Raw genomic sequence first — 72,089 nt, forward strand, 5'->3', positions numbered from 1 at the left:
GAAATGAATGAATATTTACGAAAAGAATGAGAACAGTCTATATTTCAGTCCATATGTAATGAACATATTGGTGCATTGCTGGTGGAGCTATGAAGTGACACAACCATTTTGGAAAGCAATTTGGGATTATGCAGATAAAGTGAAAAAAATATCCAGTGATTCCACTACTAGGTTTATACTTCCAAGGAGGCCACTGATAAGAAGAAAAAAAAAACATTTATTTTAAAACATTCTTCTTCTAAAATATTTATGTCATCAAGTTTTGTGATAGCAAAAAAGTTGGAAACAAAAAAGATGACCATCAATTGGGCAATGACTATATAATCAAATATTATTTTGCTATAGGAAATGACAAACATGGTGAATGTCAAGAAGTATAGAAAGAACACTGATATCAAGTGAAGTAAAAATAGTCAAGAAAATAATATTTAACAAGCCATTCTGCAATTGATAAGTGGTCAAAAGATAGGAAAAGACGATTTTCAGTGAAAGAAATTAAAAACATTTCTCATCATATGAAAAATGCTCTAAATTGTTAGAGTCTAGCTTCTGTAGTCAATTAAAGGTGTGAATTTACCAGGGCCAGGGGAGAAGTTAGAATTATGAACTCTTCAAAGTTTATTGATGAGAAAGATAAATATATATATATATATACATATATATATATCAAATACTCATAGAATTGATTCAAAGTACACTCTTTGAAGTTCCTATAATTTTCTCTAACAAACAAGATATACTGAGATGTAAATGATTAAGCCCTAGATCTTGGTTACTTAGAGATGCAAATAACTGAGATACACATCACGGTAAAGTTTATCATACCATTGTCTCAAGTATCTTTCTCCCAAATGTCTTTAGTCTATTATGGGCTGTTTTTCCTGTCCTAAATTCAAAGATTTGCCTTTAATCCAAAAAGTAGTGTTTGCATTTTGCTTCAGTCACTAGATTATTAATTTATTATAATGACAAACAGTCTCTGCTATTTCAATAAGAAAAGGGAGTTTTGATGAACCAAGTTAGTATAAGATTCAAGACCTGGAATGGATTCTTATCTCCTGGCCCTCTACATTAAATCATTATTGATCAAAGAAATGCAAATTAAAATAACTCTGAGGTACCATTAAAAACCTCTCTGATGGGTAAATTGATAGGAAAAGATAATGATAAATATTGAAGGGGATGTGGGAAAATTGGGACACTAATACATTGTTGGTGGAGTTGTGAACTGATCATTTTGGAAAGTAACCAAAGGACTATTAAACTGTATTTACCCTTTGATCCATCAGTGGATGGATCTTTTCTGGGTCTCTACTGGGTCCATATCCCCAAAGAGATCAGAAAAAGGGAAAAGGACTCACAGATGAAAAAATGTTTGTGGCAGCTCTTTTTGTAGTGGCAAGGAACTGGAAATTGTGTTGATCCCATGTTGGAGAATAGCTGAATAAGTTAAGGTATATGAATGTAATGGAATATTATTATTCTATAACAAATGATCAGCAGTATGATTTCAGAAAAGCTTGGAGAAACTTAACATGAACTGATACCAAGTGAAGTAAATAAAACCAAGAGAACTCTGTACACAGCAACAAGATTATGTGATGATCAACTCTGATGGACATGGCTCTTTTCAACAATGAGGTTATGTAAGCCAATTCCAATAGACTTGTGAGGAAGAGAGCCATCTGCTTTCAGAGAAAGGACTATGGGGAATGAATATGGATTACAACACAATGTTTTCATCTTTTTGTTGTTGTGTGCTTGCTTTTTCTTTCTCATCTTTGATCTGATCTTTTGATCTTATAAATATGGAAATATGTTTAGAAGAATTGCATATGTTTGACTTATACTGGATTACCTGCTGTCTCAGGGAGGAGGTAAGGGGAAGGGAGGGAGAAAGATTTGGGACACAAGGTTTTGCAAGAGTGAATGCTGAAAACTATCTTTGCATATATTTTGAAAATAAAAAGTTATTATTTAAAAAAGAAAATAGTATTTGCAATGATTATACAATAGTATAAACATAAAATTGTAACCACATGAAAAATCAAAGTTAATGTTGTAAAATTACAAAGAAAAAGAATGGCTCAAAAAAAGATACTACCTTATCCCATTCCTTTGCAAAAGTGAGAAGTCTCCCACTGTAATACACTACATACATTTTTTAGCCTTCTTTGATGTATTGATCACAAGTGATAACTTTTTTCTCTTTATAGTCTTCATCTTTAAAAATATTATTTTTTGAAAGAAAGAGAATACGATCAAACATAATGTTTGAAAAGCTCTTAATAGAGCTCCTGGAACATAATAGGTGCTGCTATATAAATGCTTAATCCCTCCCCCCTTGATGTTACAGAGAGGGGAGATAAAGCGCAGAACAAATTGTTAGGATGAACCCACAATAAATGGGTAGCTTATGGATGATATATGTCAGCAAAGTAGAGTGAGGAGCAGTCAGGTAAGAAGAGAATAAAGGGAGAGGAGTTCTAGGAAAACCAAAAGGGAGAGAGAGCCCAGAAGGAAAAGGTGGTCAATAGTGTCAAATAATGAAGATGATGATGTGACAAAATAATAATTTAAAACTAATGTTTATGTAACATTCAAAAATTATTATTTTTATATATTTATATTGAGAACAATGGCTCTCAATATAAGTAATATCTAACTAAAATTAAGAATTGCATAGAGATAAAATTAAGGGCTGGAGCAAAATCTATTATGCTTTGGCTGAATTCAATTATGATTTTTTAAAAAACTAAGCAAATTCAACTAAGATAAAAGAATAAGCTGTGCTTTTCCAACAAGATCAAGAATAAAACAAGGATTAGATATTATCTAAGTATTATTTGACATAGTGCTAGAAATGCTAATTATAACAATGAGATTTTTATTAAAAAGAAAGTGAGGGAATAAGTATAGGCAAAGAAGAAACAGGGTAGCTAGGTTGCACAGCAGATACAGTGCCCAGCCTAGAGTCAGAAAACCTGGGTTAAAATTTGATCTCAGATACTTGCTGTATAACCTTAGGCGTGTCCCTTGACTATATTTGCCTTAGGTTTCTTATTTGTAAAATGAGCTGAAGAAGGAACTGGTAAACTTCTCTAGTATCTTTGATAAGAAAACCCTAAAATGGAGTCATAAAAGAGTTAGACATGATTGAAATGACTGAACTGTTGTACCAACCAAGAAGAAACAAATTTATAATTTGTAATATATTTATTATATAAATAATATAATACATAATAAAGTAACATATAAGATGTAAATTTATAATAAACAAAGTTATTACTTTTTCCAATGATATGATGATTTACTTAAAGAATATTAATGAACTAAAAATCAACTGAGCTAACCAAAATATCAAATAAATCCACATAATTAATTGTTAATATTTGTGTATATTACAACAAAGCACAGCAGGAAGACATCAAAAGAGAAATTCCATAACTTCATAATGTATAAAATACCTGGCAGTCTACCTGCCAAGACTCACAGAAGAACCTATGAATCCAATTACAGAAGATTCATTACAAAAACACAGAGCTAAGTGATTGGAGGAATATTAATTGTTCATGTGTAAAATAAGGCAATATTATAAAAATCACAGTGTCACTTAATCTACTTATTTAATGACAGCAATTAAATTACCAAAAAGTAAATCAAACGTTTATTTTATAGAGCTAAGAAAAAAGACAAGACTCATATGGTGAAACAAAAGATCAAGAATATTAAAGGAAATAAAAAATTGAGAAGGTATAGAATATTAGAGCTCAAACTATATTATAATGAAGCAATAATCATCAAAATTGTTATTTAAGAAATAAAGAGGTTGCTTATCAAGCAGTTTTGAAGGAGGTTCTGGTAGGGAAGGAAACATCAAATTTGTAATTTTTGTATTACTAGCTCTTTGTCATGTCTCTCTACCTACAAATTGTCATGTTCTTACTACTTTGGGGGAAGAACTTGGGTGGATTCAAGAGTCCCAACTCTTTTGCTGAGGAGGATATATCTGCATTATCTTAAAGTAACCTAAAAAAGCAATCCCCACTTTGAAGTCATTACTGATCTTCAGTGATCAGCCTGTCAATATGTTACTACCTTGATGTACTTATAATAAAATACTTTTAATTCTCAAAAAAGGAAGGAAGGAAGAAAATAACCTTAGGAACTGATATATATATATATATATATATATATATACACAACACAAAAACAAATATAGTGTTTGATAATTTAGTGTTTGATAAATCCCCAAACCTCTGCTATTAGAGTACAGATTTACCATACTGCAATAACTACAAAACAGTCTGATTGAAATTAGGTACAGAATAACATCTCACATCATATACCAAGATAACTTCTAAATGGATACATGATTTTGATATAAAGGGTGACATCATAAACAAATTAGAGCAACAAAGAAGAAATCATTTTTCAGATCTATGGATAGGAGAATTCATGACTAGAAGATCACAAGAGATAAAATGGACAATTTCATGATATAAAATTTAAAAATTTTTCTCAAACAAAACCAATGCAGTTAACATTTGAAAAGAAACAGATAACAGCAAGTTTCTCTTATAAGGGTTTGATTTCCAAGGTATATTAGGAACTAATTCAAATTTGGAAGAATAAGAGCCATTCCCTATTATATATATGCTCAAAGGATATAAACAGCCAATTTTCTGAGGTAGAAATCCAAGCTATCATAACCACATGAAAATTTTTTTTCTAAATTACTACTATTTAGAGAAATGCAAATTAAAGCAATTCTGACCTCATATCTCTAGATTTGCAAAATTAACATAAAAGGAAAATGAGTATGCTGAAGAGACTTTGGGAAAAGAAATTTATTAATGCACTGCTTATGCAACTGTGAACTGGTCTAATCATTCTGGAAAGCAATCTGGAACTATGCCCTAAAAGTTACTAATTGTAATCCACTTATATCACAAAAAAGGAGAATGACACATGTATATAAAAATATTTGGAGTAGACATTTTTGAAAGGTGTAGCAAATAAGTGGAAACTAAAGGAGTGCCTTTCGACTGGGGAATGGCTGAACAAATTACCATATATGACTGTGATGGAATGTTATTGTTTCATAAGAAACCATGAAGAAGACAGTTTCAGAGAAATCTGGGAAGTCTTATATGAGCTGATGCAGAGTGAAGTTTAAAGGACCAGAAAAACTATTTAGACAAAAACAATAAGGTTGCAAAGAGAAATGACTTAAGAAGACATAGGAATTCTGAACAAAATGCAACCTTCCTGATAGAGAAGTAATGGTTACAGGTTATTGTTATGGGTTGAGATCTGTTTAGACATTGTCCAATGAGGGGCTTATTTTGCTTGAGTAAATATTTGTCACAAGGATTTTTTCTTTCCTTTTCCTCCTCCTCCTTCTCCTCCTCCTCCTCCTCCTCCTCCTCCTCCTCCTCCTCCTCCTCCTCCTCCTCCTCCTCCTCCTCCTCCTTCTTCTCCTTCTTCTTTTCTTTAAATGGTAGAGGGGAGATAGGTAGAATGGAAAGAAAATAGCTGTTTGTTAATTTAAAAAATAAAATAAAATTTAAAAATATTTAATGGGAAGAATGTTTTTTAGCTGTTATTGAATCAATCAATTAATCAAAGATTTAAACTGGATGTGAACAATTCCTGGACCCTGCTACTAAATTGCTTAATCAATCAAAGGTATAACAACATAGGTAAGAATGAAGGAAATCAGATAATGCCACAGAGGAAATTCCTGTGGTCATTTTAGAGATAAACATGCTCTTTGGGGCTTGTATTAAAAGAGCAAGCCAGCATTCTAGAAGCTGAAACAGTTCCAGCTAAGTTTTTGAGAGGGAGTAGACTTTTTGAGGGTATGTGTGTGTTTTGAGGTGAGGGATAAGGAAAAGGTTGCTTTATGCTCAAGTGCCTAAATGAATTGAAATGTATTTGCCCTCTTTTTGTTTTGACACTGAGCAAATGGAAGCTGAAAATGTCAGAGATAGAATCTTTATGTAACACAAAAGGAGGATTACAGGTTTCTGACATAAGAGGAGAGGGATTACAGTACAGTTGACGTAGGAAAGGGAGGCTTATGTGCATCTGACAGAGCAATAATTGTACAGAATTATTTGTGGGGTTAGAATAAATGAATGAACTGAGTGGGTGGTTCTCCGAGAAAATGTGTTACAACAGTTCTCTTTTATGGAAACTTGGCACAGGTTAGGGAAACAGGGCATTATTTACCCTAAGAAAAGATACCTGAATTCTTAGGTGGTTAATTCATTAAGCTTTTTTACTTAGTGACTCAACAATGTGTGGATACAGGGTTTTTCCCACAGATAAAATATTCAGGTATCTCTTGACAAGCATGTTGGAATGAAAAAATTTAACATTTGAAAAGACTAAATAACCCCCTCTGTCAAAACAGTTATCCTTTATCTCTGAACAAACAATTGATAAAGAGGACAGAGAAATTATTTTATTTTCATTTTTCAATGAAGAAATAAGTCCAAGAAAGGGCAATGTAATGGCTAGTCTCAGTTCTTTATTTAATTATAATATGTAAAGTAAGTCATTGCTCTCATACTAGTCAAAGAAGCACTAAACTCATACTCTGAACGGATTTGAATTCTAGCTCTGATACTATTGATGGGATCATAAGTATGTCTCTTACCCCTTCATCATATTTTCTTAGTTATAAAATGGGTTCAAATTTGCTTTCATTATTTCACCTTACGTAATTGTGAAGAAAGTGCTTTGTAAAACTTAAAGTATTAATATCATCAGAGCCATTGTATATATAGGTTTCTCCAGTAAACCTTTTCTGCCTTTTCATGTCATGGAGATAACACTGAAATAACTTCTAAGATGATTTACCATTGGTGTGTAAAATTTGGCTTAGAAAGTCTTTGAGCATGGCCCTTTAGAGAAATCATTAGTCATTTAAGGACCTGTCTCCCTAGTTAGAGAGGTTAGTTATAGGGTCATGAATTTTTTGGCCACAGGAACTTCTGAAAAGTAATAAAATATAAATAAAATATAATAATATTTATGTAATTTTTAAGTTCACAAAGCACTTTATATACATTATGTCATTTGATTTTCACAAATGAGATATATAGTATAGTAGACAGAATGATGGAATTTGAATTAGGAAGATAAGAGTTTAAACTCTGAAACTGGCATATACATACTGTCTCTACCAAGGCTTGGCTAGATACTAAAACTGAGACCTCACTCTATTCCTGGGGGTTTGAGCTGTACCAATGCTTCTTTCATTGTAACTTGGTCCTTTCTAGGTATACTTATACTTCAGGACCTCTCTCGACCACTATCCTAGGTGCAGGTCTCCTTAATCTATTCTGGATTAGTGACCCACAATTGGGTAACAGGTGTCAAAACTGCCAATTGGCACTTGTCCCCATCACAGTACCCCAGTACCATATTATAGATCAATTTTTTTTTACTCTGGAGTATAGTCAGATGCCAGAACACTCCATAGCAGCATGCGGCCTAACCCTATCCTCAGGATCATTAGATCTCTCTGTTTCCTTATGCCAATTTGAGCTGGCCAGATGAGTTTGGATTTGCACATCAGGATTTAGTTTGGTGCATTTTCTGGGAATTTATAGATAGGAGTTCTTCTGTACTGCTTTCTCCTACTCCACCATTTCCCCAATATATTTCTGATCTGTTGTTATATAAACCACACATGTTAAATACAAAAATCAAACAAATTAAAATGCAAATGGAAAATATTTAATAAAATAAATAAAACACAATAAAACAGAAGTAGTATTAATATATGGTTTTCTGAGTCAATATTCAGCAAGCAGGGATTTCATATCTATTTGATTTTGATTCTACTTATGTCAACAATAAGATGAAGGAGCATGATATAATGGAATGGGAACTATACCAAGATGAAGGACGTGGATTTGGTTCTCATCTCTTCAATTTATACTCTTTCCTCTACCTCCAAACACACTTAATTCTGGATAAATTACCTTAGTCACGCTGTAGATTCTTTGAGCCTTAGTTAGGTCATATGTTTTTGCTGAGAGAATCAGGGTTAAATAATTTGTCCAGGATCACATAGCTAGGAAGTGTTAAGTGTCTGAGGTCAGATTTGAACTCAGGTCCTCCTGATTTCAGGGCTGGTACTCTATCCACTGCACCACCTGCATGTCCCTAGTTATTTCATATGAAAAAATTATGTAATACTGTTGTGCTATTAGAAATGATGAGCAGGATGCTTTTGGAAAAATTTAGGAAGGCTTAAATGAATTAATACAAAGTGACATGAGCAGAACCAAGAAAATATTATATATAATAATATTATACATAGCAATATTATACAATTATCAATGATGAATGGTAGCTATTGTCAGCAAAAAATGATCTAAAACCACAATGAAAAATGCTATTCACCACTAGAGAAAGAACTGATGGCATATAAATGCATATTGAAGCATACTTTTTTTAGTATATTATCATTGTTAAGTTTTTGTCTGTGTTTTCTTTTGCAATATGCCCAATATGAAAATATTTTACATGACTACACAATCTATTTCAAATTGCTTGTTTTCTCAAGGAGTGGGGAAAAGAGGAAAGAGGGTGAGAGATAACTTGGAATCAAAATAAAAAAAGAATGTTAAAATTTTGTATACATGTGAGAAAAATTAAATGAAAAACAAGATTATACTGCCTAACACGGAATTTCAGATATAAGTGCTTTGTAAACTGAAACTAACTACATATGTGATATAATACTATAAAACATTAGAGATTCCTAGAAAACCAGTTAATTAAGCTTGTTAAATTGCCAGCCATAGTTTTATACATAATACCTTATTGATAAACTCTTTCCATGGTTCCTCAATAATTCTGTGTATTCCTGCAGAATGAGATATATAAGAGTAGCAGAGACGGTTTTTCAGTTACTTACAAGTTACAGACTATTTTTAGATGGTTTGAGGCTGCTCAAAGTCTGGATATCAAGTAGGTAAAACAAAGTGGGGTGTGTGTGTGTGTGTGTGTGTGTGTGTGTGTGTGTGAATGCGTGTGTGTGTGTGTGTGTGTGTGTGAATGCCAAAATATTTGGTCATTTATTTTTTCAAAATACAAGTCATATAAATAGGTGATCAATGGAACAGACCTATTGGCATCTTAATAAACCTCTACTTTATTGATTACTGATTCAATTTAAGTTTTAATCACCTATTATATGAAAGGCACTATACCAGATACTGGGGATATAAAGAAAAAATAATTTATGCTGTCTAAGAGATTACATTTATTATGTGAATCTGAAGATTCACATAATAAAATAGATAAGAAAATACAAAGAATTTACAAAGTAATTTTGAGGTGGTAAAAGTGATAGAGAACTCTGACAGTTGGGGCAGACATGAGAAAAGTCTTACTGTAGAAGGTACCACCTGAGTTGAACCTTAAAGACAAAATGGACTATGAGGTGGTCTAGACATTCTGGAAAGCAATGTGGAATTATGTTCAAAAAATTACCAATTGTATATCCTTTGTTCCAGCTAAACCACTCCTAGACCCATAACCCAAAGAAATAAAAAGTAAGAAAAAAAATCTATATATACAAAAAATATTTACACCAGTTCTTTTCAAGAATTGGAAATTATGGAGATGTTCCCCTATTGGTTTTTTGGGGGACCCTATTGGTTTTTTTAAAGTTTTATTTTTTCCCAATTATGTGTGAAAAGATTTTTAAACTTTCATTTTTAAAATTGGCTTCCAAATTTTCTCCCTTTTCCCACACCTATTGAGAAATCAAGCAATTTAATACAGATTATACACGTGTAGTCATGCAAAACATATTTTCATATTAGTCATGTTGTAAAAGAAATCATATACCAAAATAAAAATCCAAGAAAAATAAAGTTAAAAATGTATGCTTTGATCTGTATTCAATGTCACCGCATCCATGAATATATTGTGAAGTAAGGGTTTTTTGTGTTTGTTTTTTTATTTCAATGATATTTTAACTTTTCCAAATACATGTAAAGATAGTTAACATTCATTTTTATAAGATTGTATTCCAAATTTTTTTCCCTTTTGCCCTTACCACCTCTCTCCCCAAGACAGCAAGCAATCTGATACAGATTAAATATCTGTAATTTCTTTTAAACACATTTCTATATTTGTCATATTGTGCAAGAAAAGTCAGACCAAAAGGGAAAAATAATGAGAAAGAAAAAAAAACAAAGAAAGATGAAAATACTATGCTTTGATCCATATTCAGTCTCTATGGTTCTCTATCTGGGATGCAGATCCCAAATCTGTTGTTATGTTCAGAAGAGCCACGTCCATCACAGTTGATCATCACATAATCTTGTCACTGTATACAATGTTCTCTTGGTTCTGCTTAGGGAAATAAGGTTTAAGAGGACTGGAAAGGTAGTAAATTCGGGTGAGGGAAGTTAATTATTAAGGGCTCTGAATGCTAAACAAAGAATTTTGTATTTGATTTTGGAGGTGATAAGGAGCCACTGTAGTTTATTGAATGGAATGGGGAAGGGTAACACAGTTAGATCTGTGCTTCAGGGAAATCACTTTAGTGACTCATTGGAGGGAAGTGATGTGGGATGTTAGAAATAGTGAAGAATCCAAAGTGACTTTTAGATTACAAGCCTGAAGGACTGAGAGATTAATGTTTCCTTCTACAGTAAAAAAGTTGAATGGGGTAGATTTGGAGAAAACTTAATGAGTTCCATTTAAGATGTTGAGATGTTTACACTATGTCTGAAAGGCAGTTGGAGGTGTAATATTGGAAGTGAGTGGGATAGTTAGTTCTTATAAAGAAGAAAGAATAGCATAAGAGAGGTAGCACAAAATTAAGATAGTATTAAGAAGTGAAATAACTTTATTTAAATTTTGTTGGTTCTAATGGATATAAGTTGACCTAAACATGTTCTAAGCATTTACTGTATTCAGGTTTCTTTATAATTTATAAAGCAGAGAGAAGCAATGGAGGATAAAGTTAGTTCAAAGAAATCTTGGGAAAAGCCTCAAAGTCTCAAAGATTCTGAAAGATAAAAATGAAAAAAATAATTAAAAATTAGAAAAACTTCACAATAAGAATTAAAAAAAATGTTTTCAAAAACAAGGAAAAGAGACCTACTCTATTGGAACCCTAATATTGTTCTCTCATGTGCTTACATGGGAGAGAGAAGTTGTGTAAGAGAAAACAAAGATGAGAAAAGAAGTCAAATTAGATCAAATGTGCACAGAGAAAAACTCAACTGAAAGCAACATAGTTGTGAAGGTATTGAGGTATTGATCCACTAGGTTTCTGGAAAGGAGCAAAGACATTGGGAGGAAAAGTTCCCAGAACTTATTAATATCTTTCAAAAAGTTGAATAAGAAAATATCAGCACCTACTGACCTATATGCTTATCTTCCCATCTATATATAATTTTTAAAAATGAAAATCACTTCCACACACATATTAAGGGCATCTTCATTGAGGATATTAGTAAGTAAAAAATGTCTTTTTTGTTGCACCATAGATTATGCTTTTATCACCACAAAATGACTGAAAAATAATATAGCATCTGTTTTTATTTTTTGTTGATTAAAACAAACAAAAAAAGGCATTTGATTTACTAAAGTAGAGTGCCCCTTTAATGAGGGCAAAGAGGTAAGCCTGACTTCTCCCTACAACTGATGTGTGGAACTCTGGGCTAGTTATAAAGGACTTTATTATTTTGCCTAAATATTAAAAGATGGTATGTTGGAATGATGCAACAATTTTTGTCTCCCATGTCCATCTCAGTCAGATAAGGCTACATCAGTAAAGACTAGTTATTGTTTCAGAAAGAGCTCTTCATTTAATAGACTTTCAAATAAGGATTCTTAAATTTTTTGTGCTATGGACTCTTTTTTGCAGTCTGGTAAAGCCTATGGAACTCTCCTCTAAATAGCATTTTTTAATGTATAAAGCTACTTAGATCAAAATAGTTATCAAATATGTTTTTTAAAACTGTATTCACACACCACAGCATAAAAACCTCTTACTCAAAAGGAATGACGTTAGCCTGTGGGCTTTCTCTTCCTTCCTGTCTTTAGAATATGTGCATGTAACTCACTCTCACTCTCTCTCTCTCTCTCTCTCTCTCTCTCTCTCTCTCTCTCTCTCCCCCTCTCCCTCTCTCTCCCCCTCTCCCTCTCCCTCTCCCTCTTTCCCTGTGAGAGGTAAAAGGAAGAACATTCTCACATCCCTGTAAAAATAGCAACTACTTGTATGTGGTGACTTAAAAGGGGTCTTAGACAAATTTGAGCCTGAGTCTTGAGCTCCAGTTGCCTCTTTTGATTTGTATATCTTCATGAATGGGACTGAAGAGTGATTTTTTTCTAGTTTCAGAGGCAACCTTTTTGTGTACAAGTAATCTGGAGCTCCTAGCTTCCATAGTTGATTCTAGTTTCACTAAAGGAAGCTCCCCTTATAATTGCTAAATCACTTCTTGGAAAAGATGATCTACAAAAGAAGAAATCCAAAGTCCAAACCATGACCCATTTTGTTAGAAGAAATGGACCTTAAGAATACAAAAACAAGTTGATGATAAAATGTTAATGAAGTAAATCTGAAAAATGCTTCATGTATTTAGATATGTATTAAATATTTAAATAAAGTATCAAACTTTCAGAAGAATATAATATTAGGGCATAAGCTATTTCTTCATGTTTAATTTTCTCCATCTCTTATAGGAAGAACCAGAGAAAGAGAGAGCATCAGAGATATGAAGGGAGAGAAAGCCCAGAGAATGGGATCACTCCTTTTAAGCTCTTCCTAGCTCAATGGCCAAATTTTCTTTCATATAACCTCCTTCCCCTGTTGTCATCATAGGGGCCAAAGGATGGGCTATATTATTCCAAAATAATAGTCTTTCAGCATTGAGCCAAACTATACCTGTCTCACCAGAGATGAATCAGAATTCTATAGATGATGAAGGCTTACCTAATTGATTCCTTCCCCCAGGTTCCATTACACTAACTTAAAGGCTTCCCATAAAACATCTCTCCTACATACATAAAAATCATACCAAGAAAGAGATAAAATGAAATATATATATATTTAACCAGTGTTCCCATTGTAAAAGAGGAGATCTTGTGTTGAGTATATTTTCTAAAAAGGCAGAATTTTCAAGCAATACACGATTCCACAAAAAAATTCATTCTAGAGAATTGACATAGGAGCAAGTAACTGACTACCTGAGCAGTCTAGATAAATTTTTACAACTTAAAAGATAACAATGAAACTCTTTTTAAGATTTAGTTGGTCAAGGGAATGAAAACTCAAACCATTGCTATAGCTTCCTGCATACTCAACATCAAAGTGGAGGGGATAAGCTCACTCCTCAGGCTTGACAAATGTTTTTGACTGGCAAACCACAAAAGCAGAGGAAGGGAAATTGTGCTCAACTGAATCAATGCTGCATCATTACTGAATATCCTACAAAATAGTTTTTAAATTCAATTTTTTATATTTTTAGTTGCAAATTCTTTTTCTTCCCACATTGAAAAAACAAACAACCCATTACAAATATGTACAGTTATACAAAATAAATTTCTATATTAGCTATGTCAAAAAAAAGAGAAGAAAATGTGCTTTATATATGCATTATCAATCCAACAGACTCCTCTGGAGATAGATAGCATGCTTTAGTATGAAACCTGGCAGATAGTATGCTTCATCATGAATTCTTTGGAATTGTGGTTGGTCATTGCAGCTTTTTTTTTTTTTTTTTTTTTTTTGCTGAAGCAATTGGGGTTAAGTGACTTGCCCAAGGTCACACAGCTAGGAAGTGTTAAGTGTCTGAGGCCAGATTTGAACTCAGGTTCTCCTAACTTCAGGGCTGGTGCTCTAACCACTGTCATCCAGATGCCCTGGTTGGTCATTATGTTGATCAGTTATTGTGTTTTTAGTTAATTATCTTTACAATATTGCTATTACTATATAAATTATTCTACTGGTTCTTCTCACTTCACTTTGGATGAATTAATACAAGTCTCCCCAGATTTTTCTGAAATCATCCCCAATTCATAATTTTACTAATTAATTTCTTCTTTGTTGAATGTTATTCTATCAGTGTCTTGTTTGACTCTAATCCTAAACTTAAACCACTGAACCAGCCTGAGTTAATGGATGGCCCAGAGCAATAACCACCAATGACCCAAAATTACAAGATGTTAAGAGATCATTAGATTATAGATTTGGAAATTGAAGAAAACTTCAAGGAAATCTAGCATAATACTTCATTTTTAATTTTAGAAAATAGGCCTAGAGAGTTTAAATGGTGTGATCAAAGTTATACAGAGAATAAGCGACAGACCCAGGATTTTAATCAAGTCTTCTGATGCTATAGCCAGTATACTTTTCACTGATTCATGTTGTTCCTCATAGAGAATCTCTTTAGTTAATCAAATAGTCAATAAACATTTATTAAATGCCTACTATGTGTTAGATGCTACATTAAGTTCTCTGGGGCAATAAAAAGCATATAATAAGCTTGTTCATTTGATCATAATTCTACAAATGAAAAGAATACTTGATTTGGAATCAAGTACCTGTTTTCTAATCCTAAATCAGGCAACAAAAACTGGTATTGTCTCTTTCAGAGGCAGGAAGTTTTAAGAGTAACTGTTTAATTTATGATTCTGGTGAAATGAGAAGACAACTTTAATGAAGATAATTTAAAAGAAACTGTAAAAATAAAGAGAATAAAGGAAAACATTTATTGATTTTAACATATTTTATTAACAGAATTTTTGAGAAGATAGTTTATTTGGTATCCTGATTAGACTGAATTAGTTGGAGTTGTATTTCCAGAAGATGAAAATTTCTGCAGTTAGTAATTTCTTGGGCTTCATAGTGTGATCTTTTTCACAGCTAAAATATTGTAAATAATTAAGAACTTTGTATAATTATTATTTGTTAATAAATTACAGACTCTGTAACTTTAACATTTATTTAATCTTAGGAGGTTGGAAAATTTAATATACACATACATACAGAGAAAGAGTTGTGCAAATGATTATAAGGAAAGAGTCTTTTCATTAAATAATTATTATTTAATGAACTAAGACTCATTGAGCAAACTGAGACTCTCAGGGGCCCAAAGCCACACGTATATTAGTTCAGAAGACAATGTCAAGAAAAACTGCAAGAAAGAAATGTTAAAATCAATGGGCAGGGACTTCTAGTTAAGAGAGATAATAAAAACTGTATAGGAGCCAGCTCTCTTACAATTCTCATTGTCTTTGACCTCTACTGCCTTTGACACTATTAATCATTCTTTCCCCTTTATAAAAGAATATATTCAATCTTTTTTTTTGTCTCATTCAGTTTCTCAATTGCTTCTCAAAGAGAATATAATTGACCATTATCCTTATAAATGTGTAAGTCCAGAACCTTAATGGTCTCAGGGTCCCCACTGTATCCTTCTGGCCTACACTCTGGTCTGTTGTTACTGAAGTAGTTGATACCTCCAGTTCTCTTTAGAATCTGTGTAAGAGGGACCTAAGTGGACAGGTAGCTTGCAATGCATCTGTTGCTATGGTCCTGTGGTGGCATCATGTTGAATCACAGTATAAGGGACCTAATACTGATCCTTAAACGTGGGAATGTTCTGCTGCCAGTCCTATTTTGAGCCTCTTTCTTGGTTATTGGGGGTTTTAAAGCCAAAAGTTCTTGGACCTTTTTGGAGATGTCCCTCTGGATCCCTGTCCATTGTGATTCCAGGAACAGAAATTTGACCTGTTAGAATGACCTTTGTGTCATATTCGGTTTAACTTACCACCCATCTTGTTCTAATTAGGTTCTCAAAGCAATGTGGGCAGTGCCTATTTTGACTCCATTGTTTTCTCTATAATAATATTCTTAACATAGTGGACGATTGTAATGGCAGTCAAGTTAGAGCTTGGCCATTGTTCATTGTATCCATTGGTTTAAAAAATGGCTAGGTTATTAAGATATATTTGGGAAAGGCCTGGAAAGATTTACATGAACTGATGTTGAACAAAATAAGCAGAACCAGGAATATACTGTACACAATAACAGCAGTAATGTGCAATGATCAACCATGAAAGACTTGGTGCTTCTCAGTAGCTCAGTGATCCAAAGGAATCCCAATAGACTTTGGACAGAAAATGCCATCTCCAACCAGAAAAAGAACTAAAGAAACTGAATGAAAATCAAAACATTCTATGTTAAAAAAATTATTTGGGGCAGGGAAGTAAAGGTATACTACATTTCCTGCCAAGCAAAAGCAAAAAAAGCAAATTGGATTTGGCTCTCCTTTTTGTTGTTCAGTCAGTAAAGTCTGATTCTTCATCATTCCATGAACCATAGCATATTACATCCTTCTATCCTCCACTGTTTCTTGATCTATCCAAGTTCTTGTGCATTGTTTTCATAATATTACCTATTCATCTCATCCTCTGTCATCCCCTTTTCCCTTTATCTTTAATCTTTCCCAACATCAGGGTCTTTTCTGAGTCCCATCTTCTTATTATGTGACCAAAGTATTCAAGTTTCAGCTCCAATATTTGACCTTTCAATGAATTACCTGAATTAATTTCTTTAAGTATTGATTGATTTGATTTTCTTGCTGTCCAAGGGACTCTCAAAAGTCTTTTCCAGCACCGCAATTCAAAAACATTGATTTTGTACCTTTGAGCTTTCCTTATAATTTCTAATAACAATACATTATTACCAAAACCCCTACAACTTTGAGTATAATTTGTGGCTAAATTATGGCAATAACATTCACTGGATATGGCTACCAAAGTTTCAGTCAAAGTTACTATGTCTGATATAGCAGGTGTAACCATGTCCACAATTTGGTTTAATTCCTGATTACTTAAGGTGTCAAATACCATGGGCTTTTTTCATTAACCACACTGGAATGTGGAACTCAGAGATTGTATGGGATGATGAGATGACCATAACATACAACAATTCTTGTATTTAAGCAATAATCTCTCTCTCCCCACCTGGAATTATTTATTGTTTGAATTTGACTATCACAGAAGAAAGAGGCAACCAAGGTGGGTCATAAGCTGTTATTTACCCCTACAATTAATGGGAGGAGACTGGCAATGCTGGTGATGAACTATGGCCAGTTATCATGTCAGTCTAGCCCTCTAAGGTGACTTAGCAAGTCTATGTGCAAGATACATTCTTTAGCAGGAGTTGCCAGAAGTCCATTTGATAAGTTGGAGCAGTCCCATTGCAAATGTGGCAGTCATTTGGGTGCCCCAAGATGAGATCTAGGTGAAAGCCACTGATGAGAATTCTTTTCCCTGATATGGACATCCTGGCATTATAGTCATTTAGCCCTGGTTGACTAGGAAATGCAAAAAATGTCTAGTTCATCCATCACTTTATCTTGTTCTGTTTATATGGAAAATATCCTGGGCATCATGCCCTATCCTATTCAGTTTGTCTGATTTGGAGAGAGGAGAGAGGTCTAGAAAAGGAGCCGATATCTGAGATGTGTTTTTTATCTGGGTGGGAGCTGAGGAAAACTTGGGGTTGGGGTGTTCAGTCTAACATAGCAAAACTTTCCAAGCTAGTTCATCTCCCTCATCTTTATCTTCTGAGATGCTTGAGATTCCTCTGAGATCTATTGTAAAAGTGACCTATTTCTTCTACCTGAGTGGTTATTCCTGATCTTCTAGTTTAACCCCCTTTTCTTGCTTAATCAGCTGGATTGCTTTCTTCAGTCCCATTTTATCAAGACTTTCTCAAGAGACCCTCCTGGATCTCTCTATATTTCTCCTAGAGGATGGTGTTAGAATGATGTATACCTCCTATAAGGTTTTTCATGACCTGACAATCAAATCATATAGCTTTTCTAAAAGGAGCTTCTGCAAGAAGTCCTTTTATCCTATTCTAATTCAGACTTCCCTCTCTTAGCATTATCTCTTAAGGAAGTCCTATCCCTTATTCCAGTGGTCTCATATCTACCAACAAAATATTGCCCTTTCCCAACTTCTAGTCACTTGAAAGAGAAAGTTTCCCAGGCTAACAATTCCATTTTGGACAATGATTCCTGGATGATTCTTGGATAATGGAAGTTGCCCATTTAGGCAATCCTGAAGCTTTTTATACATTAGCCATGGGCTGAGTTATGACCATATCATCAAGGAAGACATATCCATTCAGTTTATCAGGACTGATTGCTTTCTGTCTCAGAGTGGAAACTGCTTTTGTGGGGGTAGACTACTGATCATGTGGAGCAACTGAAGACATATTTGTTTGATAGCTATATAAAGCCATGCTAATAGGGCAACTTGTCCCCATGTTATCTACAGGGTAGCCCTTGTATTAGTCAGGAGTGGTGAGTGGATAAGCAGATTAGTCCCCTAAAACAATCAATTCATCTTAGACAGTGGGCATAGTTTGGATACCTCTTATATGTAATCTGAACTATCCAGGTCTCTAAATAGTCTCTCACCGGTGATAGTCACATCTCTTTCACCATGTATCTCCATCCACAGCCTTGTCATTTTATAGCTGGTCGGTGGTGGTTGCCAGGTAGATTCTATCCACTTGTGCTGTTTATGAGTCTGCCTGGAGTTCCTTTTCTGCCTGGAAGAGATCTTCTATCACTGTGAGGAGAAGCTAAGGAATAGAATCCTTGGCTCCCTTAGGGTTAACTTCTCATTCTTCAGTAATCTGTCTTTTGAAATCCTGGAAGGTATGAGGGGAAAACTCTCTTGACTACTGAATTCTCTCATAAATTAAATTTTTTGGGCATCTGGCCACTGTTGTTGTTTATATTTCATTTTTGAAGAGGACCAATAACATTATGATGTAATGGATGATGTCTTGATTTTTGTGTGAATTAGATTTAAGTTGCAGAGTTGCAAAAAGATATCAACTTCACTCTCTCTTCCAGAGTCATCAAAGTCCAGTGGGAAGACAAAAATCAAGACAACTAATGATGGCTTGGGATGCAGTAGATGACCTTGGTGTCATTCCTCTAATTTATTGATGGGTTTGAGACCTCTTGGTTACCCTCACCCTGGTTTAGCCTGTCTGCCAAGATGATTTTTACAAGGGTGTGACCACTGTGCATACTATACCTACTTGGAGCTACAAGTAATAGGTGAACATGAAAGGAGGATGAGAGGCCTTGGAAAGAACTATCTAGGTGTATGGGGATGCTCAAGGAGTACTAGTCCCTCTGGCATAAGGCATCTGGCTCCTATGTTCCATTCATTCTCCCAGTAGTTTCCTTATTCCTCCTTCCCCCTTCTTTCTTCACAAAATTAATTTCTGGAATGCTTTTTTCATTTCCTTCTTTTGACACTAATATGCAACATGAAGGAGTCCAGATGAAAAGTTGAGGGAAAGGGGGGAGAGGAATGCCTAAGCTTTGGTGGAAGACCTTCTGAGTCCTTCTGAAATTGAGTTTGTAATTTTAAATAAAAAGTCAGCATGATTCCAATGGAAGACTGTTAGTTATAGGGCCAGCAAAATGAAGGTATGTTCTAAATTAACTGATAAGGTTTTAATTCAGAGTAGGGAATTAGAATTGAAAAATAGGGAAGTGAGAAAATAAATTTTAATGGTACCATCCTAGCAATAGGCTGAAATGGATAGCTGGGGTCATATCCACCAAACTGGCTCTTTTTATTAGTCAATAATATCTAAATATCTAAATATTTATAAATAAATAAATAAAAATATCTAAAATAGGGAGAGATAATGCAGAAAAAGAAAACCACCAATCAAATATTAGCAAATAGGCTACAACATATTTAAAAGGTTATACTATACCCTATGACCAAATTGGTCACAGGGTATATGAAGTTAGTTCATTCTAAGGAAGATTGTAAACATAATGACTCATAATGAATCAAACAGTAAAACTGCATGATTATGTCAAGAAATGCTTTTTAAAAAGTAGTTTGACAAAATTTATTTCTGTTTAAACATTTGTTTCTGTTTAAAAAAACACATTAGAATGGAAGTGATTGTTTTCCTTAATAGAGTAATGTCTATCTAAAATCAGAAACAAACACCATATATAAAAGAGAACTTAATGCCCTGTCTAAAAGATTAGAGGTAAATTTAAAATGCTAATTATCAGCATCACTATTTAACATAGTGCTAGAAAAGATGTTCAAGGAATAAGCAGAAGAGAAACAAATTATCCTTTTTTTGCCAAATGGATACATGATTTAGATATAGAAGGTGATATCATAAACAAATTAGAGGAGCAAGGAAGAAATTATCTTTCTAACCTATGGAGAGGGGGTGAGTTCATGACCAAAAAAAGGATAGAGAAGATAATAGAAGAAAAATGTTACAATTTTTATTTTGAAATTTATTTTATTTGAAAATTAAAAATTAAAAAGGTTTTCTAAAAAACAAATTTAATGTAGTTAAAACTAGAAAGGAAAAAGATGACTGAGGGGGAAATCTTTGCAGCAAGTTTCTCTGATGGAGATCTCATAGCCAAAATATTAAAAAACTTCAAACAAACATGAATTCACTTACTAATAATTAAAGAAATGCAAATTAAAACAACACTGAGAAAGAAACATCAGTTTGGCAAAAATGACAAAGGAAAATGACAAATGTTGGAAAAGATAGGCACACTGATTGTCATATTGGTTAAGCTATGAATTGGTCAAGTCATTCTCAAAAGCAATTTGGAAATATTTTTCAAAAGTCACTAAGCTATAAATACTCTTTGATCAGTAATTTCACCACTAGACATATATTCTAAGGATTTCAAAGGATGGATATTTATAGTATCTTTTTTTATTTTAGCAAACACCTGAGGCAGGGCTCATCAACTGGAGAATGACTGAACAAGTTAGGATGTGCTCTTCAATTTGGGAACAAATTATGGTGTGTGTATGTAATATATGATTGAGTTTTGAGAAATGATGAAATAAATGGATTCAGAAGAATGTAGGAAGACTTGCATGAATTGATGCAGCCTAAAGTTAGCAGAATCAGAATGATTTATACAATGATTATAGGTCAATAATATATTGTATATAGAAAAGCAGCTTTGAAAGGCTTAAGAATCAATGTAATAATCAACCAGCACTAAACAGGATAATTATGAAGCTTATTTCTCACATCTTGAGAGAGGTGCAAAATGAGGTGTAGATTTGGCTAAAGTGTGTATTTGTTTTGTTTGATTGTCCTTATTTTTTTAAAGAGGTTCAAGAGACAAAGTTAATGGTAATGAAGACTTCTCATTTCCCTCCCAAAAAGAGCTTCAATGTATTTTAATGTATAAAAAATAACTGAAAGAAATTCAGAGTGAGACATAGACAAACAGGACAGCTTTGGAATTAAGGTATTGAATTTGTTATATAATTTAAAAAAACAATCTATAACAAGTGAGAGATTCCCAGTTTCAAAACTTTTTTTAGTTTTTCATGCATGCAAATTTTTGTGTTTGTTGATGTTTGTCAAATTCAGAACTGATTTTATCAAAAAATTAAAAATCAAACCATCTATATTTCTCCTAATATTTCCATAGTAGCATAATTACTTCTTTCTCTTTCAAATTCCTACAAACATGATTATAAAATCAGGAAAATTTCAGTAGAGTTATATAAAAATGAACCTGAAATTCATCAGTTATATGAATTGAGGCCTAGAAGTAGGTGAAGTGAATTTTGCCAAATTACATAGTCTGGAAGGATAATATTAGAAGAGTCTGATGTGTGATAGTCCATGGGGTCACAAAGAGATGAATAGAACAGAACAATAACAACAACAAAGGATAATGATGAAATGTATGTGTACAAGAAAGATTTCTAGAATTACCTGCACACTTTATCAAATGTTTTAATTCTCTACTCTTTTCAGAACCAAGTATACATCTGTCTCATTTAAGTGAAAAGAAATTTGGATTTTTTTGGGGGGGGTTGGACTCCCTGAATTTCATCTTGTATAGAGAGCATCTACATCATCTACAGATGAGGAAACTTTTTCGGTCAGCATGGGTTGATATCCTTTCCAAAAGAGTAATTGAGAATTGCTTCAGTATAGTTAAATAAATTTGTCCTAGATCAAACCATCAGTATTTGTCAGAAGTACTACTTAAACTCAAATTTTTCTGAGTCCTAGGTCAGCTCTCCACTCTTTAAGAAACAAAAATACACAAAAGATTTGATACCTTCCCCATCAAAAAGAGTAAAGACCTTCTATGCTAAGAAGGACTTCATGGGCAAAGCTCAAACTGGCTTTCCCTTCCTTTGTCATTTTCTTAAAACCATTCACCCCATTTTAGCCTATATAGTTTAACTATGAGGGATTTTGAGCTGAAAATTGTACAAAAATATTATCTCTATAACTCATATAACAATGATTTATCTTAGAGAGGAAAAAGACTCCATAAATATCAGAATATTCAGCTCTATTTACAAAGAACTGGAAACTAAGTGGGATACCCATCATTTGAGGATTGGTTGAACACATAGCATATGAATATAAGTTGTGGGGAAGTCAGAAGTGATTCTTTAATGCCATTAGCTGGAGTCACTATCAGTGTGCTTTCTCAATTATCAGTTGAAAGTCACTATAGTCGACCAGTCATAAGTAGCTTTTAAAAATGAGCATTTACTGAGGTTGCACAATAACATTTGGTACCAAAACATTTCTCCATAGATCTGTGATACACTCTCACAAGAACACTTAGAGTCCTAGGGGAAAATAAACTCAAGTACAGATAATATAAGAAGCAAGGAAGTAATTTGCAACTGATTACCACAAGTCCTTTTCTCATATTTATAGAAGTGATCAAGAAGTTCTCCTTAGTTCTCCCTCCTGTAGCAGGAACTTTACTTGGCTCCTTGTAGAGCCATGAGTTCAATATGTCCTTTGCTGTGACACTACTGTTTGGTGAATTAGGACACCTTTTAAGATACTGATAGAAGTCCTTCCAAAGTGGAAAGTCCTTCTGGTGGGGTGGGGGAAATAAGCCAAGAAGATTCTTGTCAGATAGCCAAGCTAAGACCTCTCCTACCTCAGAAGGTTCCTTCGCTGGGGATTTAGCTAGAACTTCACCATAGTTTCAATTCTGGAAAGCTTCCCATTCAGGCTAATTCCATGCCAGGAATAAAGGCATAACAAAATCCCTAGTCAATTGGAACAGACCTTTTGTCTTATCACTTCACCAAAAGGTTTTCAAAGACTTTTCACACTTATTCTTAATGTCTAAGATGGATTTGAGACCATGTTCTCAGTTAAGATATACGCTAAAATGGGGTGAGTGGTTTCAAGAAAAGTGTCATTTAAGATTTTATTAAGATGCATGAAAGAACCTGATCATAAAAAGTTACTATGATATAGGAGAAATTCAGACACAAAGCCAGAAGAAGACAAAGATGTCAAAGAAGCTTGAAGCAAAGCCTCAAAAACAAACAAACAAAAAAAACCATGAGTTGCATTAAAGTGCACAGAAGTGAACAGGGAAATAGCTGGAAGGAATAACAGAAGCAGGATCTTTGAAAATAACATGATGAATTGACTATATACTTAAAATAAATTTTTACCCGATAGATTAAGTATGTATCACTATTTTTTTTTCCTGTTCTGCTAACCACTGAAATGCTAATTTTGTTTTTTGCTGTTCATGTTAAGAAAAACAATTTTAAAAATATGATTAATAAATCCCCCCCCAAAAAAACTTGGGGAGCTTTTATAGGGATACCTTTATAATATTTTCTTTTAAAGACTTCGAAGCACATTTATAAATACTGCTGGAATTCATGGGTTAAAACATTTATTTGCCTCGCTTGGTATATTCAGCAAGAACCTCCAGCTGGCGGGAGGAGGGGTTGGGAAGGGAGAATGAAACACCAGGACCACAGCTGCTAGCGAGGCAACCACTCCAGACTGCGCCGTGGGCCAAGGGCTGCCCGCTCCCTCCTTACGTCACCGCCCAGCGGTCGCCAGGGAGACGTCCCCTTCAGGGCGCGCGTCAGAGCCGCCAGTCTCTTGGCAACAGATCTCTCTCTCTCTCTCTCTCTCTCTCTCTTCCTCCCCGCCTTTTCCTCCCCCTCTCCAGCTCGCTCACCACGCCCCCTCCCCCGCTTGCTCGCGCTCTATCTCTCGCACTTTGCCGCACGTCGCTCTGGCGTCAAAACGACGTCAATGGGAATGTATCAATTTGGCCCGGGCTACCGGCCAGGAGCACGAAGCAGCGCGCTAGTGGAGAGTGCGTTAGTTGGGAGGGGTGGGGAGGACTAACGTGAGGGGGCGTGGCCCTGCATAGTAGCCTAGAAGCCGGGACGTAGGAGGAGGCGGGGCGGGTGGGGGAGGGATGGGAACTGTCAGTTCGCAGCGGTGAGCTCGCCCTGCCGGGCTGGAGTTTCAGTGCTGACTGGCAGCGGCAGCAGCCCGCACGTCGGCTTCGGCGTGGATGGCAGTCCCGGCAGCCCCGAGCTCCGCGATCTCGAGCGCGAACCTGCTGATACTCTACTCCTGAACCCCACCAGCTGTCACGCTGCGCTCGACTGACCAGATCCCGTCCTCAACCTCCCTGGCCCGAGCCCCCAGGCTCGCGCCCCGAGCCGCCGCCACTGCCCGCGCCCCGCCGCGACCTCGCCGAGCTCGGACCGGCCGGCTGCTGCTGCCCGGGCCGTTTTCCTCGCTCGTCCGCCCGTCGCAGCCTGGAGGTGTGCCCTTCCCGGCGGCCTCGCCCCCTCGCCTCCCCCCCGGGACAGGGGGTGGGCTTGCTGCAGTCTCGCCCTTCCCCGTGCGGGGAGGGGGGGGCACCAACTCTCGGGAGACCCTGGAGGAAGAGGAAGAGGAGGCGGCCAAGGTGAGCCGTCTTGGGGTCGCAGAGGGTCCCCAGGTCCGGGTGCGCCTGAAATGGGGGCTGCCCTCGTGCCCGGTAGCCTCCCCTCCCCCGCTAGAAATGGCCAGAAGAGGGTGAGAGACGAGGCCGGCTCATGGGTCACCCACTCCCTCCCCCTGGCACCTCTAGGGGACTAGCCTCAGCCTGCGGCTTTTCCGCGCGGGGAGTGGGGGAAGGGCTGCGGGCAGTCCCTCTTCTCCCTCAGAGCTGTCTAAGTTTGTTGCATCCTGTCTTGGGGTGCTCCGGGAAGGTTGGGGAGGGATGCAGTGCTGGGGATTCCTTTTGTTTCCCTGAGTAACGATTCGCTGCTTCCCTTCCCTGGATGTGCGGGAGGGTACGTGTCCCTACGGCTTAATGTTAACTCTGTGTGAATGCCTGCGGGCAGCAGTCGCGGTGCACGAATACGAACACACGAACACACGTGTGTTTCCGTACCGAAGACACCCACCGGATTGGAAAGGGGAGCGGGACCGGGGGGAGCCGAGTGCGGTGTTTTTTGTACCTTGGTAGTTCAGGCTTCCAGGAATGTGGAAATGCCGGTTAAAGATTGAGATTTCTCTTTGTTGCTCTGTTCGGGGTTGACAGAGCATCATCTTCACTTCTGACACACCGAGGGCTTGGGGGACAGGATGACTGAGGGATGGGAAGGAACCAGGATGGTAATCTCATACGTTAAAATGTTCCTTGGATTTTTCTTTTAAGCAAAGCAGCATATTTTGAAAGATGCATTTCTCTGTGATGAACACAAATCTAAAAAGATAATTTATTTGGAACAGACTCATGTCTTTTGTGAAAGGGATCTGGGATATTTGTGAATTTATTAACAGTGTTTTGAAAAGAAAACATTTAAAATGCAGGTTCTGATACTAAAGCTTAATGTGTGGGTAAACTGGGAGACCCAGATAATGAAGATGGGATTTCATTGATACATATGTGCCAGATCTGCATTTTATCTCATCTTTTTGTCCATGTAGGTCCAGGTCATAAGGAAAGAAAATTTTATGAAGGTTCTCTAAAAATCCCTAATCACAGTCGAAACCATGGTGATCATGTCAGAATTTACCTCAGTTTCCAATTCAAGTCAGACACAGCAAAGACCCCTCAGGGTTGGATTTTATGATATTGAAAGAACATTGGGAAAAGGAAATTTTGCTGTGGTGAAACTAGCCAGACATAGAGTCACCAAAACCCAGGTAGGTTTGAAGTTTGTGAAAATGATTTCAAGTATACTGATACATTTGATTTCTTTCTTTCCAAGAAATTCTTCCTCTTCCTTTTCAAAATAGTCAGGGACTCAAGGAAAAGACTTTATAATGTTCTTCACAGTAATTTGCGTGGTCAGTGTTGTAAATATTAAATTCATTTTATTGACAAGGAAACTGAAGTCAAATGCCCAGAACCAGACTTATCTTTTGGGGTAGAGGGGCACAAATTATAACCTGGATGCAATATTAAGTGTTTGAAAAATATCTTTCAAGTGTACCAATTAACACTTATTGGCAAAACATTTACTTTGGTTTGTTTAAATTCTTTGGAAATATTTTTTATCTGTCAGCCAGTGAAGAAGCATTTAAGTGCTTTGTGCTGGAGATATAAAGAATAGCACACACACACACACACACACACACACACACACACACACAAAAACACCAAACAAACAAGCAGTCTCAAGGAACTAGAGAGACAACATGCAAACAATTATGTGTAGTATATACCAGAGAGAAGGGGGTTGGAAAAGACTCTTTTAGAAGAGGGGATTTTAATGGAACTTGAAGGAAGGTGGGGACGGAGAGAATGCTAGGTATAAGGATGACCAGTAAAAATGCCTAGAGACTAGATATTGTGTCTTCTGTGAGGAACAACAAGGAAACCAACATCATTGTTTGAAAAGTATATAGGGGGAATAAGGTGTGGGAAAACTGGAAAAGTAAGACAGGGCCATATTTAAATGATTTTAAAGATTAAAAATTTTATATCTGTGACATTTTAGTGTATTTACAAAATTATTTTCCATTTTTTCTTCTCACTCATTGTGAATTACTCTTATATGATTGATTTTAGAATTCATCTTGGAAAAACCTAATTATGTCTATTGTACACTACTCCATCGAAAATTTTATGTGCAAAGTAACTTTTTTTCCCTTCTTTCCCTCAATCTACAGGTTGCAATAAAAATTATTGATAAAGCAAGATTAGATCCAAGCAACTTGGAGAAAATTTATCGAGAGGTTCAGATAATGAAACTTTTAAACCATCCTCATATTATTAAGCTTTATCAGGTGAGAAATTGATATAAAAAACATATGCCTAGTAGATGGAATTGTACCTTATGGTTTTAGTTACCAGTGATCTTATCTTGCAAAAAGTTCCTTGAAAGCAACAGTGTCAAACCAGATGACCATAACACTGAGAAATATTTAACAAAATAAATAAAAATACAATAAGACAAATTATATTTTAATACTATGTCAGTATGCAACCACAGGAATTCTTATGTACAAATAAATGACTCCCTTTCTTCAATACCACTCCCTTAAAGAAAAGGAATGTGTGTCAGCTATTAGTTTCTACAAAATACTGTTCTTGGTGACAATAAAGTTACTAATTTTGAACTTAGTAAAAGTAGGTATAATATTTCTTTGTAAAGTTATACAGTTATTTATGACCTAGACAAATGACAATTTATGACTGAGTAAAATCTTTATTCACCAAAGATAACAGCTATTTCACATTTGTATCAAAGGACAAATTTACCCACAATTTTATGCTTCCAAATAAGTAAGGGTAAAGATTTGATGTTAGAAAACTGCTTTACTTTATAAGGCTAAAACATAGGCAGGAATCCTCAAATTATTTGTTAAATGGAAGGCTTAAAAAGCTCCATTTTCCTGACTTTGAGGCCAGCTTTTTAACCATTAAATCACACCAATTCTTTAGTGCGTGTAGAAAGGCAAATCGGAACATCCTAAACGGGTGTGTGTGTGTGTGTGTGTGTGTGTGTATACATACATACATATGTGTGTATATAATATATACATATATATATAACATGCAAAATGAAACTGGAAGCTTATCTTTGTATATTATAATGAATTTACAGTTTTAATTTTGAAAACAAGTACATTTATTTCTGTAGATTCTACATAAATGTTTGTCATCTCCTTTTAAGAACATTCCTACATAATAATTGAAAATTATTTTAACCAAGAGCAATGCATTTTTAATTATATCAAAGCATAAGAATGCCTCAGATTTTAATGTCCTAATTTTTAAATTTTTTGTTGAAATGAGATCTGTGATTCAGAATAATAAGTATTCATTAAAACAAAATAAAAATCAATTTCTAATTGTCCTGGCAATAATCTTTTTCAAAAATTCGCAGTCAGTAAGAGATTCTTTACATTTGACTTAATTTGTGTAAGTTTCTCTTAACTGTCATATAATATCATGGAGACTAAAAAAGATAAAGAAGCAGTGTGTCTTCATCTATATAGGTCATTCCTATCTTCCTACAGATAGTAGCATAACTATCTTAGGAATAACTGAGGCAGAACAAATATATTAAAAAATATAATAGCACTTAAACTTGAGAAAAAAAGCAATATACTTTTGTGTGCAAAAATATACACTAGCGAAAGATGTTCGGGTGACTTTAAAAAATGAAGAGTAATATTAGAACATTAATAAAGCTACTGTAAAACTTTTAAAAAAAGGAGTTTTCTTAAATTTGTGGAGTCACTCTTGGTCTTTCTAATGTTGTAACAGAAGTTGATTAGATTTGTGTTACTAGTATTTCCAGGATATCCTATAATTTATATTGTCCCTGTTGTTGGACTATAATATTTGTAAACATTGTATTAAAAAGAAGATAGAAATTATACTTTGGTTTTACTTTATTTTTCCCCTGCCCTTTTATCCAAGTTTATTATATTGAACTAGGGCCTATAATGCAATGAAAAATCTAGATGAAAGATTTTTCTATAGTGAATTTTCTTTCCTTGTCTCTAAGGATGTTCTTTCTACCTGTTGATTAAGACTCAGAAATTGGAAATAGAACTCCATGACATAAAAGTGACTTTTTGTTGTTGTTATTCTGATTTCAACACCAGCTGGCATTTTTCCCAGAACAATTCAGAAATGCCTCACTCTTTCCTTTTAGTATTCCTGAACTTGATGTATTTTTTGTCTTATTCCTTATTTATTTTACTCTTTCACTCTCCTTAAATGAATAAACTAGAAGACAAAAGCGCTATTTCCTTAACCCATTTTAATATACATATTTTTTTTTAGGGTGTTTAGTCACTTCTTAAGATTTTTCTTTCTTTCTTTATATTTTCTACTGTATATACAAGGATAATTGTCTCATTAGTTTTTTTAAGCAATCTTCAGTGTTCTCTTTTTATAAAACAAAAACTTCCATCTCTCCCAACCCCCATCCCCAGTCTCTTCCTCCCCACCCCTTTTTAGGTAAGAATAATGAGTTTATATTTCACTTTTTTCAAAGCCACCATTTTTTGAAAATTTTTTTGCTTATTTTAAAATTATATCTCCTGGCATAAAGATGCCTCTAAAATTTTAAAAGGAAAAAATCTAATTCTGGATCAATAAATGGAGACTTAGATGTGTTATTGACATTTGCTATTGCCATTGACGCACATTGAGCAGTGCATTTACACAAACAGTAAGCTATTGTTGGCAAAGACTGAGTTTATTATGTCAGCAAAGCAAATGAGAATAAAGTATTTGATAGCCATTATTTAGTTTGTTTAGGTTGTAAATATCAACGTAGATAATCTCCCGTTACTGGCTAGGATTCTGTGGTAGGAGCAATATTTTTGAAAAAGATTATTGCCAGGACAATTAGAAATTGAATTTTTTGTTCCAATTTTTAAATCAATTTATTAAATCTACGTTATTTTAATTTATTTAGGAGCAATATTCTAACTCTTACACTTATGTAAGTTAGGCTAGGTTTTTTTTTTTTTTTTTTTTTTTTTTTTTTATGTATTGAAGCCATCTTTAAGACTTGATTGGCTCAGGACAATAAAGGTTCAGGCTGTTCTCCTTGGTTGTCTGGGTACAGGCAACTGAAACTGGAAACAAATATGAATAGCTCCAGATCTCCTCTGATAAAAAATTGGACAACTCAGGCAAGGGAGCTTCACTCAACTGAATCAACTTGAAGTGCCCTCAGTCCCAGTACCTAGCTATTACTAGTCCATTTCCTTTTGTAAACTGTTGAATGACCTATAGGTGTCTTTCCCCCACCCCCACCCCACCCCTTATTGACTTTAACCTACTAGGAGACTGGCTTGAGTCAGACCTAGGTCAAAACAACTTTAGCTTCAAAAAGGAAAGTCATGAATTACAATAACCTGTACTATGAAAAATCAAAAGTAATATGTGATTCTGTGCAGAATATATGACATCTTCTAGAAAATATACAAAATGATTGAAACAAGCTAAAATTTAGACCTGTTTCTAGAAAATTTAAAAGTAAAAATATCTTAGTATGTAGGCAAACTTTAGTTCTTGGTCTAAAAAAAAGAAATATAATACATAGCAGCAAACATCTTTCCATTGATAAAAATCTCCTAAATACGGGGCTGCTTCTGTTGTTTCTGCATGATATTTTTGCTTTGTCTTCAGAAATAAGGACATTGTAGATTGTTATAGATTGCAAGTATTAAGGGATCACTTGTTATATATTTCTCAGGTTATGGAAACGAAGGATATGCTTTACATTGTCACTGAATTTGCAAAAAATGGAGAAATGTTTGGTGAGTTATTTTTTCTACTTACCTTTAGTAGGGAAAAAGTAATTCTTAGTCATGGAGGAAAATTTTTGTAGGGGAAGGGGAAAAGGAAGAGGCTGGCCAGTGGGGCTTCCATCTTTTGAGCATATATAGCCTTCCATTTGATGCATGCCCATGTCAGGAGGCTGGCCATGTCAAAAAGGACTGGAACTCCCAATGATATTATATAAATAAGATTTTCAGAATTAGAGAAATCAGATTTGTATGAGTACTTCTTATGACCAAAGTCATTACTAAGAATTCAAATAAATTTACTTCTGTATATTTAACCTAGTTTATTGATCCGTAGATTATTTAACCTCCAATGGCCATCTGAGTGAAAATGAAGCAAGGAAGAAATTCTGGCAGATTCTTTCGGCAGTGGAATACTGCCATAGCCATCATATAGTTCATAGGGATCTCAAAACAGAAAACCTTCTTTTAGATGCCAGCATGAATATCAAGCTAGCAGGTAAAAAAAGTTAAATGTTTTTGAATATTATAAAAGCTTGGATAAATAGTATGTTGTGATTGTAAAAAACGGGATAACAAATGACATTGTAATGTAATTTATATGATGCTTGTTCCATCATATGTTCCATCATGCTTGGGTTTTTCTAAAAATGTATATCTTTTGACATTTCAGTCTTAAATTATTTTTGTTTTTTTCTCTTATCTTTTTTTCTCACAGATTTTGGATTTGGAAATTTCTATAAGTCAGGAGAGCCCTTATCTACTTGGTGTGGAAGTCCCCCATATGCTGCCCCAGAAGTTTTTGAAGGGAAGGAATATGAAGGGCCCCATCTTGACATTTGGGTAAGTGTTTATTGTGTGTATGTCCACACAAATGCGCATATGTATACACACATGTGTAGTATGTAATCAAGTATTACCATACTGTTAGGTTGTGTGCCTAGTGTGACATTCACTGATCAGAGTGTTGTATTGTTACTTTTTTTGCTAACAGAGCCTTGGTGTTGTGTTATATGTCCTTGTCTGTGGCTCTCTCCCTTTTGATGGGCCCAATTTACCAACTTTAAGACAAAGAGTGTTGGAGGGCCGATTCCGTATTCCTTTCTACATGTCCCAAGGTATGTAAGATCTTTAAAGACCTAGGAACTCTGATATTTTGTGATAGTTAATTATTTTGGAGAAGGTGAAATTTGTTTCCTGAAATTACCTGCTTGGTTGTCTTTTTGATCTGTATTTGAGTCCAGGAAACCACATTTTTGTATATAGAAAATAGCAGGAGCAAATAAAACTCAAAAATTATGTTTTGGTGCCTATTCTTATAAGATATGTCCTTCTTTGGGCATTGTGGATTCCTTAAAGTAATAGAAAACCTAGGATTTTTGAGGAGTGGCAAAGGCATTGCTTGTCTATAAAATGAAGGTATTTCAATACCTAGATCATAATATTTATAGATTTAGGGCTGGAAGAGACATTAGCATTCATTTAGCTCAACTTCCTCCTTCTATAGTCTTTATAGACCTCTATAGTTTAACTGAAATGTCAGGAATTAGGAATCTATACTGAAAGCTGACCTCTCATTTCATAGCATCTTTGTTTTTTAATTTCCAGAGGTTTCTTAACATATAGAGTCAGGGTCAAAGGGCATAATTCTCTTTCAGAAAACATGATATGTTTGATGGGGTAAGTAGACTAGGATATTGGTAAAGGTTAAGTATGCCTAGTGAAAAAGCAAAAACAAAAATATGTAAACTTGGTTAAAATTCATTATAGTGCTTAGAATCCATAGAGATTCTTTTAAATGCTAGAGAAAGCTAAATGAGATTTTTTTTTTATCTAATTGGAGTTTAAAGAGTTTCTAGGCTGCTGAATTCCTTTGTTTAATAGTTGTCCTTTGTATGAGTATGCCAGCTATAGTGACACTGATCAGTTATTGGTTGATAATGACTTTTTTATTATAATTTGCTTGTCTTTTTTTATTTTTTCCAACAGACTGTGAAACATTAATTCGCCGTATGCTGGTGGTGGACCCCACCAAACGAATAACCATTGCCCAAATAAAGCACCACAAGTGGATGCAAGCAGACCCCTCCCTTCAGCAGAATCCATCCCTGTCCTTTTCCATTCAGAATTACAGCTCTAACCTGGGAGATTACAATGAACAGGTGTTAGGGATTATGCAGACACTGGGTATCAACCGGCAGAGAACAGTGGAGGTAAGCTGCTTCTCCTGGCCTACTTTTGTTCCAGCACCCTTTTCATGCTTGACTGGTGACTAATTAAATGTACACAACACATTCTTTTTGAGTGAGCCAGCATTATCATGAAAAACAGGAGTACAAGTCAAGTTAAAATGCTAACTGTGCTTATTTAAGGTTCACTATTCTAAAACATATTCTTAGTTACCAGGAATAACCCCAATGAACAATCTCAAAAGGAAAGTTCAACTGCCTTGATTAAGAAATATATGTCACATTTCTCCTCATTTTTTGCAAACTTGTTACTTATTTTTTGTTCTAGCACTGATGTAATTATATCATAAGTTCCTCTATTCTTTCTTACAGTCATTGCAAAATAGTAGTTATAACCACTTTGCTGCTATCTATTACCTCCTCCTGGAACGGCTCAAGGAATATAGGAACACTCAGCCATCTAACTGCTCTGGACTTGGAAGGCTGCAGAGGTCTAGGAGTTCTGATTTCAGCAATTTTGAGGTGAGAGTATAGAAAAAGCTTTTTTTTTTTTTTTTTTTCCCCTTCCTCAAATTATTTCTTCCTTTGCTCTTGATTCATTATTCTTAGAATCAAAGGTTGTAGAATTTTTGATCTAGACCACAAATCTGGGTGATCAGTTAAGACTTATTATATTTTGTTAGGAGGAAGACCATCTTTTTGCCCTCCTCTTAGTGGTTATATAGCATTCATCTTCATCACTGCTGCTCTAACATAGTTTCAGCACTCTGACTGATATGGTTCTGAGCATGATAAAAGTTGTGAACTTAAGTTCTAGCCAAGATAGGCCACTCTAGATTTCTCCTATTTCACAGGATACTTACCCTATTAGAATCATTATCAAATTGGCCAGTTCATCTTAGACTCCCTACTTGTTAGCTAGAACTTGAAATCTGTTTTAGTTATAAATGTGGAAACCCCTAATAATAAATGTTAATGGGAAAGATTTGTTTCTCTAACTGATGTTAATTATTCTGTCTTGAGTCCTTTCCTAAAAGCATTATCCTTTTGTATGTGATCCGTAGATGCCTCAGGAAAGCCTCACTAGTGATAATACTTTCAGATCCTCTTTGCTATACCAGCAGCCTCAAAATCTGACTCAATCAATATTACAGGAAGAAATGGATTTTGATTTGAACAACCCACTGCAAGTGAGTTCTCACAAGTTATGTATGTGGTAGGCAGTTTGTGCATTTGTTGTTGTAGCCAAAAGGTCTTACAAACTAAGTGAATTTAGAACAGCGAAATGTATTCTTTTATTCATTCTGGTAACTGATGCTGTATAAGACTTGGCTTTGAATGGCTTTATTTATTTAATTTTTTACAGCCACTCTTGTTCTCTATGGAGCCTAGCTTCAATGGTCTGTTCCGCAACTGCTCCATCTCTCCCAACAATCTGCTGGAAACCACCATTAGTGAGGAGGTTAGACAGGATAAAGACTTTGAAGAGGAAATCAAGACTCAAAAGTCCATTCACCTCCCCAGCAACACCAGCAGGAGACATACCCTTGCTGAAGTCACCACCCATTTCTACCAATGCACCCCTCCATGTGAGTCAGCCTTGAGGCAAAAAAGACACTATCTTTTCTTCTTCAGAAAAAAGGAATATTAGAAATTAAGGAGATCCCAAATGACAGAAATAATTTTATTTTTTACATATTGGTGGAGAAAATAAGAAAGAACTTAATTTTTTCCCCATTTAACCTTTCATTTGGTTTTAGTGTGGACCATTTTTTAAAAGTCCACTAAGGAGGCAGAAGAGGGAGATTATATGACTCATAATATTTTATAGTTGTAATGTCATGAATTTGCCCCATCCTTTATTAGAATTATTTTTTCAATGTATGTTTTGGGGGTTATATTGTGGAAATGAATCAGTCTGGGACACAAAGGAAAGATTACTAGGACTGGAGACAGGAAGAAATGTCTGACCTCAGACATTTACTATCTATCTGACAAATCACTTAATATCTGCTTGCCTCAATTTCCTCAACTGTAAAGTAATAACATCTACTTCACAGGATTGCTGTGAGGATTAAATGAGATAATAATTGTAAAAACACTTAGCACAGTGGCTGGCATATAGTAAGCACTAAATAAATACTTGTTCTCTTAGTTTTTTTGTACTTCACGAACTTGCTGACATGGTTTCATACTGTAATCAATACCTTCAGGAAAGATGTCTTGGCTTTGGAGTGACTGATTGAGACTGAACTCAAAACTTTACAGCTCAGAGAATTGTCTTTATGGTTTGGATTAAAAGCATCTGATAGGAGCAGCTATGGCTCTGACTTTGTAGGGAAAAAAAAAGTTGGAGATATAGCACTTTCGAATACTTTTGCATGAAAGACAGGAAATATTTGAAGGTTACTTGTTCATATTTCATAGCCATAAAGTACTCCTGTCTTATTCTTAGTATTTCTTTTCCTTACTCCTGCTTTCCAAAAAATCAAGTAGAATATGGTTTTGCAATCGACAGCACAGTTGTTGCCCTCTTAATATTATCAAGTAGACTAAGTCCTCAGAATATATTGATTGCTATTTTTGAAATCTTCAACCGACTCAGCATACCCTTTACAATGTTCTTTCTTTGTCTTCTAGGTATAGTCATTTCTTCTTGTGCTAGCCCAGCAGAGGGAACCAACTCAGACAGTTGCCTCACTTCTTCTTCCAACGATGAATCAGAAGGCCTGAGTAGCTGCCTCAATGACCAAATGCTGATGGCTAACTCTGCCACTGTCAAAACCACCTCTCCTTTCCTTGTGGCACAGTCTAACGCCCCAGGTCTGAAGATAGAGGGATGTCTAGGAGGAGCTACTCTGTTACCTGTCAGTTTTCAGGAAGGAAGAAGAGCTTCAGATACCTCACTCACTCAAGGTAAGCTGTCCCAAATGATAAGGTTTTGTGATTTCACTGTTTCCTCATTTATATAATACTAATGAGAGTTTTCTGGATTGGGAACTTAAGGCAAAGAAGAGTTGGATGGATTTATGTAGGTTCTTAAATAAGGCAATAAAATCAGTAAAAATACTCTTGAAGATAGTTCTAGTTATAGACCTTGACCTTCATAATTCCCCTTAGTTCCTGTAATTTTGAAATTGAAGTGTACATGTAACAGTGAGTATTTACTAGACTACCTCAGTTTATTTTGATTTACCTACTGAATAACTCTTTGGGTGGTTAGATTTAATAAGAAGTCAAATATATATTTATTTATTTGTTAGCTGTTGGAGGATTTTATGTTCCTAGGTTCCTCTTCTTGTCTTTTTTGCATTGCTCATAACATGTTTCTTGGGTTTCCTTGTGTGCTGCTATTTCTTATTGACATAAATGTTCTTTTAAGTGCATGTTTAGTGATTCTTGAGCTCCTCCCATCCTCAAGTAGAACCAGATTTGTAGCCATAGTCCAAATCTTTGCTAAATGTTAGCTCTTTCAATAATTTGGGAAAAAGTATAGGGATATATATGTAACCAAACAATACTAATCTATTCATCAAACAATTCCTGTCCCTTTTTTGGCCTTTTCCCTTTAGTTTAGTTCTTAAACTAAAATATTTTACATATCAACAATATTGGGCTTACAAGGAAAAGATAATGAGTTGTCTTTGTTTTATCCCTTCTTAGGCTTGAAAGCTTTTAGACAGCAACTCCGGAAAAATACTAGGACAAAAGGATTTTTAGGACTAAACAAAATTAATGGGCTGGCTAGACAAGTATGTCAGGCCTCATCAGGCCGAACAACAAGAGGTTGCCTGAGCTCTTCTCAACACTATCAGCCAAACACTTGCCTATATAATAGTGGAGGAAAAAGCCAGGAAGGTGGGAACCTGCTAGAGGAGGTTCTTCATCAGCAAAGGTAAGATATCAAATCATAGAAACATTTACTAGGTATAAATCATATGTTGAAGTTTGTAAAAACTTAACCTTCTTCTTCCATACTCTCATGTATTTCTGTATTTTATATAATGCTGAAATGTAACTTCCTTTCCCAAAGGAAAATGATGTTGTTATTTAGGTCCTATAGTTATATAAAGTTGGTGGTATATAGATAGAGGTGAATCTATATAATAAGATGAGGGGAAAAGGCTAGTAGGGAAGAAGAAGGAAATTTACTATGCACCAGGCAGTGTTCTTTCTAATTGTCACAGATATCTCATTTGATCCTCAAAATGACCCTTTGAGATAGGTGCTATTAATATTTCAGATTTTTACATGAAGAAACTAAAGCAAATGGAAGTTTGCCATAGAGTCACAGTCATATTTGAACTCAAGTCTCCTTGACTCCAGACTCATTGCTGTACCACCAGTTGCTTGGTAGATAAAAATCACCATGTTTGGTGGCATCTAATGAATTTTTTGTAAGAACATAAAAATTTCAAAGGAATGAAAATGTCAAAAATAACTCAGATGTTATTCAGCCATAGTATTGCATGTTCTGAACTAATAATCCATTGAAAAATTTTTTAAAAATTTATTTTAACTGATAAAATGAAAACTTGCATCTTTAATCTAGGATTGAAGAATTGAGAAAAAAGTCATGGAAATATCATTAAATAATTTTCTTCCCCTTTCCCCTCTTTCTCTTTTCTATCCTGGTTTAGATTGTTGCAGCTACAGCATAATACATCAGTCCATTTGAGCTGTCCTCAAGCAGTACAGCTGCCCTCAGCACAGTATATTGTTTCTACCTGTAATGAAACCTACCAAACACCCAATTCTCTTCTAACTTCAGAGCTACTGAAAGGGAATTCTGTAACACACCCTCACCTCTTCAAGGCCAGTGTCTCACCAGTGTCTTCAGCAGCTCAGCTCCTAGATACTCACTTGTACATCAATAACAACACCTCTCCTGTCAGTACTTCTTTCTCCCAACAGCCAAATTTTGCCATATGGTCTCCAAACTATGATCCAACAGTTTTGCAGCAGGGAGACTGTGAAATGGAAGACCTTACCTCTACCCAGCTGAGGAAATTTGTCCTGGTTCAATGAGAGACCTCTGTTATTTGATCTTTTTTCCCTAAGAGACTTCTATTGTCCAATTGCATGGGACGACTGATTCTTTGAAGCAATAATTTTAAAGTATGTGAAGAAGATTTCAGACTAAGCCAATAACTTTATAGAAATGATAAAAGCAATACATCATGTGTTCTTGCTTTAAATTTTTTTTCTTGCACTGAATATATAGAAGGATTGAAAACTTCATTTGAACACAAAATAACAAAGAAGAATCCTTTCTGGTTTAATGGAAAAAGGAGAAAGGTGGATAAACTGGGGCCAAGAGAATGAGTGGTACTACATTTGTCAGACAATGCTGCTCTGCTGTTGTGCAAAACTTCTAAGGCTGCTGGTAGTGCTGACATAAAAGGGAGAAGGCCATTCAAAGGAAAAGAACCAATTTCTCTCTCTTTCACAATATTCAATATGGGTTTGTGAAAATTATTACCTCTTAAAAGCAGTGGCATGCAACAGTTGATGCATTGATATAAGCATTGCCATCTGTGTATATGTTTGTATGTGTGTGTTTATATAGGAATTACTTTTTTCTTAGGTATTAACAATTCCTTACTCCCTGAAACATATACACTTTAGGTGAAAACTGTGAACCTGCTTTTTTATTTTTAAAAGCTCCTATAGTTCAACTGCTGAACTTCACAGTTACTGGAATTATATCCTCTAAGACCAAGATCTAAGTTCGAGGGGCTTTCCCCCCTGTTTTAGATAAGAAGTTTAATGAAATTCTGCTTAAAATTGGGTTTTATTTTAAGCATTTCTTGGGGGGAGAGGAAGTGAGTTTCATTATACTTGAGGGATAACACATAAAATTTCTTTTTCACTAAAAAACTCACAGAGGTTAGCCTGAGAGATATTTCTAAGTGTTTTGCATTTTAGTTTTGCTGCTAATTAAGTTTTTATGTATTTCATTATCAGGGTTTAAATAGAACAACTTATTTTGGGGAAAATGTGCAATAACCTAAGGTTATGATTATACTGACAAAAACAAGGAAAATAATATAAAAATCTTTTTCAAAAGGAATTCAAATTTTTTTTTTCTGAACAAAATCTATCTTGAAGAGAATTCTTAAAAAAACAGTACAACCTTAAGGTGTGTAAATCTCTTTTTTTTTTTTTTTTGTTCTAGGTAAATTAGTTCTTTTTTTTTTTTTTTGGTCAGTTTTTAAACATTTAAAACCCACAACAAATACTGTATGTACATAGACAGAGAGCATATATACACTACTTATTTTTTATATTTTGTACTACATTTTTGTGTTGTTGATCTGTTTCTTTTCCTGATATGTAAACAAAACTCACGTTAGCACTAGTTTATTTTTAAAGAGAGGTGTCACGGGCTACCCTCATAGTGTTAAGAGACAGAGAAAGGTGAGTACTAAATTTTGATAGTAGGTCGTGTGCAAGTAAGCCAGGTTGCTAAAAGCTATCTTGGTTTTTTTTTTTTTTTTTTTTTTTTTTTAAGTTGCTGTCTCCACCTCATTGCTTAAGTTCCCATCTCTGTAATTTTGGCTTTTTTTTTGTAACCTGTGGTATTAAACAAAACAAAAGTAATAGCAATTTTAAAAGCCAAAGATTGATCAGTTTAATTGGTGGTTGGGGGAAAAAGATAGGCATAAGAGATTATTTTCATATCCATCATTCTGTTATTTACATTTCTATAATTAATAGACAGTTCTAAGTATTTATGTTATTTGAACTTGCTGCTGTTCCTCAAAGCTTCACTGTGAGGGGAAGCTGCTGGAGTTAACTCTTGCTGATTGACCCTGGTGCCTTGCAGCAGAGAAAACACCAAAGTCTCATGCTGGGTTGTGAATCAGTCCTTAGAGTGGGAAGGAAAAAGAGAAATCAACCATTTCTGTTCCCTCCCTTCCCCCAGGGCAGCACCTTTGCTTGCCTTCATTTTTACAAAGGTAGCAAACCAATTTAAACAAAGTAGTGATTTACCCATTTAAAAAAATTTGTTCTAATGTCTAGATCAAAGGCTACAGAAATGTTTTGTTGTTGTTGTTTGTTTCCTGTTCTAAGCAATGATGAGCACTTTATTTTTGTGGTATATTTTCCCCTATTGCTATAGAACCTTTATGAATTGTTTGGCTAATACAAAAGTCTCTGTGAATTTTGCAGATTTTCTTGACAGTGTTCTGCAGACTGCAATGCAATAGAATATTTAAAGATACTATGTGATCTGATTAAATTATATGTATATATATGTGTGTGTATATGTAATACATGTAATATATATACATATACATATGTATGTATAGTGTGGTTTGTTGTTTGTGGTTTTGTTTTGTTTTGTTTTGTTTTTTTTACCATGACTGAATCAGTTGTTTTATTTCTTAAAATGAGAAATGTATGCCAAAATAATTAGTTGATGTGTTTTTATTTATCATTGAAATAAATATTTGGGGAAAAAATTCTAAACTTTTTTTCCCTTGTGATTCTTTTGAACCTCTACAAATGATTTCTTCCTGATCTGTAATGACTTAATAGATAATGAGAGATGAAAGGGATCTCTCATTTAGTCTAACCCATCCATACCTGCTTCTTTTAGAATAGATCTCATAGGTCTAGTTGTATGAGAATTGTTCTTTTAAGAAAAAAGTTATGCAACTAAATTTTACATTTAAACTGGATGTAAATTGAAATCTATGAATAGCATTCTGTATCCAGGTGATGAAATACCCTATAGTGTCAATAAATAAAAAGATCAGTAAGTTGGTAATAGCATGTCAATCAAACAATAAACATTTATTAAGCACCTACTATGTGCCAGGCACTGCTAAGCATTAAGAATACAAAAAAAGGCAAAAATTCCCTAAGGAAACTGGAGACAACATGCAAAGAAATAAATACAAATAAGCTATCTAACAGGATAAATAGGAAATAACTGCAGAGAAAATACTAAAATTAAGAGGGGTTGTAAAATGTTGTAAAAGATGGGATTTTAGTTGAGACAAAGGAGGGAGTGGGGGAAGATGTCAGTGGGTGGAGTTGAGGAAGGAGAGCGGTCTAACCATGGGGACAGCCAGAGAAAAGGCCTAGGACCTGGAGATAGAAATGTTCATGAAACGATAAGAAGATGAATGTTTTTGGATCAGATTTTGAGGTAGGGAGGAAGGTGTAAGAAGACTGCAAAGGTAAAAGGGGACTTAGGCCTTTGAATGCAAATGGATGCTTTTGTATTTGATCCTGGAGGTCCTTGGAGTTTAGTGAGTAGGTAGAGGAGTGAAGTGGTTGGATTTGTGGGGAAAATCACTTTAGTATTTGAATGAAGTATGGATTGGAGTGCAGAGAGACTTGAGGTATATTCACTGCAGGATATTGCAATAGTCCAGACAAGGTAATGAGAATCTGCACCAGGGCAGTAGCAATGTCAGAGGAGAGAAGGAGGCAACATTTGAGATAATGTTGCAAAAAGTGAAATTGATGGGCCTTGGCAACAAATAGCACTTGAGAGGATAGTGAAATAGGACTTAATGATCTAAGTTACCAGTCTGAGGGACTGCAAGGATAGTGTTGCCCTCTACAGTAATAGGAAAGGTAGGCAAATTTAAAGAGAGATAATGAATTCTGTTTTGGACAGCCACTGAAAGGCATTTTGCCAAATTGGAGCCAGCAGAGAGTTTAGGACAGGATCCATAGATAGGAGAATTTTCAGCTTTAAATTGGTGATTAAATCCATGGGAGCTGATGAGTTTGCCAGGTGAGGTGAAGGGCTCCGGACAGAGGTCTGTGGGACATTTATGGTTATAGGACATGGATCTGGCAGCGGATCCAGCAAAATGAAACAAAGAAGGAACTTAGGTAGAAAGAGACCCAGGAGAAAATGGTATCCCCAAAAATCTAGGGAGAAGAGAGAACAAGGAGAAGCGGGTGATCAACAGTGTGAAAAGCTATAGAAAAGACAAAGAAAATGAGAATTGAGATATGGGATGAATCATTTAATCCCTAAAAAGAATACAAGTCAGATTGACTAATGGATGATGAGCAAGTAGATGTGTAGACATTTTTTCTGATCCCCACAAATTCAAAATAAAAATTATGCACCAGAAATAAATTTAGGCCATCTCCATGTACCAATACACTAGAATTCAAAAAAGGGCTAAAAAACAAATCCTGAAAGTTCTAAAGCTCATCAACTCTAAGCTCATTCAGTATCCTTCCCCTACCTCCCATACTACCAATAGTGAGGGTATACTAGCAAACCAAGGACATGACAAAAGATTACAACAAAACCTGCTCCAATTTAGATGTAGAACTGATGAGATTAGAATCCCCTCAATTCCCAGTCAGGGAACCAAAATGATGAGGTTAGTGGCAGTCAGAGAGTTAAAATCCCCTTATGGTCGGCATACAGGTTCTTCTTAAAAAAATTCATGAAACCCTAAGTATTAATTGGCAAAAATGAAAGTTTATTGTTGGATAGGGAGCCAGTTTTGCTAAGACACTGACTTCTATAGTGGCAAAGTCCTATTTAGGGAAATGGAGGCTGGCACTGAGAAGAGAATGCCTTTTCAATGGGCAGGGTCCTAGCAAGCTGCTCTGCACCTTCTGCAGAGTGAGTTCAGAAACTGCCCTTTAAAAGGAGTCTCAAAGCTTCAGATTTCAGGCTGAAACAAAGCCAAGTTCCCAGGCCTAGATGCTTATCACTATCCAGCCCAGACCTCCAATTGGAATTCAAAGGGTCTAGGATCCTCAAAAGATCAGTGAGGTGCTTTAATTTATTTGGGGGGATATGCCTTCCCCAGGAGGGCTTGAGATCAATAGGTCACATAGTTTCAGAGAGATAATTTTAAAGGGAACACAGTTTCCCTCCCCTGTCAGAACTACTAGTTCTGGAGTGAGGTTTCCCCAAATCCAGGCTGGGAAATTTGGCCATGACAGCCTGTCAGGACTGATGCAATCTTTTAATAGCAAAAGCCTACTACAGGGTCCACAAACCTATAACAATAGCACTTCAAAGCTTCAAACTGAAGTTGGTGCTGGGGTGAGCAAAGATATGGCACCAATGCTGCAAAATTCCAAACTGCCAGTGCTGATCTAAAGCATTAAGATAGAGGGATAGAGGGAGAAGGACAGGATATGTATATGTATATGCTGTATATTACTCTTATCATGATTAAAGGAAAGAGAACATTACTTATGTGGGGTTGATTTTTACCTCCTAAAAGCCAGTTGGGGCAGAGACCTAGTTTGGTGGATTGTTAATTGCCCTATATGGAAGGAGACTGAAACATTTTTATATCCAAGGATCAGAGGGGTAGGAATCAGAAAGTGAGCAATAGGAAAAAGAAGTTGGAAGGAGGGGGAAGACAAATTAATAATAGTTTCAGAAAGAAGAAAATTCAAAGACCCTGAAAATAAGCAGATATATTAACAAGAAAAGCAGCAATGACAGGATATATGGCCTCCAAATTTTGTAAATGACTTCATACATCTATGAATAAATATAGCAAAACAAAAGAGAATGATTTAACTCTTGTTGAGACAGAAGACTCATAGAGAATTTTACCAAAATTTTAAAAAGCTGTGCTTACTCTTTAAAAATTATTCTCAAAAACTGAAAAAAATAACCTATTAAAATAATTTTATGAAGTAAATATAATCATAAGATAAATATATAACAGAGAAAGCTATAATCCAATATCATTAAAGAACATAGACTTTAAAATAAATAAAAAATCCTATTACATAGTCTATATCCAAGAAATCATTCTAACCAAGTAGGATTTAAACCAAGGATGAAATGATGGTTTAACATTGGGAAAAAATTTATATAATCATATGGAAAGTCAAAACATCCAAAACCACATGATGAACTCAGTACATAAAGAAAAAGCCTTTGAGTGTTATATTCAACATTAACTATTAAGTTCAATGTTATTTTTTTGCTGAAAAATCTACAAAGTATAAGCATAGAGGGACCTTTTGTAATATCATAAGCACCTACCTAAAACTCAAAGAAATATCATATACGATACCATAGAAAGCTTTCTAAGATAGGTATAAAACAAGAATTCACTCTTTCCATGCTGTTATTTGAGTAAGTTCTGGAAATGTTAGAAACAACAATGAGACGAGAAAAATTGAAGGCATAAAGATAGGTTGAGAGAAGACAATCTGTGCTTGTTTGTTGATATGATAATTTATTTGGAAAATCCTAAAGAGTCAGTAAAAATGTTTCAGGAAAACTGTAGGTTGCAAAATAAATCCTCAAAAAAAAAAAATCCAAACCAGTTCTATGTAAAAATAACAAAACAAAAGAAACAATAACAAAATAAAATCCCATTCCAAATAACTACAAAATATATAAAATATTTGGGAATTAACCTCAAAAAGTATACAAAAGACTTAGGTAGATTCAATAAATTGGTCCTTAAAGAAATAAAGAACAACTTAAATATCTAGAGGAATTTTAGTACTCATGACTAGCTAGGCCACGCCAATATAATAAAAATGACAATAATACCAAAATTAATTTATATTTTTAATATAATCAGGGTAAATGATGAAAAAAAAGTAGTTACAAGGGGGAAATAGCACTCTAGTCTTCAAATTGTATTCTAAAGCAGCACTATCTAAATTATGTTATTGTTAATAAACGAAATAAACAAGAAAGAATAAGAAACTATAGAACTCAGTTTCTTAATGTTTGATAAAGTGGAAAAGATAAAACTGTAAAGCAGTCTGGCAGAAATTAGGCTTAGACCAACACTTTATACCATGTTCCACTATACATTCTAAATTGGTATGTCATTTTAATATTAAAGATCATATAAAAATTTGAAGAGAAACAGATCATATACATCTTACAGCTACAGGTAGGAGATACATTCTTTTTAAAAAATTTTTATTTTTAATTTTTTTTTGTTTTCTTGGGGCTACCCACCTGCTATCTCAAACAAGCCCCACTTTTATTTTTTTTTATAATTATAACTTTTTATTGACAGTACATATACATGGGTAATTTTTTTACAACATTATCCCTTGCACTCAATTCTGTTCCTATTTTTCCCTTCCCTCCTTCCACTCCCTCCCCTAGATGACAGGCAGTCTTGTACATGTTAAATATATTATAGTATATTCTAGATACAATATATTTGTGCAGAACCAAACAGTTCTCTTGTTGCACAGAAAGAATTGGATTCAGAATAAATATTAACCTGGAAGTAAAAAATAACCTGGAAAGAAAAACAAAAATGAAAAGTTTACACTTATTTCCCAGTGTTCCTTCTCTGGGTATAGCTGATTCTGTTCATCATTGATCAATTGGAACTGAATTAGATCTTCTCTTTGTCGAAGATATCCACTTCCATCAGAATACCTCCTCATACAGTATTATTGTTGAAATATATAATGATCTCCTGGTTCTGCTCATTTCACTCAGCTTCAGTTCATATAAGTCTCTCCAGGCTTTTCTGAAATCATCCTGCTGGTCAGTTCTTATAGAACAACAATATTCCATAACATTCATATACTACAATTTACCCAAACATTCTAGGAGATGCAGTCTTAACCAAATAAGAGACTGAAATGTGTCCTAACCCCATAGAAATCAAATAAAAGATTGTTGGCCACTTGTCAGGTAAGTTGCAGAGGGGAATTCTTATTTGGGTATATTCTAGGTAGCCTTTGAGAAGAAACCTTTGAGGTTTCTTCTGCTTCTGAAACTACTTATTATAATCATAGACAAATCACTTACCTTCTTTCTGAGACTCAGTTTTTCTATCTGTAGGATGGGAATAATAGTAAACCATTTACCTTATAAGGTTCTATGTGTTTTCTTGTCCTTTCATGTGTATGTGTGTGAGAGTATCAAAATAACATATACGACACACATACATGTATACATATGTATAAAGTGCCTGGCAGATCTTAAATAGTTATAATAGATCTCAGCTATTATTTTTTTCACCACATCACAGTTTCCTTATAAGTAGCAAGGCTACAACTATTCTCAAATACTGTTTTGTAGGTCATTTAAAAAATTATATTCTCAATACTAATTGTGCAACAGTAGCTTCATAAACAATTCTTGCCTTCTAAATTGTAGAGGGTGAGTTATAAGACTCTTCAGCCTAGAGGAAACCTGCTAACAATGTCTGATTCGGTTCCCCATCTCCCCTAAGGGCTCTCGACCTTCCTGAGAAGTCAGGGGGCAATGATAAGCTGTGTTGTGATTGAAGCAGAGTGATACCAGGTGGCAAACTACATACAATAGCAAGTTATTTTTTGGGCACATGCCCAGTGTTTTTTGTTACATAAGGGTATGAGGATATAAAAAGGGAAAAGTCCTTGAAATAAAGGGATTCCATTTTTCCACCATCCTCAGGAGTCCCACTTCATCACTTCTCCATTAGGACAGTATAGTTTAATCACCCTGGCTTGGGGGGTTCTAGAAAGCATGGTACATTTTATCACCCCAACTTGGGGGCTTTAGAAAGCAGGACATAAGATTAAACTATCACCATTTTATAGTATAACATATCTAAATAAAAGATCAAAGGAATGTATTAATTCTGATAGTCTTGCAAGTATTTTAAAGTTTCAAACTTAAAACTTGAGATTTAAACTTAACTTAGATTTTTTTCCAGAATAGAAAAGATTTGATCTAGCTTTTAATGCTAAGTATTTGTTATGTATAGATCATTTCATCATCATAAGACACAAGATAAATAGAAATGAAATTTGCTTTAAGTTTCAAGTTTCCTGAATTTGTCCTAAGAACACAAAGAAGAGGGTACAGCTTCTAGGGGAAATATAGCAGTAATCCTGAGGTCTCTGACCTTAGAGTACTATTGTTCTAATAATCTGTCAATGATTCTAACATTTTCTGGCTATGGTATAGTCCTAGAAATATTGCACATTTCCAGATAACAATCTGTTGTTCTGTGATAACAGGGTTTCTGAGACAAATGGTAAGATACATATCAGACAGTTCCTCAGTTCTACTTCTGGGCCATAAAATTAGCATGTCAGTGCTCTCTTTTTCCAGAACATGAAGAACCAGCTCTCTCTTTTTCCTATAAATTTGTTTCCTTCCTTCTGGTTCTTTGCTAAGTTTTCTTGGAATTTAGCCCACTTCAATTGGCTTTACAATTACAATAAACTTTACCCCTTGACTTGGATATGGGTTCAATCATGCAAATATTTTTGAGATACCTCATGAGACTAGTCTATGATTGCAATCTTTTGGGGTCCCCTTTTGAATCTCAAAATGATAATAGTCAAATTCTTTTAAAACAGATTTTATGGGGGCAAAATAATTCTAAATTAATTTATTGTGAAGAGATTTTGTTGTATTTGATATTACTCAAAGTAAATCAGTCATTGGTTGTACACTGAAAAATTTGTGGTGAGGGTGCCTGAATTTTGTAAGTCATAAAGTGTTACGTAAGTGTTTTAAATTCAGCAAATATTTATCAAGTAGAAACTATAGGCACTTATGTTAGATACTAGTGATATATATATATATATATAACAATAAAATTAATCTTTGCCTGCAAGGAACTAATGATCTAGTAATATATGTTAATGCTAAAAAAAAAAAAAAGATGTGGCAATGAGTGAAGTAGATCTTCATTCCTTTAGAAAAGGTTATCTGCCACAGAAATCTAATCAAATGTCTAATAAATTAGTCTTATTAGCAGTTTCACTTATTAACACTTATAAAAGAATATTTATAAATTTAAGATTGTTCATAGTGTTTCATGTTGATTTAATAAGATGTAACATTTCCTTTTCATAGGAAAGCTAAATCAGATCTCATAACCTCAAAGATATATTATTAAATCACTAGTTGGTTGAAATATCTATTTCTGTTTTATTTTTATAAAAGATTGTCCAGTTGGAAGAAATCACTGAAATTAAAGATATCTAGTTCTATGAAGTCTTTAACCTATATTTTCTATCACTATTCAGTGAATTGAAATTTAGCACCAAGCGGTTTGCATTTTATTATTTGTAGTATTTCCCATATAATAAGAAGGTTGTGGGAGTTGCAATATTAAGAGGGAATGTTAGTTCGTTTTTTTTTTTCTTTTTCTTTTGAGATAATTGGGGTTGACTGAATTGTTCAGGGTCACACAACTAGTAAGTGTTAAATGTCTGAGGCTGGATTTGAATGCAGATCCTTCTGACTCCAGGGCCAGTATTTAATCTACCGCACCATGTAGCTGCCCATGTGAATTCATTTTTAACCAAGGTTAAAGTCCTGTCAGTACTTAACTAAAATATTGAGTCTCAGTTAATGCATGTAATTTAAAAATTTTTGATTTTACAAATTCTTTTGTGTTTTGTATTCTTAGCTACATTGAATACCCCTTATAAGGCAGAGAGAATTCTTTTGAATGTGATAGGGTCAAATAAAGTACTTGACACTTAGTAATACTCCATAAATACAAATTTATTATTTCCTGGTTTTTTTACAGTTTTTACAGTTACAAAAAACAGTTTTACAGTTTTTTTACAGTTTTACAGTTTACAGTTTTTACAGTTTTACAGTTTTTTACAGTTTTATATTTTCATTACCAATTTTTCTATGATAAATGGTCACTGGATTGTCATGGATATGTTAAGAGTGGTCTGAGATGTTTCTAACTCAGAGGTTTTAGATGAGAATTGATCAGGTCCCATGTGGTAGATTCTTTCAGAAGGTATGGTAGGAATGATTCTGAATGTCTATTCTCATTGTGATTAAGTAAAACTTTTTTAAAAAAATTGTTAGATGGGATTTAAAAATTATTTTTTGTTATAAACATGGTCCCTTTATATTTATAGTTTTCATTTTATTGAATACTTGCATTCCTAGTATATATTCAATCTATCATAATGTATAAATTATTTACCTATCATTTATCTATCATATTATCTTTTATATAAGGTATCATGTATATATACATATATGTAGTTGTAGCTTATTTGCTAACATTTTAATTTTTGCGTTAAAGTTCTTTATAGATATTAATCTAGTTTTCTTTCTTTATTTTGTCTCTTTCATATCTTGTTTAGATATAAAAACCATATACATATCCTACAGAACTTTTGGAAAGGTCTGTTTTCTGAATTACAAAAAACTTTAATATTATAATTAATTTTCCTTTGAATGGAAAGAATTTATTTGTAATTCTAGAGGTTTTCTTCTTTTGGAAATTTATTTATGGCTTGAGCAATTATTTTTTCTTATATTAGGTTTATATAGGTTATACTAGGTTATATTATATTAGGTTAAGAAGTGGTCAGAATCAGATAGATTTCCTGAGGCAGATTCCAAAGCCAAGAGACCCAGGACCAGTGACCCATCAGAACAGAGCCTTCCCCCACCCCCCCTAAGGTCAAAGGATCACAAAATTACATTATATCAGTTCCAGTTATTTTCTCTTTATTTGTTGAGAATTTCCTTTTTTATTTTTTGATATGAATAATTTGGTTTTTCTCTTTAAAAATTAGATTAGCAAACTTTGTTTTATTAATCTTTCCCTACCTTCCCAGATGCAGAAAAAATAAAAGTCCCTAGTTGTATTTCTCCATTAAGTTGGATTTTTTTTTTCAATTTTGTAAATCTCCATTTTGATTTTCAGGATTTCCTTTTGGCATTTATTACTTTGTAATTCTAGGGGCAGTTAGGTGGTGCAGTGTCAGAATGCCAGATTTGGAGTTAATAAGATTCATCTTCCTGAGTTCAAATCTGGCCTCAAAGGCTTATTAATAGGCAAGTGACTTAACCCTTTTTGCCTCCATTTTCTTATATGTAAAATGAGCTGGAGAAGAAAATGGCAAACTGTTCCATAATCATTGCCAAGAAATGCCAAGAAACTCAAAAGGAAGGAGTCAGAAAGAACTGAAAAACAATTAGACAAAAATTTTTAGTTGCATGATTTGTGATTTATTCTTCAATGAACATATCCAAACATTTAAGTTTTCCCTTAAGGACTGATTTAGTTGCAACTCATAAATTTTTTTGGTTATTATTTATTGCTGCTTTCTTTGAAAAAGTTTTCTATTATTTCTATGATTTATTTTTTGACTCAATGATTCTTTAGGGGGATATAAATAAGAAGGGAATAAATATTGATATAGTGCCTACTACATGACAAGCATTGTGCTAAGTGCTTTATAAATGTCATCTCACTTGATTCTCACAATAACCCTGCAAAAACTAAGCAAAATAGAGGTTAAGTGAGATGCCTGAGGTCATATGGTTAGTATCTGAGGTCAAATTTGAATTCATTTCTTCCTGACTTCAAGTACAACACTTTATCCACTATACAACCTAGCTATGTTTGGGGTTAAATTATTTAGTGTCCAATTAATTTTTAATTCTTTCTTCAAAAGCTTTTATTGAATATAATTTTATTTCATTATTGTCAGTAAAGGATATTTAAAGTTGTTGAAAAATATTATACAGTACTCTGAATTTTTAGGCAAAAGTCTGTCAGAAACAAATTCATTTAAGTCATCATTTATTCAATATCCAAATCCTTTCTAGATTAGAGAGAGAAATGTACAACTTGCATAATATGCTCCTGCCCTTGAATTTCTCTTTACCCCCAACAATTTAAGATTTATGTGAATCATGACTAAGAAAAATATGTTAAAATGTATATTGGATTAACATTCCAGAATAGTTGCTATTTAATTTCTCCCTAGATTATTTGTTTTTTTAGGCCTGGAAGAACTTCTTTTCATCAATAACTTAATCCTTGGGGGGAAAGAGAGGGGGAGAGTTAAGACGACATTGCTCTTAGATGGATCAATTGAGGAAGGAAGGGAAGGAGGCAATGATCTTATTACAAAATAGTTAAATTTGGTTTCCACTCTGACTCCTTTTCTGAAACTTTAATTTTGTTTTACTTTCCTTTTAAAAAAAATTTAAATAATCATAATTTGTCTATCTTACATACATATACACATAGCAAGTTTTTTTAAAATGAAAAATAAAGCCATTTTTACAGATACACATTGTCCAGAAAAATAAATTCCCTTGTTGGCTATGTCAAAAATGTATGTCTCTTTATGCATTTTAAATTCATCATCATTTTATCAGGAGATGAATGATATGATTCAACTTTAGTCTTATTTTTTAAATTTAATTTAAATTTATTTTTTTCTCTAATAATTATATGTAAACACAAATATTTAACATTTGGGATATTTTTTTATTTTGAATTCCAAGTTCTTTCCCTCCCTCTCATCTCCTTTCATTGAAAAGGCAAGTAATTTGAAATAGATTGTATATATGCAGTCATGTAAAACATTTCATATTAGCCATGTTGCAAAAGAAAATCTAGACCAAAAAAAAAATTTGTTGTTTTTTAAGTATGCTTCGAGTTGCATTCAGACTCCATTAGTTCCATCTCTGGAGATGGATAGAATTTTTCATTTTAAGTGCTTTAGAATTGTTTTGGAACATTGTATTATGAGAATAGATAAGTCATTAACAGTTGATCATCATACAATATTGTTATTCCTGTGTACAATGTTCTTCTGGTTCTGCTCATTTCACTCTGCATCAGTTCATGCAAATCTTCCTAGGTTTTTCTAAAAGCATCTTATTCATTGTTTCTCATAGCACAATAGCATTCAGTCAGAATCATAAACAACTTGTTCAGCCATTCCCCAATTGATAGATAGCTCCTCAATTTTCAATTCTTTGCCACCATCACACACAAAAAACAACAATCTAGTAAAAAAAAATTAGTATATAGGTCCTTTTCCTTTTCTTTGAATACAAACCTAGTACTGGTATTACTGAGTCAGAGGATATACCCAGTTTTATGGCCCTTACATTCCAAATTGCTCTTCAGAATGGTTGAATCAGTCCACAACTCCAACAGTGTATTAGTATCTCATTTTTTTCTCTTCCCCTCCAGCACTTGTCCTTTTCTTTTTCTGTCAATATTAGCCAATCAAGCAGGTGTGAAGTAATGTCTTAGAATTGTTTTAATTTGTATTTCTTTAATCATTAGTGATTTAGAATATTTTTTAATATGACTTTAGGTAGTTTTGATTTCTTCTTCTGAAAACTATCTGTTCACATCCTTTGAACATTACCAATGGGGGAATGACTTGTATTCTTTTAAATTGAACTTATTTATATATTTGAAAAATGAGACCTTTATCAGTGTGACATTGAAAAATTTTTTCTCAGTTTTCTGCTTTACTTCTTATTTTGGCTGCATTAGATTTGTTTGTGAAAACCCTTTTTAATTCCATGTAATTGAAATTATCAATTTTATATTCTATAATGCTATCTCTTGTTTCATCACAAATTCTTCCTTTATGCATAAATCTGACTGGTAAAATGTTCCATGTTATAACAATTTGCTCATGATATCACCCTTTATATCTAAATTGTGTGCCCATTTTCACCTTATCTTGTTATATGGTGTGAGATGTTGTTCTTTGCCCAGTTTCTGCCAGGCTGCTTTCAAGTTTCTCAGAAATTTTTGTCAAATGGTGCATTCTTGGCCCCAAAGCTTGGATCTTTGAGTTTATCAAACACCAATCTAGCACTCTATTTCTTAGCCAGTTTGAGACTGTTTTGATGACAACTTTATAATATTGTTTGAGAATTAGTAGATATAGGCTTATTTCTTTCATATTTAAAAAAATTATTTCCTTGATATTCTTGACCTTTTGTTCTTCCAGATGAATTTTGCTATTTTTTTAACTTTATAATATCATTTTTTTTGGTAATTTAACTGAAATGGTATTGAATAAGTAAGTTAATTTAAGCAAAATTATCATTTTTGTTGAATTGGCTTAGGCTACCCATGCTTTCTAATGTTTTATTTAAAGTAGGAATGAGTTATATTTTTGTCAGTCACTTTTTTTTGCACCTATTGAAATAATTATATAATTTTTATTGATTTTATTATTATTATTATGGGATGATTTAAACCTGCAAAGCACTTTTTTATTATAATAACTTTTTATTGACAAATGATTTTATTATTAATGGAGGCTCTTGGAGGGCAGAGCCAAAATGGCAGAGGAAATCTAAGTCTGGGATGGGGAAGGGCCAGCCCCTGGGCCATATGAGGCCTGTGAAATTATTTACTAAAGCAAACAGAGGTGATTATGAACTTTCAGTTCTTGCTTGAGTTCTATAAATTGATAAATTTTGTCTGGCCTATGAATGATATTATAAATACCCAAATGTCCCTTGGCAGAAAAAAAGGTTCCTCACCCCTGCTCTAAATGGATTCTGGAGCAACAAAGTTTACAAAAAGATGGAATGAAACAATCTTTCAGTTTAAGATAACTTAGAAGTATTTTTAAAAAGTTCTATCTCACTTGGGTGAAAATGCAGCCTAGTACAGACCAAAGCAGATGGTGTTCAGGCAGATCAGCAAGAGGCTGTTAGTCATAGCACAGATTAACAACTGAGACCCCTGTTTTTGTCCTCAAGCCACTGCACAGTAGGCCCACTGTGGGGCCTTTGGGTTCAATATAGCTGGAAAATTGACAGACTTGGAAACCAGTCTACAACAGATATGATTAGGCCGGGCCAACCCAGCCCAGTGAACAAGCCACCAACACTTCAGGCCTCAATGTCCCAAATCAGTGAGCATGCCTCTGGCCCCTAGCACAAGAAGCTTGGGATAGTGCCTCTTATACACCTAGAGGAGAGTCCAACTTCAAATCCCACAAAAAAATGGCAAAAATTGGTTTTCTTACTTTCAATTTTATTAATCTCTCTTTTGATTTTACAGTAAAAGAGTAAAATGACAGGAACTATTCTCAGTCCTATAATAGTATGTTAAGTTTCTTTTATATGGAATGATACATCCAGCCATCAAAATAAAATATGATAAATTTCATATAATCCAATAAAATTGGAGTTTTGCTCTAAACTGAGGCACAGAAAGCAATGCAGGGGGTAGAGAGTATTTAAGTCTACTTGAATCTCTTGTCCATATTTTACTGTCCTAAAGGGCTCTTAAAAGACTATTCAGACTAACAGAATTATCTGAGATCTAGGTAGCCCAAACTAATAGCAATTAGACCTTTTTTTATGTTGGTCAACTGCCCAGTATAGAGTTTGATTCCCCTAGACATAGCCATTATAGAATAGCCATTTTGAATTGATGTGGTAATTCTTCTAATATAACTAGAACTTTCACCTGGAGAGTATAGTTAGTATCATTTGCTTAATCTAACATATTTTATCAGGTACTATGCATATAAACTCATTTCCCTGAGGCAATTGGGGTCAAGTAACTTGCCTAGGGTGACACAGGTAGGAAGTTTTAAGTGTCTGAGATCTGATTTGAACTCAGGTGCTCCTGACTTCAGGGCTAGTACTCTATCCAGTGCTCCACCTAGCTGCCCTTCACATACTGTAATTGCATAGTTGGAAAGATTTAAAAAGTCTACTAAATCTCTTTTCCACACAAAATATCTGGTGTTATTGCAGGAGCATTTGCTATGAATCAACTAGTCATACCTGTGAGCTCCCAGATATCTTAATAAACTACCCAGTCCTACTTTGCAAACATTTCAGGGTCCCTGGGTCTAGTATAGGGATCTTTCTTGGGGCTATAGGCATGGAAAATACAATATGGGTGACTTAATTTCCAAACTAAGAACCTCCAGGCATAACAACAGATGGTAGGTCAGAAGGGAATACAGATTCTTTGAACTGCCTGGCCAATGTCGCTGACTGATGTATGATCCATGATTGGCCATTCAAAAACTTCTGTACTTCAGAGGATTACTTTGTTCAAATGCACTGCCTTAATGTTATAAAATATCCCTAATGAGAAGAGGAGTATTCTCATGTGTGGAGTTCTGACAAACCCACCTGGAATTGAGTTAATAGACTCCCATAATAAAGACAATGGCTTTCCTAATTGTGCTAATTAGTGCTCCCTTCTTAGGCCTTTTATGTATCTTCTAGATTGAAACCACAGTATTTGTTTTGTTACAAAAGTATCCAGTTAAATCTCACTTATCTATATTATACAGTAAGAACCCTCGGGTGTTAAGCTCTCTAAGTTATGTCAAAAAGATTGCTGAAATCTCAGAGTAATTAGAATTGCTAGAAAGCAAAAGATTGTTAGTCATTAAAAAATTTCTAGAATATCTTCCTTCTTTTCCAGTTTTAGATTCTGTAATAGAAATATTTTCCAATTCTAAGAGCACCTTAGATATATGTACTGCCTTGCAAAATGTGGTGCCATCAAAATAAACTATATGGTCTTTACTTGGTAACAATTTATACCTCAAATGCTGTTAATATTGTGTATATTAGTGTGTACATAAATACTTTTTAAAATAATACTTTTGTGGCCATTGAGGCAATTGGTTATTTCACACTATGCATTTCACTTAGTTAAACATTTCACAGTTCCTTCAGAAAAGCATTTACTAGGATTTAATGTAGTTTTTTGTCTGAAGGTGAGTGACACAGAATCACAAGTTAAGTTTCTTTTATATGGAATGATACATCCAGGTTTTTGGACAGGGGACAAATTACTAGCATAGTCATTCTACCTTTTTATCTCAGATCTATGGGATCAAAATTCATTTATAAGGTAATAGATAAGTATTGAAGTCCTTGGCTTTTTGGTAAATATTAATGTAGTTATAAAAGTCTTTTAGCAATTTCCCTTGGAACTGCTTTGGAGTTTAGTTTAACATAGGGTAAACTTAATTCATCCTAAAATCATACATATTATAATAAGAACAAATTAATTACTTTGGTTATTTAATTAATTGAATATTATCCAAAGAAACAGATTCCTTCCTGAACCTATTATTCTTTAACTCTTTTTGTCTTAATAGCTAACATTAAGATTTGCAAAATACTTTATATATTTCTTCTGGATCTCACAAAATCCTGTGAAGTAAGTGCTATTATCATCCAGTACTTCAATTATTATCCAGTGTCATCAGAGGCAGCTAGATGATATAGTGTATAGAACACTGGCCCTGAAGTCAGGCCTTAGATACTTAATGCTAACTAGCTGTGTGATTCTGGGCAAGTCTCTTAATCCCAATTTCTTCAAAGAAAGCACAAAACCCCCAGAACTGTCTCCAGACTTCCTGATGTATATCTTTTTTTAAATAGCTTTTTATTGACAGAGCATATGCATGGGCAATTTTTCAACGTTGACCCTTGCAATCACTTCTGTTTCAACTTTTCCCTTCCTTCCTTCCACTCCTTCCCCTAGATGGCAGGCAGTCTCATACATGTTAAACATGTTAAAGTATATCTTAAATACAATATATATGTATATATTCATATAATTCTCTTGTTGTACAAGAAAAATCGGATTTAGAAAAGTAAAAATAAACTGGGAAGAAAAACAAAAATGCAAGCAGTCCACATTCATTTCCCAGTGTTCTCTCTCTGGATGTAGCTGGTTTTGTTTATCACTGATCAATTGAAACTGAATTGGATCATCTCATTGCTGAAGATAGCCACTCCTGATGTATATCTTACCATTAAATTCAAATGGCTCTGAAAGAAAAAGTGCAATGGTCCCTTTGCACAGCACTCACTAAAATCCAAATCATTTGCATGTCATGGTATCACCTCCCAGATGTCACAGATCTCTTCTAGAACTCAAAATAACATCAATTTACATCACAGAAAAGGGTTCCATAAGTAACTGACTGGGGGTTCATCAACTTTTAAAAACACCAATTGATACAAGTTTAACAAGCCTAAAAATAAGATGAAGGCTATTTGAATAGGTAACAATAGTAGGATGTGGATTGCTACAATTCACCAAATATATCTTTCATGACATAGAATATTTCTAGTTCTTTTTAAAAATTACTATTTTAAAACTATGTTTTCTGATATCATTTCCCACTTTCTGAGATTTGCTATACTATTTACCAAATTCAAACAAACTCTTTGACAAATCTGACTTTGAATATTTCCTCTATTCATTAACTAGAGAGAAATCACTATCTTCAAGACAAGTCTACTATGAAATAGTTAAGATCCATAAATCAATCACTTCATTCCGATCAAATAGGATCTAGGGGTCTCATTTTACAAATGCATGTGACAAAAATTGTCTGACCATTCATAGATACTGCTGCCAATCATATAACCACAATGCAGATTGTGACAATCTGTATTTATTATGCCCCAAACATTAGTTTTAGCAGCATTATATAGGTTCTGGTTACATAAGAAAGATGGGCACAAGGAAATGTTACTAAGTAGAAGGGAAAGGTAATGATTTTCAAATGAAAAACAGATGGCAAAAGGGATTGAACCATATTAGGTAAAATAAGAAGCTAACTAACAATAGAGCTAAAGCTGGTATCTTAAGACCATTGGAACTGGCCTGAATCATTTGCAACAGAGCAACAACAAAAAGAGTGAGAATATTGTGTTTTGATCTACCCTCAGTTCCCACAGTCCTTTCTCTCTGGGTATAGATGGCTCTCTTCATCACAAGATCATTGAAACTGGCCTCCATCATCTCATTGTTGGAGAGTCACATCCATCAGTATTCATCATCGTATAATGTTGTTGCCATGTACAATGATCTCTTGGTTCTGCTCATTTCACTTAGCATCAGTTTATCCAAGTCTCTCCAGGCATCTCTAAAATCATCTATCATAACTTATTCAGCCATTCTCCAACTGATGGGCATCCACTCAGTTTCCAGCTTCTTACCACTACAAAAAGGGCTGCCACAAACCTTTTTGCATATGTGGGTCCCTTTCCCTCCAAAGGAATCTATCTTGGGCCATTGTTTACAAATAATTCAATTTGGTCCATTCACACATAGAGATATGTATCCTTGAATCAACCCCCTAGTTTCTTTACCTGGGGTACTAGTTGTTAATAGTACTTGAAATGAGCAGTTCTGGGGAGGTATTTTCTTCTAGCAAATTGGCTTTCCAGGTTCCAAGCCACTCATAGAAGTTTTATATTAAAGTTGATTAACCTACCAGTGATAAGACAGTACCATTAGTAGAGACTGACAAACACTAAGTACATTAGTCTTTCAGTAATTAGGACATGTGAGTAGCTAAGTGACACAGTGGATAGAAAGTCAGACCTGGAAAGAGGAAAACTCATTTTTCTGACTTCAAATTTAGCCACAGGCACTTAATGACTGTGTGATCCCAGGCAAGTCATTTAACCCTTTTCCCCTTAGTTCCTTATTTGTAAAATAAGCTGGAGAAGGAAATATCAAACCACTTTAGTGCCTTTCCCAAGAAAATCCCAAATAGGTTAACAAAGAATTGGATATAACTGAAATGAGTGAACAACAATAACTATTTGTTCGTGTGATGAAAGGCAGTAGAAATCTTCTGTAGATTAACTGTATGACTATCAGGTCTATAGGAATATTATCAAATGAGGCTATCTATTACTCATCTAAAGTTTCAGTGTTCACATGCCACTTACCTTTCTATTTTTATTTAAACTCTGTACAAGATATGAACAATGCTATCTAAGGCTACAGGTAGAATCTTTAAAAATCCTTTAGGACTTGACCTTGTGAAATATATCTGTCTCTTGATATTATCAGAGAGAGGTTTCAAACAGAAAGAAAAAAAAAAGATTTAGAAGGGTTTTTTTTTTTGACAACCAAATTAAAACAATTTTATATGTGATTGACTCAATCCAATATGAGACTTTGTAAATAATCTACTAAAACACATCCAAAGCCTGTGTATTTAGATATTTGTATGGATAGGCATCTATAAATATTCAAATGGATTCAAAAGAAACTCAATAGTTCCTTGATATTACCACTAGTATGAAACCAAAAACATAAGTACTGTAGTTCTTAATGATTACCATTATGTTAAAATTTTTTATATATATATATACACACATATACATATATATAAAATATAAAACATTTAGGACCTTCATCTTTATTTGGCTTTTTCCATTGTTTTTCATTGGCATAACAGCAGAAGGTCTAAAGTTACTAATAAAATTGCAGCTATTATGAGTCTTTAAGTATATTCTTTTATTCAGTGAAAATATTTGAAAGCCAATCACATATATTTTGAGTTCTTGTTGATTTCTCAAAGTGATGTTTACTAATCCATTAAAATTAATTTTTTTCATCTTTATCACAGTATAGATGTATCTTCAGTTTAAGGATACATATAATATTATTCATAAAAGATCTGATATTAGACAGACAACACTATACATAAATATGTGATATTAAATGAACAAATTGTGAAATGGCAAGTTTAAGAATTGTTTTTTCCTACTTGCTTAGATTAGGAAGTTGAACATGTTTAAAACAGTAAAATCAAGCAATAATGTCCTTTATACTTGTATTCCAAGTTCAGAGAAGCTTATTGATAGTAACAATAAGTTCTATTATAAAACTTTTGTATTTCTCCTACTATGTTCATAGAAATTTGCTATGAAAGGAGAAAAAACAGTGTTGTAACAAAATCAGTCCTATTCCCTAAGCCTGAGCCTAAAGTTACAGATTGACTTCTTATGAATACACACCAAAGTAAAACCCCTTTAATTCTATTTGATTTCAAGTAAAAGTTTTCTGTTTTTAAAATCTTTATTTTTATTTTTAGTTCTGAATTTTTCCCATCATCATAAACTCTTTCAACAGTAGTTCTTTGGAGTTGTGGTAGGTCATTTTAGTGATCAAAGTCTTTCAGAGATTAATGTCTTATAACATTGCTGTTACTGTGTGTATTGTTCTTCAGAGTCTTCTTATGTCATTTTACATACAGGTCTTCTCAGGTTTTTTTTAAAACATCCCCGTCAATTTTTGCAAATACAGAATATAAAATAGACCCAGATAAATCATCAGCTTTTCTCTATATTCCAACAAAGTCCAGTAGGAAGAGATAAAAAGAGAAATTTCATTTAAAGTAACAAAATTACTTTTTTTGTTTACAAAATACTACCCACTAAAATACACAGAAACTATAATTAACATATTTACAAAGTACCCTTTATAAAGGCAGACCTAAATATTTGGAGAAACATTAATTCTTCATAGATAGGTAGAGCAAATATAATAAAAAAGATTACTTAAATTAATTTATTCATTACCATATTGAACTTCCAAAAGATGACTTTAGAGCTAAAATAACAATAACAAAATTCAGCTGGAGGAATAAAATGTCAAAGATCTCAAGAGAAATAATGAAAAAAAAGTAGGAAGGAAAGGGGGCTAGCAGTACCAGATATCAGACTGTAACTCAAAGTCATAATTAACAAAACAGTTTGATACTAGGTAAAAAATAGATACCTTGATCAATGGAACAGATTAGGGACACAATAAACAGAAGTAACTAAGTACAGTAGTTTTGTTTTTGATAAACCCCCAAATCACAGCTCTCAGTGTGAAGAAGAAAATACCTGTATGGATAATGGATCTAGGAAAAGAGTTCATGTCCAATTTTTTGGTATTTTCTGGTATTCAAATAGAGAGATTTTCTGGTATTCAAATGGACAATTTTTGATTACAAAAAAATTTAAAAGTTTTAACAGCCAGAGTTAGAAGAAAAGCAGGAGACAGGTAAAAATCTTTGCAGTATATTTTTCTGGTAAAGGTCTCATTTCTAAGATTTATAGAGAACTGAATCAAATTTGTAAGAGTAAGAGCCATTCCCCATTTGATAAATGGTCAAGATATATGAACAGGTAGTTTTCATAGAATATGATGGGAGCAACATCTTCAATTTTTCTCCCCTTGAAAACTATTATAGAAATTTAATTGGTTCAATGGATGAAGGCCCAGGCCATTGTCATGGCTTCCTGGTGACATACAACAAAACTTCCAGGACTTCTCTTCCAGGGGAGGAGATCTCCCTCAGTCCTCTGACCTCAAAGTAGAAGGATGACCAACAGTAACACAGGAAAACTATGTTCAGAATTATCCAGGGTATGTTCTGAATGAACATCCCTTTCCTGCCCTGAATGTCTTTCTTTTGCCATGGCTGTATGCCTTCTTTAGATAATTGTTAGATAACCCATCAATGTCTTATTTTTTTCTTTCAATTTTGAATATAAATGATCCCAATGTCATGCTGAGTTTGCCCTACTAAACAGAATGTATTTTTGTGGAAGGGTGTTCTAAATTTGATTTTTAGGATTGCAAAATAATGGGCTCATAGATTTAGAACTGAATGGGACCTTATATCATATCATTTTACAAAAAAAAAAAAAACAAAACAAAACAAAACAAAAAAACAATACTAGAGAGGTTTTGACTTGCCCAAGATCAGACAGTACAGTTGAAGAGATATAATCTGACACCAAATCCGGTCCTGAGAATTTCAGACTTAGAAAGGAGTTCAGGCACCATCTATATTAACCCATCCCTGAATGAAAAGACTCTAATAATGCTAAAGAGTGACTTTCTAGACTAGGCCTTCTTAACCATTTTCCACTTACAACTCGTTTTCACCCAAGAAATTTTTATGTGACCCTAGATATGTAAGTATATAAAATAGTATACAAATCAAACATTTACTGATGATAAATCATATTTTTTCCTTTTTTATTTATTTTTTAACACACATTGCTTTATGAATCATATTGGGAGAGAAAAATCAGAGCAAAAGGGAAAAACCAGGAGAGAGATAAACAAACAGAAAAAAGAAATGAATATAGCATGTGTTGATTTACAGTCAATCTCCTTAGGTCTTTTTCTGGATGCAGATGGCATTTTCTATTCAAAGTCTGTTCCAATTGTTTTGAATCACTGAACCACTGAGAAGCCAGCCTTTTATAGTTTATCTTTGTACTTTCTTGCTGTTACTATGTGCAATGTATTCCCGGCTCTGCTTGTTTCACTTTCAGCATCAGTTCATGTAAATCTTTCCAGGTCTTTCTAAAATCAGCTTGTTCGTCATTTTACTAAAACAATAATATTCCATTTCCTTCATATATCATAGCTTGTTCAGCCGTTCCCCAAATGATGAGCAACTACTCCTTTTCCAATTTTTTGCTACCACAAAAAGAACTGCTACAAACATGTGAGTCCTTTTCCCTTCTTTATTTAACTCATAATTTTTGACCCCCACGTTCAGTTACAAGACCTTTTATGGGATTGTGAACCACAGTGTAAGAAGCTAGGCTCTAGGGAGTCTTTTAAGACCTATAATAAAGTGGGAACCACTTCCTCCTGGGGCAGCCTATTCCACTTTGAGTTAATGCCTTTAGGAGGTCTTTTCTTAAGAGAATAGATTAGAGGGAAATAATACTAAAGACTTTATAGGGGAAGCAAAGTGGTGCAGTGGTCAGTGCACTGGAATCAAGAGGGCCTGAGTTCAAATTTTACCTCAAACATTTGATACTTACTAGCTGTGTGATCCTGAGCAAGCTGTTTAACCCCACTTGTTTTGCCAAAAAAAAAAAAAAAAAGAAGAAGAAGAAAAAGACTTAATAGACCAAATACTATAAAAGACTCCAAGCTTTATGGAATGTAATTTTCTCTTTCTTCTTAGCTCAACACAAGATAGATGAAACATTATGTTAAAAGTTAGAATGAGATACCTTATAGCCTATGAAACACCATGGGAGTGTGTCTTCTCATCTCCTGAGAAGGACAAGAGCAGAAGAAAGGCCAGAGCAGCTTTTAGGAGAAGATTGGAGAAGATAGAGGGGCAATGATCTGAGCAACACATTTCATGACCAGAAGTTTCAGTCATCAGAGATGAAGCAGCAGCATCTGTGATTAGCCTGGTAAGCACATCCCAAACTTAGTAAATGTTTGTTGACCTAGGAAGCAGTGTCTGGGGTAGAATGTTCTCTTACTTTGCTCCACTTCCTTCTACTTTTCCTTCCTCTTTAGTTGGAACTAAACAAAAACCTCTTTGTTTCCTATTTTTCTGACTTCCTCAACCTCTCACTTTTGATGGTAGTTTATAAACTTGGTTCACTCTTTATAAATCAGTGTATTCCAACACTGTTTGTGGGTCTGTTAGTCTTACCTCCAAACAGAATATCCTGAGTAAGATGGGGATGAGGAATGGTCCTTGCTAGGGCATGGAACCCTCCTGAGAGGGAGTTCAGAGGTCACCTCCACCTTTGGTGCACAATAAGTTTTCTGCCACATCGCAGAAACGCCCTTTTTGAGCAAGGAGCAATGATTTGTGACCATGAAATGGTTCAATCTGAGGGTCACAGCTAATTGCTCGTAAGCAGGAATGTCTTAATAAAGCCTCTCTCCTGTGAGTGGGTTGCCAAAATTGCTGGATTGGCTCTCTTCCCATTGGCCGATACCATGCATACACAAAGCCCAGGAGCCAGGAATGGTGATTGGGGGTTGCTTACTGTTCAAGCACTGATCACACTTGCAAAAATGTATATCAAGAAGACTGTGCCACATAATAAAATGGAGCTCTTTTCAAACTCTATGCGTCTCTACCCCATTCATCTCCTCTCTGAGATCAAAAGGTTCACATACTTTGTGCTCTTAAGATAGCAGCAACAAGCCCTGAGATTGTTATTGTTGGTGTTGGTGTGTGTGTGTTTGGTTTTTAAAAAAATATTTCACAATATTACATATAATATAATTTTACAAATAATTTTATAATGTCCTAAGAACAGAACTCTAAAACTTGAGCTCAAGAGCACTTAAATTTCTTTTTAGATGAATGAACTTGTTGGATTAATGGTCCTGCTAAGGACATGAATGTTAATCCCAAAGGTTAAACTCTTCTTTTAGGAGGGGGGAGCTTGGTAAGATTAGAAGTGAAAATCTTTTTTCCTAGCTAGCCTTGTAGGTGGAGATAAGTATAGTCTTGGAACTCTAGGTTTCATTCCTTTATGGTTGAGGATATCTGCTCTCAACAGTGACACCCAGAGGTTACCCTTAATCTCCTCTCATTTAGACTGCAACTTCCTGCTGTTAATTCTGCCTTATATTACCAATTAAAACAAGTCTAAACCTTTCTTTCCATAAGCATATGAAGCTATTGGCTTCATAGCATCATAAAATTCAGGACTTCGAGGAACTTTAGTGGTCATGTAAGCTTCAATTTTATAGATGAAAAAACTGTCAGTGAGGTTGCAAAAAGTCACACCAGTAGCAAATAGCAGTGCTGGGAATAAAAAACAGGTCACCCAACTTCAAAGCTAGAATTTATTCCATTATAATATGCTTCCTTTCCAATACTATGTGATGTAACTTGAAAATACTAACTCACTAACCATTCTGGAGAATAATTTGGAACTGCCCAAAGGGATATCAAACTGAGCATCCTTTTGATCCAGCAGTATCACTATGTTGTGCCACAGTTCTCTTTAATTGTCCTGACTCAATTTCCCTAAAAATGTTCTGCCTCAGTTTCCCTAATTGGTCCTGCCTCATTTTCCTTAATTCTTTTGCCTCAATCCCCTTAGTTGCAACCTCTACTCCGGTTCATTGAGAATGGTATAACTCAGAGGTTATAAATTGTCAATGTGTAAACTCAGAAAGGGGGAGTCTCTAGCCAGACACTTTCTTACCTCCTAGCTAATAAGAATTTATGGTCCTATCCCCCAACCTGTCAGAACCGAATTGATGGTTCCTGCCTGGAGATTTCCACTCACCAGAGTTTGGACTCCACCCCCCTGCCTTTGTTTAGCTACTGTGTATAAATGTGTCATTGAGAACTCACATTGGCTGCTGGATGGTGGATTCTTGGAGACAATAGTCTCATTCAGCCCTGGGACCAAACCATGGATCCATTTGGTCCCAGTAAATTTCTCCCTTTCAAACAAAATATTAAAAACTCTCTAATCTCCATCTTGCCTCAGTTTCTCCGGCATTACGACTACTTGGTCTGTATCACAAAGAGATCAGAAAAAAGAAAAAAGAAGCCATATGTGCAAAAATGTTTGCAGTAACTCTTGTGGTGTCAAAGAACCAGAAATTGAGTGGATGCCCATCAGTTGGGGAATGTATGAATGTAATGGAATATTATTGTTCTATAAGAAATGATGATCAGACTGATTTTAGAAAAGCCTGGAAAAACTTACATGTATTGACACTAAGTGAAGTGAGCAGAACCAGGAGAACATTGCACACAATAATAGCAAGATTATGTAATGATCAACTATGATAAACTTGACTCTTCTCAGCAATATGATGATTCAAGATAATGCCAATAGACTTATGATAGAAGATTCTATCTGCAACTAAGAGAGAGAACTATAGAGACTGAATTTGGATCAAAGCATATTTTTTCCTACTTTTTTTGTTTGTTTGTTTGTTTTTTCTTTCTTGTGAGTTTTTCCTCTTGGCCTGTCTTCTTGCATAACATGACAAATATGGAAATACATTTAGAAGAATTGTACATGTTTAACCTATCTCAGATTGCTTGCTGTCTTGGGAGAGAGAAGGAGGGGAAGGAGGGAGAAACATTTGGAACACAAAATCTTAGATAAATGAATGTTAAAAAACCATCTCTACATATATTTGGAAAAATGAAATACCATTGAGAAAAAATAACAGATACAATTAGATATTGATATATCATCTTACATACATTAAAAAATAAAAATAGCTATCACATTGTGGTCTCTCTCTCCTTGATACTGTCTTTTCTTCTTCAGATTAAACATCTTCAGAGATTTCACTAGTTTGTCATGTGGCATAGTCTTAAGGCTGATTTCCTCCCTTTGAATTGTTTTCAGTTTACAAATATTTTTCCTAAAATATGTTATATAAAACTGAAAGAACACTTCTAGGATGTGGACATATGCATCCCCAGAAGAAAAGATTTTTGCTGTCCTATCATATTGTTAGTTCACTAAAAACAGCTGATTCTTTTTCTTGTGAACTACTCTCTAGATACACTTTCTTTATCTTGTAAAACTGTTTTTTTAATCCAAATATAAGACTTTATATTTCCCTTTTAAATTTTATTTCACTGAATGGATGTCCATCAGTTGGAGAATGGCTGAATAAATTGTGGTATATGAATATTATGGAATATTACTGTTCTGTAAGAAATGACCAAGAGGATGATTTCAGAAAGGCCTGGAGAGACTTACATGAACTGATGCTGAATGAAATGAGCAGGACCAGGAGATCATTATATACTTCAACAACAATACTATATGATGACCAGTTCTGATGGACCTGGCCATCCTCAGCAACAAGATCAACCAAATCATTTCCAATGGAGCAGTAATGAACTAAACCAGCTATGCCCAGAGAAAGAACTCTGGGAGATGACTAAAAACCATTACATTGAATTCCCAATCCTTATATTTATGCCCACCTGCATTTTTTATTTCCTTCACAAACTAATTGTACAATATTTCAGAGTCTGATTCTTTTTGTACAGCAAAATAACGTTTTGGTCATGTATACTTATTGTGTATCTAATTTATATTTTAATGTACTTAACATCTACTGGTCATCCTGCCATCTGGGGGAGGGGGTAGGGGGGTAAGAGGTGAAAAATTGGAACAAGAGGTTTGGCAATTGTTAATGCTGTAAAGTTACCCATGCATATATCCTGTAAATAAAAGGCTATTAAATAAAAAAAATTATTTCATATATTTGACTTAGTTTTAGCCTTTTGAGATATTCTTTGGATCTGTAGGCTATTGCCTAATATTTTAGACAATAACAAATAATAACTGATTATTGATCTGAACTGATTGAACTGAAAAATTGATTTTGTGTTGCTGAAAAAAATACCATTTATATTTTTCTGGCTATGCAGTTGATTTTCTATCTACTATACCATGGTGACAGTCAAAGAAAAATTAAGGATAAATTTGGGAATTGAAAAGTAATCTACAAATAACTAAATCAGAAACTGGCTTTCTAGATTCCCAATTTACTCATTTTTCATGAACTTTTCATTCCACTTCACCTACACACAGTTTGGGTTCTCTTTCAATTCTTCTTGATGGTATGGGAAAGAACTGAGGGTGGAGGATTTGGTATGGATGAATAATAGATTTAGGAATTGTAAAGCTGAAGGAAAGATTAAATAATTAAAAAATTTATGATCACATAAAGGCAATTCAGAGTTTATAAACATAGAATGAGAATACCTGAAGGTGAGAGCAAGATCAAGGATATGACCATCAAACTCCCATACAGGAAGACTGATTTTAAACAGGATGTGGAACAGGTACTAATTGGTAGCTTTGTCATTCACTACCTTAGACATTTCATTTATCACCTAGCTACCACTCATTTTGGACTTTTTTTGATTCCCTCACCACCCCTTCATGCCAGATACCTCTTTTCTCTTCCCATTTTCCAGCTTTCTTTTGTGTGTATGTTGTCTTTCCCCATTAGATTGTAAGCTCCTGCAGAGCAGTGCCTATCTCTCTCCTCACCCCTATCCCCATAAGCACACAGTAGGTGCTTAATAAATGTTTATTGACTATTGAGTGTCAGTTCTGGACCAATAGATAAAGAGCAGAATGAGTAGGGGGATCAGTGCCTAGGAGTGTTCCAAGGTGAGGAGAATGAAGGCATAACTGTATTCCCACCCCACCCCCCAATTTCCAATAAATTTCACTGTCTCTTTGTTATTGCAAAGATAAAATCTAACATTCTCTGTTTGGTATTCAAAGCTATTCATAACCTGTCCTTTTCCCTTTCTAAAATTTTTAGTCTTCTTACACCTTGCACCTCCATCCCTTCCCAGCATGCAGGCACACACACACACACACACACACACACACACACACACACAGTCTTTTGTATTTTGTAATCCAATGACATTGGCCTCTTTACTATTCCTCATGCAAGATGCTCCATCTTCCAACTATAAACATTTTCACAGACTATCTCCCATGACTGGAATCTTCTCCCTCCTTGTCTCTGCCTCCTGGCTTCCTTGGATCTCTTCAAGACCCTGATAAAATTCTGCCTTCAAGAGGAAACCTTTCCCTACTCCCTTTAATTCTAGAGCCTTACTTCTATTGAGTAGTTTCCATTTATCCTGAATATGATTCATTTGTACTAAGTTGTTTGCATTTTGTCTCTCCCATTAAATAGTGAGGTCTTTGAGAGCAGAAATTGTCTTTTGTGTTTCTTTGTAAGCTCAGAACTTAACACAATGCCTGGTTTATAGTAAATACTTAATAATTATTTATTGATTGACTGTCTAAGCTATTTACTAAACTACAAACAAGTTCAGAAATAAATAGTGGCTATGTGGTCTTGAATCCAGAAGTTTAGCAGAGTCTCAACACTAGCTACCATTCTAATTTGAAGTTTTCATTAGAATAATAAGGGAAAGAACACCAGAGCAAAGGGGAGTCTGCAATTCTGTCATTCTGAACCTACAAAGTTTTCCTCTGTGTGACTAATAGTAGCTGAGTCCAGCAAAAGTTTACTGGAACTTCCAGCCTGTGGCAATCTCATAGGAGTGTTGTTCATATCCAAATCCAGTTCAAGAACTTGCTGAGCTCAGAGCAATAAATCTGATTTTGCTTTAGATCACACCCCTTTGGGAACATTGAATGGTCCACTGATGAAACAATTAAAAATTAATTCAAAACTAAAAATGTATTACAAAAGAATGGGTGGGTCAAAGAACAAATCATAGAAACAATCAATAATTTCATTAACAATGAGAGCAGTGAAGGTCTTCTGGGTCACACAAGCAACAAGATGGTAGACTAGATATTTTCTCTAATCCCCATGGATCTGATCTCTCTCAGATCTTTCCAGAATAGAAACTAGGTGCCAAAGATAAAGCAACTTCTACTATTTTTATGATTTAGGAAATGCAAAATCTAAAAGAAAATAAAAAATAAAACCCAAACCTAGGAACTGATGACCACTTAGGATCCCTCCCGAACTTCTCATATTAAAGGCAGTACTAGCAAGATCTAAGAATGTAACACAGGCTCACATCAAAATCCACCCCAGTATGCTCTTCCCCACCCTCTTACCAGTGTTGTAGAGATGCTAACTCCAGGTTGCAGAGGCATACTTGGGCTTCAACAGCCAAATTGACCACAGCCATTCAGGAGCAAAAGCCTGCCAGTGCCTGTAACCCAGAATCATCAATGCTACAAAGCTCTGAACTGCCAGTGCTGGAGAAAGCAGGGTATGAACTGCTGGTGGTAGACCAGAGAATTAAGGAATAGAAGTGGATCATGTCATCAGGATAGAGCACCTTGCCTTTTGGGAGCTGTGCAACATTTCACCAAACCTGTGGAAAAAGCACAGCATCCACCTGGAGCCACTTTTGACCACTCAAAAGTCAGCTGGGACAGAGACCTGGGCAGGTGAATTGTAAATTCTCCATTGTGGAAGGATATCAAGACACTTTGTCATCCAACCCCTAAAGAAACTGCAGAGGGGAGGGACTCAGGAAGAAAGTGATAAGGAAAAATAAGTGTATGTGGGAGGGAGGGAGTGAAAGATTGAAAGTACCAAAATTTCAGGGAGGAGAAATCTCAAAAGCTTTTAATAGAAATAAATTAACAGGAAAAAATAGTAACAAAAGGAAATCTGGCCTCTACATCTAGTCAATGAGTTCAGCATCTATGAATTAATATAACACTTGACGGAGCCGAAGACCCTTTGAAATCTGAGGAGAAAATGCAACAATAACATGCTATTCCTGAGTGGTTTAAAAGAGAAATGAGAATTAGGAGGGCAGATTTTGTGGGCTAGGTGCAGCTAGGTGGAGCAGTGGATTGAGCACCAGCCCTGAAGTCAGGAAGACCTGAGTTTAAATGTGAGCTTAGACACTTAATACTTCCTAGCTCTGTGACCCTGGGCAAGTCACTTGACCCCAATTGCCTCAAAAAAATACATTTTTTAAAAAGAATTTATGGGCTGTATGATAAAAATAATGAACAGAATAGAAAATTTTGAATCTGAAATGGCAACCTCAAAGAGAAACAAAAATAATTAAATTAAAAGAAAAAATGTTCACTATACAACAGAAAATACTGATCTCAAAAACAGGATATGCGGATACAATTAAGGATCACAGGTATACCAGAAAAACAAGAGATGATTAAAAATCTTAACACCATAATGAAAAAAATAATAGAAGAAAATTTCCAACTAAAATAATTCACAGATTGCCTGCAAAAAATCCTCAAATAAACTAAAACAATTCCATAACTGCAAAGTCCAAGAAAATATAGTGGTTAAATTTAACAACTCAACTCAGAAATAACAAGTTCTTAAAGTCACCAGAAAAAGGGCCTTGAATTACAAAGGAAAGGAGAATTGAAGAATTCAAGACTATTTTATATTTTAGAAAAAGGAAGATGGAATGAAATAATGTATCCTGAACAGCAATGGAACTCTTAGGATGTAGCCAAGCTTGCAAATCTGAATTTAACCGTAGAAGACAAAAGACCTGTATTCAATGATAAAGAAGAGTTTGAAACATTTTTAGAAAAAAATCGGAATTGGGAAAAAACCATAATTGGAGAAATTATCTGTCTTTTTAACTCCTCAAGCAATAGAATGCAAGAGTTAAGTAAATGTAGTAAACAAGGACAGCAATTGTAACAGAGTAATAGCAGAGACCAGTGAGAGACTTTCTAAACATACACAAGCTTACAGAAGTGAAGGCAGAAATCCGATAAAGGTAATAATGAAGAGGTGCACAGAGAACATTATGAACAGAACCTAGAGATACCTTGCCTACAGGTGAATCATTGCTTTTTTTGTAAGGTTATATTACAACCTGGGAGGTATGTAAAGGGGGAGAGGGGAACAAAGAAGTAAGCAATGCAGTGGAGTCAAATCAAGGCTAAGCAATGAAAGGAAGGTGGCCTCTGTGGTCTCAGAAAGAGAAGAGCCTACAGAGAAATGGGTGAGACCTGAGATTCTTTTGGTTGAATTGAGTAATTGCTTCCAATGGGAATATATATATATATATATATATATATATATATATATATATATATATATAGTTACTCTATATATTATATATGTTCTCCTCTGTATGCTTTCTCTGATTTCTGTTTGTTCTCAATTTGAATAAATGGGTTTACTTGCATTGAATGTACTCATTATAAAACTGGCTTTTGGTAGGAAAGGAGCTAAATGTTTTCTGTCTCTGTCTGTCTCTGTTTCTTTCTCTCTCTCTCTCTGTCTACCTGTGGGTCTGTCTTCCCCTTTTTTTCCTCCCTTTGTCTCCCTCCTTCTCTCTCTCCCTCCTTCTCTCTGTCTCCCTACCTTTTTGTCTCTTTCTCTGTCTCTTTCCCCCTATACCTACTGAATGTCCAGCCTCTGTTTCCAACCTCCTCTTTCCTCTCCTGTAAAAGCTGACCTTAAAGAGGGATAAGGCAAGGAGATTCTGCAAACATCCATTCATAAGGAGGCACAACTAGACAGACCCATGTGGCTACATATAACTTACATGGATAAAACACAACACACATGCTTTATATACAAACAGATCATTTTGTTGGGAACACACAGGAGATTTTCAATATATTAAGTAAATGTAATAATAATAAAGAAGCCTACACATTTTTCCCTTTGAACATTGAATGAAATATGTCTAAAGAGAAAAAAAAATAAAATCCATTTAGCTGAAGGTGTTTTCCAAAAAAGTCTTGAGGCTAGTCAGCTACGATATGTTTTTGATGAAGCCATGCTGATTCTTTTTGCTTCTGTAACTCAAGTATCTCTTGGAAGAGGGAGAAAATCATAATAGGCACTGAATGTTCTGTAAATAACAGAGGAGGTGTCCAAAATGTAGCTAAGGATCTTGAGAATTAAAGTCTAAACAGTCCTGGGACATACCAGGGATTTCTCCTGGGAACTGTGATCTGGAGGGCACAGTTTCTGCCAGAGTGAAATTTTAAATCACTTGGCAACAAAGAGAGAAAGCTGCACAAACAGGTAAACAAAAGAGAACAGTGTTCAGAGCACCTGGCTTCCATCAAAATGATCAGTGTCTTTGTCTACAAGGGGTAGATGGGGCAACTGGAAATAGAACGGTTTAAACTTTCCTCTGGTCAAAATCCCAAATGACAGATATTTAAATTTAATTACTTTAAGATTATTGCTGTTTGAATAATATGTTAAAGTTAGTTTTCTCTAGATAAAGTTATGCATGTCTGGGTAGACTATAAATGAGAAAATATTGGTTATTACTTTGTTATATATGGAAATTAACTATAAAAAGGACTGCCCAGATATCTGGAATTTTCATTTTGATTTGGGGGCTGTGGTATTCAAAGTACCTTGTAGTTTATTATTTTAATTTTTATAGTTATGATTTTTATTACGTGTATTTTTAGACTTATAAGCTCCCTGAAATAACAAATTCATATGGAC

General features: G+C 34.6%; 1 protein-coding gene across 1 annotated transcript; it reads left to right on the forward strand.

Annotated features, from left to right (window-relative positions):
• Positions 1–24,296: 24,296 nt before the first annotated feature.
• On the forward strand, positions 24,297–40,301 carry SIK1 (salt inducible kinase 1). Its single transcript, XM_031959218.1, has 14 exons — positions 24,297–24,830; positions 25,841–26,059; positions 27,029–27,145; positions 30,583–30,646; positions 30,972–31,133; positions 31,353–31,477; positions 31,629–31,752; positions 32,624–32,847; positions 33,196–33,345; positions 33,888–34,013; positions 34,190–34,412; positions 35,464–35,739; positions 36,487–36,718; positions 37,464–40,301. The coding sequence occupies exons 2-14, from the start codon at positions 25,907–25,909 to the stop codon at positions 37,849–37,851; spliced, it is 2,364 nt and encodes a 787-aa protein (XP_031815078.1). The 5' UTR covers positions 24,297–24,830; positions 25,841–25,906; the 3' UTR covers positions 37,852–40,301.
• Positions 40,302–72,089: the final 31,788 nt, after the last annotated feature.

Source organism: Sarcophilus harrisii, chromosome 3 (assembly GCF_902635505.1).
Source record: "Sarcophilus harrisii chromosome 3, mSarHar1.11, whole genome shotgun sequence".
NCBI lineage: Eukaryota > Metazoa > Chordata > Mammalia > Dasyuromorphia > Dasyuridae > Sarcophilus > Sarcophilus harrisii.

What these genes read in the sequence shown, in the direction of transcription:
- SIK1 (XM_031959218.1), top strand. Translation starts at nt 25,907, where the DNA reads ATGGTGATCATGTCAGAATTTACCTCAGTTTCCAATTCAAGTCAGACA. An exon ending in ACCGGCAGAGAACAGTGGAG is followed by an intron (nt 32,848 to 33,195) that starts GTAAGCTGCTTC and finishes TCTTTCTTACAG; the next exon opens with TCATTGCAAAATAGTAGTTA. An exon ending in CTACCAATGCACCCCTCCAT is followed by an intron (nt 34,413 to 35,463) that starts GTGAGTCAGCCT and finishes TTTGTCTTCTAG; the next exon opens with GTATAGTCATTTCTTCTTGT.